Source organism: Asparagus officinalis, chromosome 7 (assembly GCF_001876935.1).
Source record: "Asparagus officinalis chromosome 7, Aspof.V1, whole genome shotgun sequence".
Lineage (NCBI taxonomy): Eukaryota > Viridiplantae > Streptophyta > Magnoliopsida > Asparagales > Asparagaceae > Asparagus > Asparagus officinalis.
The window spans coordinates 98305083-98361677 of record NC_033800.1 but is presented as its reverse complement, the minus strand read 5'-3'; the positions used below and the strand labels follow the sequence as shown (position 1 = coordinate 98361677).

Genomic DNA, 56595 nt, shown 5'->3' with positions numbered 1-56595 from the left:
AAATGCAGCTAATCATATACAACAAGATCATAGCATATCACATAATTAAAATTAAGAAACATAGATCATAAAAAATTCATAATAATCCTTTTTCTAAAATAAATCCTTTAAAAATATTTATAAAACTTTCTTAAATTATTGAAATTATTCTAAATTGATACTTATTCTAAAAATAAATTCTTTTGTCAAATAAATTCTATTAATTTATTATAATTACTCTAAAATGATTTTTTACCAAAATAATAATTAATTAAAATTGATTATTTTGTCAATAAATTCTTTAAAATTTTAAATTAATCTAAAATAATTTTATTTTATTTTACAATATCTATTATCAAAATATTATTTTTAGTATCATTCGTCAAATAAATCCGTACAAGTCTTTGCAGTATATGTATTACAACGTGAATGGTCATACGTTATTGTTCTCGGTCCGTTTCGTTCACGACAGTTCTATACGTTATAGTTCTCAGTCCAATATGTTCACGACAGTCTCGTATTTGTAATGAATAATTATTCGGGTAACGAGTCCGTATGCATAATAAATCTGTAATCAATCTAAAAATTATACTGAGCAAGAATAGGGATCTTGCAAGCAACTAATTAATTCAGAGCGGTCTAAGAATTGAATGATAAGTCAAAAGAGTATCGGGATCTTGCCTCGGTTATTGTCGATCGAATCGACGTCGACACGGCGCCGTGTAGATGCGGTACGACGGATCTAAATCAGCGGGGGTTGCCACTGCGGATGTGATGCGACGGGACTGAAGGCTGAGGCGCGATGGGCTGCTTCTGGGTGTGGAACAGCGGCACTGGCTGCGACGGCAGCGGCGACGAGGAAAGCAACAGCAGAACTGGTCGGGGCGACGAACAGGGGTGGGACTGAGCTCGGAGGCGAGGCGGTGGTTGCAAGGGAAGTGGATCTGGTGGGGCGAGGCTGGAGTTTTGTGGGGAGATGGCCGGAGGTGGGCGGTCGGCGATGGAGCTCGAGCTCAAGCTCGACAGCAAGAGAGAGAGAGAAAGGAAGAGAGAGAAAGTGAGAGTACAAGAGAGAGAGGGGCTGAGGGGGTTTAAATAGAAAAAAAAGATTAAAAAACAAAATAAATAAAATAAAATATTGAGTGAGATGCGCGTGCAGCCGTTTTTTTTTTAAAAGAAGAGGAGGGAGAGAACGAGGTTGTTGGGGTTTGTCGCGGGAGCAAAATAATGTTGGGGTATTTTCAAATAGTTTCAGGTATTTAAGCGAAAATAATTAAAATAAATAATTTCGGGTACTTAAAAATTAAACTAATTACATAATAATTATCTACAAATAAAAACGTACATGGTGAGCTAATACAACAGTTGATACGAAATAGTCGAAATATACCCATATTGTACAATTAAACAGAAATAATTAATAATAAAAATATATTTACTTACATTTAAAATCAAATATTTATGTGATAATTATCTACACGATAAAACGTACCAGTTATGCTAATACGACAGCTGATACGTAATAATTAAAATAATACAATAATTTACACAAATAATACGTAATTAATAATTCAATATAATACAAGAATTAATACGTAATAGTAATAATATTACGACGTATTATTTAAAATAATACATAATAGTATCGGTAAACCAACGGATAAATCCCAGAAAATTTCATTACACTAAATTAATTTATAAATATAAAAACCATTTAAATAAATATAAAACTTAGACTTTAAATATTACACTAAATTAATTTATAAATATAAAAACCATTTAAATAAATATAAAACTTAGACTTTAAATCATAAAAAATTCTAGAAATTCGAGAAAAATACAAATACTCTTTTAAAAATCATAATTAAATATTTTAAAATACCAAAAATTTATTTTAACTAGTATCAAAATTTTACGGTCATTACATCACTAATTCCTCACTACACAACCCAAGACTAATAAAACTCATTAGACATTGGCCCTAAGGAATCGAGCTCAATAAGGAACAAAGAATCTTTAGGTGAACTAGTTTATGTTTTCTTGGATTAGTTGGTGTCTAAGGTAAGATTTAAGGGTTGCATAAAGTGCTCTGTAAGGAACGATGTACTTAATTGATCTCTGATCAACCTCTATTCCTATCCTTAGCTGGCTAACTAACCGAGTAAAACTTTTATCTTTTCACTTAAGGAATTTTTGGTTAGGAGCTGGTCTAGCTGAGTTAGGTTTAACCCTAGAGTTAAAGTGATTGTAAAGTGATTATTGTTTTTATTTGTTTTAGTTAGGTTTTTCCTTTTTATTCTTATAAAAAAATAACTCGTATTTTTTTAAAAAAAAATATAGGATTTGTTTTAGTTAGGTTTTTCCTAGTTAAAAAAAAACTATCTTTTATTCTTCTAAAAAAAATTTTGTTTAGTTAGGTTTTTTCCTTTTTCTTCTCATTTAAAAAAACAATTTCTTTTTTCTCCTTTCTAAAAAATATATATATAATAATAATAATAATAATAATAATAACTATAATTTTTTTTCTTATTTGATTTCTTCATCCTCATACTAATAGTAATTCAGAACTTTATCATCATTGTTCTAGGTTGACAGAACAAATGTAAGTTCTTTACTTCTTATCTGCATTACTTTGTGCATCATAGAGTTTACATTGAGGATAATGCAAAATTCAGGTGTGGGGGTGGGAATTAGTTATTTTTTATTTTACCTTTTTACTTGTATTTTTTGTCATTTTTTTCTTTTTCTTAAAAAAAATTATAAAAATATGTCACTTGCCAAATTAATAGAGTTAAGTAATAATTGATCTAATTGATAGATTTTAAATTTTCTAATTCCTAGTTAGTGATATACTCAAGTTCACATTTTATAATAACTCCAAATAAATTTCTTAAGAAATGATTTTTCAAGTAGTATACTTTACTTAAGCCTTACCTTAGACTTTTAATTAAAAATAATAACATTTTTGCATACTTAACTTAGAGTTAAACATATTTTTTTCAAGTTATCTTAATTTACACATTTTTTCAGACTATATATACTTACACACATATATATATTTAAAAAAATAACTAACCTTATAAAAGAAGAGTGCGAAAAATGGGCACAAAAAAAAACTCTTGAATTCAAAGTGATTCTATCTTATAAAGCCTAAGTTGATTGGGTAATTAAGCCCAATAAGTATCTCTATACTTAATGACCTAAGCCCAATTGGGTTGCAATTCATTGGCCCAAAACTCGTTAAATGGTCACTTAGAAAGCCCATTAAAATAGAAAACAATCACCAAGAAATATATATATATATAACACTAACCATTTTTTTATATATATTGTTATTTTGTATATATGGTCTTGAAAATAATTTTTGATCATGAGACTTGAAAGTTATTTACAACAAAGAGTTAGCATGGACTTTTCAAAACTTTTAAATTAAATCTCTAAGATTTGACTTGGTTTTGTATTGCTATAATGAAAAAGATTTTGTAAGATATTTACATTGGAGTTATATATAAAAATATTTTCTTGATTGTTAACTAGCTTCAATTAGAATGTCTAAATATATCAAAGAAAATTAGTTATTTACTGACTTATTTAACTTGGCAAGTTGACCGAATTTTGTGGGTATATTCACTGCAAACCCTCACGAGACTACAACTCATCTACTAGGGTAACCTAGGGGTTTAAAGGCTTGTTGTATGCACTAAATACAACCGTGATTCCTGCGAAAGTGAGTTAGGATTTTCTTTTTATTTTTTTTGCTAGAGGACTAGCAAAAGTTTCGGGGTGGGGGTATTTGATAATCATATTTTATTACAATTTTACCCTTATTATCTATTTTATATGAATAAATATGCGACTAATAATTGTTTTTGTCTTTAAATGCAGGTTAATGAAGAATAAATCCTAAAAATCTCATCTTTAAACAAAGGCCCATTGGAGAAATGAACCACAAGAGGAATCAAGAAGCCCATTGGAGAATCAAATTGCCAATTTATCCAAAAGCAAAAGAATCAAGCCATCAAAAGAATCAAGCCATGAAGAAATGAAGCCCATGAAACCAAATAAATATTTAATGAAGTGTTAAAGCCCAAAATGCCAAGAAAATATCCAAGGCCCAAGCGTAAGAACAAACACAAGAATGAAGTTCGGACAAAAATTGGAAACGAGTTGACATCGATGCCAGCATCGATGGGGGCATCGATGCCAGCATCGACACCTCTATCGATGCTGGTATCGATACCATTGTACAGTTAGTTACGAATTAAGGGCTAAAATTTATTATTTTTAGATAAGATTTTAATCCAATGGCTCGCATTCATTGATGTTTACTATAAATAAGGATAGAGAGTGAGGGGTTGGAGGTGTGAAAAATTTTGTAACTCCATTTGGAGAGGAGGGTTACTCTTAATTGAGAAGATCATCCAAATTACTAACATTTGTTACAATTAATAAAAAAAAAATTTCTCCATTTCAAATCTTCTTCTCTTTGTTGGATGATGATGATGGAGATGAAGAAAAGTTTGAAGGTTTGCTTTTCTTTTATTTTTCTCTTTTATTTATTTTTAGTAATTTCTTTATTATTGCTTATTAGTTAGATTTACATTCATGCTTGTACTGTAGATTTATTTTTTTTTGTCTTTTTATTTATTTTTGCACCTTAATTTGTAGAGTAGATTTATTTTCTTGCATTTAATTTTTATAATTTATTTTATAGTTTAGATTTTAATTCTTTGTAGTTAGATTTATTTCTTGTTAATAGTTTAGATTTTTATTTTTATTTTTGTAATTAGTTCTTTTTCTTCTTGCTTTTATTTCTTAAGATGTGAAATTAATTCTTATAGTAATCTTAGAATTATATAAAACTAGTCTAATTTTCTTTATGTTATGCAAATTATTCTCTTGCACTTAAATATTCATGTTTAAGATAATCAACTAGAGAACTATTTGATAGAAGAAGAATTTGATAATCTATGCTTATCTTGAGTGGTTTAATAGGTTAAACTTACGAATTCTAGGATTACTATCTTGTTTTTGTTCTTATCATGTTTTTTATTTTGACTTAGATGAAAATTCGGTAGGTTATTCTTTCCTTAACTGGTTTGATAGTCTATACTTAATAAATCTAAATTGAAATATGACAAAAAAAGAATAGTTTGTATTTAATAATTGAGATTAGCTAGTGGATTCAATTCTAGATTTCTCATATCTTTAATTGAACCATCCATCTTTTGTTTTCTTGATTTTTCTCTTTCTTGCTTTTTATTCTATTCTTTGATTCTTTCTTCTCTTCGCTCAAATTCAATTTATTGTCACTTGCATATATTCAAAACAATCACTCATCATATCTCTCTCCATAATCACACTTATTCTTTAATCCTATTTTTGTCACGCACAAAACATAAGAACCAATTCTAATAATCTCTTAAAATCACCTTCCTCGTGGGATCAATACTTTTATACTATAACTTAACACTGTTGTGCACTTGTAATATTTTTGGTACATGTTTATGCCCCAACAGTATTACACAAGTACACCAAGTGGATTGTAGTGTGAGAGACGTGGTCGGTTCTAAGAGGAGTGGGGTCGGTAGTAAAGCCTAGAGAGAGGTAGTAATTCGGAACACTTGAGGATTGTGACACGTGAGAGGCTAATACTTGAGGTGGTATTTGTGTAGTTACAAGTGTGAGTTGTAAAGTTTTTGGTAAGCTATCAAATCGAGTGTGGAGGTGTAAATGTTTTTGGGTGAACGTCAAAAACCTATTATTTAGTGGATTCCCCCCGGGAGTAGGGAGCGGAGACGTAGGTCGGAAGGACCGAACTCCATGATGATTTCCTTGTGTTTGCATTTGTCTTGGCGTATTTCTTTTGTGCGTTTCATTCTATATCGCCATTGTTGCATGTTTATTTCATCATTGTTTATACGACATATTGAAAGCACCCTAATGTCACTAAAAAAGAACCCTAGTGGGGTGTGAATAGGGTTTATGCTAATCTAATCCGATTTATACCAAATTAAAACTATTTAACAATATATCCTAGCAAGAATGATATTCAACAAGATATGAGCAAGGATATACAATTAACATAAGGGTGAAATAAACATAAACAAGATAAACAAGGAGCAATTGACAATGGCAATATAAACAATAAGCATGATTATAAATGAACGCCAATGACAAACGCAAACAAACGATATGATCATGGAGTTCGGTCTCCACGACCTACGTCTCCACTCCTCACCTCGAGGAGATCTCCACTATCACACCGGGTTTTCTAAGCTTACCCAAAAAACGTTTACACCTCACAATGTCGGTTTTTAACGCTCAGCGATCAACGTTCACAATCACTCATAATGTAACTACACTAACTACCACCTCAAGTGTTGGTCTCTAGCATGTGTCTCTCTCAAGTGTTAGGAATTACAACCTCTCTCTAGGCATTACCACCTACCTCACTCCTCTTGGGATGATCCCGTCTCTCACCACACACTCCTCTTGGTGTACTAGTATAATACAAAGTGAACCTCATAATAATAACTCACAACAAATAATTTGTTCTCTAATACAAGGTGAGAACTTAATTAGACACAACTCAAAGTAACAATCTCTCACAACCCTAATTATACTATGTATGAAGATACTAAAAGTTCAAGTGAGTGTGTGTAACAATGAGATTTAATAAAACAAAATCAAACTAAACTCAATATAGATTCTAGCTTATGAAAATGAAAATCAAACATATAAAATAGCTAGATTGAGTTTAGAAAACTTCTCCAATAAATGACAAGAGTGAGAGAGAGATTAGTTGAAGCTCAAACACCAAAGGATGATCTCCTCTTTGCTCTTGTGAAAATTTCTTCACAAACTAAACTCTTGAAACAAACTAAAATCAAACTTAAAACCCTTATAAACTAGTTTAAAAACTTTCTTCTTAATGAATAAAACAGAGGGTATGTGGGAGTATTTATAGGAACCCCAAAGCCAGGAGAAAACAAGGTAAAAAGACCAAAAACCTAAATCTGTAAAAGGCTGAAAAAACTAACCGTTACAACATCAGTCGACTGACGGCTTTCATGAGTCAACTGATGAGCTGACTGTTAAAGGTATTTTCTAGCTCATCAGTCGATTGACGAACCTTATCACTCGACTCAGGACCTCATTAGTCGACTGGTCAGTTAACCAAAACAAAACAAAAACTTTTGATAACTGCAGGCACTTTCATCAGTCGACTGATTGGTCAACTAATTACATCAGTCGACTGACCAGTCGACTGATAACAAGTATACAACATGTTGAAAGCGGAAATCTAATTTTTAAACTACTTTTAAAAATAGCAAACAAATTCTAAAAAATGTAAAACTTTGAGAAATGATTGTAGACATGATAATACACATGCTATAAAAACTGGTTTTCAAAAATCACCTCCCAAATATGAAAACTCTTTATTTTTAAAATATGTTCAAAAACATGAAAACTAAACATACATGTTTTTGACATTTGACTTAACAAACTTTTGAAACTTTGTGAAATATTTTTATAGACTTGATAAACTATGTATAAAGTGATGTTGAAGTCTATAAACTAATAAAATAATGTTTTCACAAAAACACCTATATTTTGATAAAATCAACAAATACGTGTGTGTAATTAATATGAGCTTAAAGTATTAACACACAAGTATAAACTTATACTACAAACACTATAAACTATATACCCAAGCTTGATGAAGGTCTTCAATGAGCTCGACTTGGTAAACATGCGTATGAAATTTAAACTTGGATCTTCAACTTGAATTGTATAGGCTTCATACCCTAATTCCGCTAAACTCCGTTGGATATGATCGTGAATGCTCGCTTTCATCCATCCTCCAACATATTGTTTGCCTAGAATAAATACAAAACACAAACACTAGACAAACAACATTAGTTGTAAATTGTTTGTTAATCATCATCAAAACAAAAGGACCCAACACATATCCTTGCATATAACTTGTTGAATATCATACTTGCTAGGATACTTATTAATTAGTTTTAAATTGGCATTAAATCAGATTAAATTAGCATTCACCCTATCCACCCCCCTTTAGTATGCTTTCAAAGCTTATAACTATTAGAGTGGCGCTGAGCTTGGTAACTGTAATAGATCTCTATCTTGAGCAGTTAGATGTGAAGACTGCCTTTCTTCATGGTGACTTGGATAAAAAAATCTACATAAAGCAACATGTTGGTTTCACTAAAGAAGGAAAGGAAGAAATGGTGTGTCAGCTTAAGAAGAGCTTGTACGGATTGAAACAGGCTCCGAGATAGTGGTATAAGAAGTTCGACAACTTCATACGGAGCAATGGCTATAGAAGATGCAATTGAGATCATTGTTGCCACTTCAAGAGGTCCGAGTCCAGCTATATCTTATTATTATTGTATGTTGATGATATGTTAGTTGCAGGACTGTGTTTAGAGGAGATAAACAATTTGAAGAAGTAGCTGGCGAAGGAGTTTGCTATGAAGGATTTGGGTGTAGCGAAGCAAATTCTTGGAATGCGAATCAGTAGAGATGAAGCTGAATGAGCATTGTGACGCCCCTGAGTTCACACAAGGCTGTAGTCTAAGGTGAAACCAAGAATGTCAAACCTGCCATGCACCACACCATGCAACAACATGTTTCACCATCACAATTAACATCTATCTAGTAGAATCGACAACAGGTGTAGGTACAAAAGCAAGTAAAAGATATTGCAAGAAACAACTGATGAAATAATAGTGATCACATGAATATCTCATCATCCAAAATACAGAAATATATAGTCAATGTCTGAATAGATAACTGGAATGCTTAACAAGTCTCAAATCTAGATGTCTGACAAGGGGAAATAAGGCACACCGCCATTACAACTTCTACAATAAGACTCTCAAATGTCTAAACAAAAACTACAGTGGAGCTCCAAAATAACATAGCTAAAATAGACAGCTGAACACTAAAGTGTGTCGCCATCAACCTGCGACTCTCCGGGTTCCTGGCTCGTTACCTGAGAGGGGAGGGACAACGAGCGTCAAAGCGCTAGCGAGCAACATCACAACCAACCCCAAGGGAACAGGGCTCGTTGTATAAGAAAATACAGTTAATACATAATAGATCTAAAATCATTAATCTCACTAAAGGGGGTTTTAGTATTTAGAAATTTACAATACGAGCATAGGTACATCGAGCAAAATAATCCAAACAAGAAAACCCTCATGTATATACCTTATATCTCAGATTGTAGATCCCTAAACACTAAACCCGATGTTCTAGTACAGGAAACAATAATAAAAGAAATACAACAAATCTCAGAGCATAAATACAGTGCCATGTCATAGCTTATATGAGCATCATGTTATAACTTACATGTATGTCATGTCATAATCTACATAAGTGTCATGTCATAAACTCCTGTGAGAAAGTTATATACAGGGTTAAGAAAATATGTCTGATGCAGGAACTAAATACTGTGGTTTCCAAACACATGGAATAAGTAGCAAATGTCCAACACGAGGATCGAAATGAATTATAGTCCAACACGCGGACTTCTATGGATTATAGTCCAACACGAGGACTGTGTAGATGTGAAAAGTATATGCAGACAGATATACATAATCTAAACTTGCACGCATCTCGGTGTACATGTCTAAACTTGTGTCAAAAGTCAACCCACATGTACAGATAAGTCATTATCATGATAAGCTAGGGTCAGGTTATCGAAGAGACCCCGAAAAACAACTCAAACAGATCAAGAATCTGTACAACCTCTCATCAGTCGACTGATGTGTCGACTGATGACATCAGTCGACTCATCAGTCGACTGATCATGCTCAGGCAACACAGCCTCAGCTCACCAGTCAACTGACCAGTCGACTGAGAAGCTGAGAAAAACAAAACCAGTCCGTCAGTCGACTGATCAGTCGACTGATGGCTAAAAATTTGCCCGTCGGTCGACTGATCAGTCGACCGACAGACTGTAGAACCTCTGCACAGATTGCTATATACACCAAATTCGATCTAAACTCATTCCCATCAATCCTAAGCATGAAAATACTGATATTAACATGTATGAACTAAATTGAAACAAAAATTTCATGTGTGAATACATAAACAAAACCCTAAACATGTGTATTTATGTTTTAAAACATTTTAAAACAAAACCCATGTTAAATCTCTTGTAAAAACGTTTCAGATCTAGATCTCCGATTCAAATAAACATTTGTGGGTTTTGAATATTCTGAAATCATATATCTTCCACTATATGCTATAAAAATCAATTCTTTGTACAAAAATTACATTTTTGGCTCATCAAAACTCATAAAAACACTTTGAAAACGTTTAGAAAAATAGGGCAAGGTTGGGCGAGATGTTACTCGCCTCTGGGGTGATGAAAAGCTCCTGGATCTGAGAGAGAGTGGATCTCCTCTGCTGCAACGTGAAGATTTCGCCGAAAATTCTCTAAGTTCTCCCCCAAATCACCAAGAACAACCTAGGGTTTTAGATAGGGGAGAGGGGGCTAGGGTTTTCTCTGGTCTGAAGGTGAGAGGGGGTGTTTTCGGGTGAGAGGGGATATATACAAACAGTTAAACCCGACCCAAACCCGAACCAAAACAAAACAGACCCGAAACTTGTAAAAACTGGAAATCAGTGTATCAGTCGACTTACGTGTTGACCGACACGGTCAGTCGACTGATCAGTCGACTGATAAGGAAAAATTTTGTTTTTATACATGTTTTACTTATTTGCAAAACCAACGCACAAAACCCTACACCCATACTCTCATATCATCTCAAATAACTTGTTATCATACACATCAATGACCTCAAGCTATTTATCATAAAAGAATTATTTATTTACTAAAAATTCATGTATATTCATATAAAATTTTACGGGGTTGTACATTCTTCCCCCCTTAGAAGAATTTCGTCCTCGAAATTCAGAAACTATATGCATTTCACAACATGAACTTCCAAATAAACATATAGAGATATTTATACTTAACGATCTAAAATGGTAATACTCCCACTCAAACCCTAATCTAGTGGAACTAGTACATCGGGTGAAAAATCCAAACAAGGAAACCCCCATATATATACCATGTGTTCCAAAGTATTAAGAATTAAGCGAGAATGTCCTCATTCTAGTGTTAAATGTAAATATCATATAAGATACGTATCATAAAAAATTAAATTTACCTGTTCAAACAGGTGTGGGTAGTCGCGACGCAAATCCTCTTCGCGCTCCCAAGAAATCTCCTCAATGCCTCCTCAGTTCCACTGAACTTTCACCAAGGGAATTACCTTGTTTCTAAGTCTCTTGTCCTCTCTGGCAAGAACACGAACGGGAATCTCGACAGTAGTCAAATCCTCCTGAAGCTCAATCTCTGGTGTGTCCAATACTCGCTGCTGCTCCTCATCATGCAAGTGTTTCTTGAGCATAGAAACATGAAACACATTGTGTATACTAGACATCGATACTGGAAGATCTAGTATGTATGACACAACTCCAATGCGCTCCAAAATCTAGAATGGTCCAATATATCTCGGCGCAAGCTTCCCCCATCGCCCAAATCGCTGCACGCCCTTCATAGGCGATACCTTCAACATAACTGAATCTCCACGCCCTTCATAGGCGATACCTTCAACATAACTGAATCTCCAACCTGAAACTCCAAGGGTCTTCGCCTCTTATCTGCATAGCTCTTCTGCCGACTCTGAGCTGCTAGAATCCTCTCTCTGATCAAGGCTATCTTCTCAGTAGTCTGCCTCACCAGCTCCGGTCCAAGCATCAAGCTATCCTCCGGCTCGGCCCAACATATCGGTGACCTACAAGGTCTCCCGTACAATGCCTCATACGGGGCCATCCCGATCGTCGCTTGATAACTGTTGTTATAAGCGAACTCTATCAATGGAATATGATCCTCCCAGCTGCCTTGGAAGTCAATGACACATGCCCACAACATGTCCTCCAACACCTGATTCACCCTCTCTGTCTGACCATCCGTCTGGGGGTGGAATACACTGCTATAAGATAGCCTGCTACCAAATGAGTCCTAGAAACTCCTACAAAAATGCGAGGTGAAAACTGATCCTCGATCCGATATGATCGTGTCTGGAACTCCATGAAGTCGAACTATCTCCCAGATAAATATCCTCGCATATGCCTCAGCAGTATAGGTAGTCCTCACTAGAATGAAATGGGCCGACTTCGTCAACCGGTCCACAATCACCCAAACTGAATCATTCCCCTTCTTCGACTTCGGCAACCCCACAATAAAATCCATGGAAATGTCTGCCCACTTCCACTCTGGAATGGGTAAAGGCTGAAGTGTCCCTGCCGGTCTCTGATGCTCCGCCTTCACCTGCTGACAGGTAAAACATCTAGCCACATAGTCTGCAATCTCTCTACACATACCGCTCCACCAGAAATGTCTCTTCAAGTCCTTGTACATCTTGGTGGTTCCTGGATGCACTGTGTACCGAGTACGGTGTGCCTCATCAGATAACTCTCTCTTCAGCTCTGCACTGGCTAGCATAACCAATCTACCATTCATCCGTAGACCTCCATCAGCTCCAATGGTCCAAACAGTCTTAGGCTCTTTGGAAATCTCCTCCTTTCGGATTTGAATCTAAGAGTCTCCCAATTGAGCTCAGACAACTCTGTCACTCCAAGATGGCTGCACTGTCACAGCTCCCAAAAATGCATTGGTTCCTCCAATCTCGGGTCTAAAATCAAACTGGCTAAGAGTGGTAAGATCCCGATAAAGTGAACACCTCAAAGCCGAAATACGATGTCGACACTTCCTGCTTAAGGCATCTGCTACGACGTTCGCCTTCCCCGGATGATACTGAATCGCGAACTCGTAGTCTTTGATAAACTCAACCCACCTCCTCTGTCTCTGATTGAGCTCCTTCTGAGAAAAGAGGTACTTCAGACTCTGATGATCGGTGAATAACTCAAACTGCACTCCATATAAGTAGTGCCTCCATGACTTCAGTGCAAATACCACTGCTGCTAACTCCAAGTCATGAGTGGGATAGTTCTGCTCATGCACCCTCAACTGCCGTGAGACATAGGCTACTACCCTCTGAGTCTGCATCAATACGCCTCCTAAGCCTGCCAATGATTCATCTGTATACACAACAAATGTCCTATTACTACTCAGAATAGTCAGAACCGGCGTTGTAGTCAACTTAGCCTTCAAAACATCAAAGGCCTTCTGGCACTCCATGCTCCATATGAACTGTACACCCTTCTTCGTAAGGTGTGTAATCGGCACCGAAATCTTCAAGAAGTCCTGAATGAACTTCCTATAATATCCAGCTAAGCCCAAAAAGCTGCGAATCTCTGTCACCGTCTTCGGTGGCTCCCAATCAAGAACTGCCGTGACCTTTGCCGGGTCTACTGCTATGCCCTCTCTACTGATGACGTGGCCAAGAAATCTGACTTCTGAAAGCCAAAATTCGTACTTGCTGAACTTGGCATACAGCTGATGCTCCTACAGAGTCCTCAACGCTATCCGTAGATGCTCCTCGTGATCTGCCTCCAATCTCGAGTAAATAAGAATATCATCGATGAAAACGATCATAAACTGATCTAAGAAAGGATAGAAAACCCGGTTCATCAAGTCCATGAATACCGCAGGTGTATTGGTCAACCCAAATGGCATGACCAAGAACTCAAATGATCCATATCTAGTAAGAAAGGCGGTCTTGGGAATATCCATCTCCCGAACCCGCAACTGATGATAGCCATAACAAAGATCAATCTTCGAGAAATACCGCGCTCCCTGCAGCTGGTCAAACAAGTCATCAATCCTAGGTAGTGGGTACCTATTCCGGATAGTGACCTTGTTCAACTCTCTATAATCTATGCATAATCTCATACTACCATCCTTCTTCTTCACGAAGAGGACCGGTGCGCCCCACGGAGAATGACTCCGGTGAATAAAACCCTGAGATAACAACTCATCCAACTGGATCTGAAGCTCCCTCATCTCAGCTGGTGCCATGCGATAGGGTGCACGGGATATCGGGGATGTGCCTGGCTGCAACTCAATACAGAATTCTACCTCTCTCACCGGAGGTAATCCAGGTATGTCCTGAAAGACATCCTAATACTCTGAGACAACTCTAGTCTCCAATAACTCAGCACCCTGATCCCGTCGCATCACCTCCTCGATGTACGCCAGAAATAATTCCGCATGTCGGTTGCCCTGAGAGGCGGCTACAATTATCTCGGACCCGTCAGACGCTCGCAACTTGACTGTCTTTACAAAACCCATGTTAAATCTCTTGTAAAAACGTTTCAGATCTAGATCTCCGATTCAAATAAACATTTGTGGGTTTTGAATATTCTGAAATCATATATCTTTCACTATATGCTATAAAAATCAATTCTTTGTACAAAAATTACATTTTTGGCTCATCAAAACTCATAAAAACTCTTTGAAAACGTTTAGAAAAATAGGGCAAGGTTGGGCGAGATGTTACTCGCCTCTGGGGTGATGAAAAGCTTCTGGATCTGAGAGAGAGTGGATCTCCTCTGCTGCAACGTGAGGATTTCGCCGAAAATTCTCTAAGTTCTTCCCTAAATCACCAAGAACAACCTAGGGTTTTAGATAGGGGAGAGGGGGCTAGGGTTTTCTCTGGTCTGAAGGTGAGAGAGGGTGTTTTCGGGTGAGAGGGGATATATACAAACAGTTAAACCCGACCCGAACCCGAACCAAAACAAAACAGACCCGAAACCTGTTAAAACTGGAAATCAGTGTATCAGTCGACTTACGTATCGACCGACACGATCAGTCGACTGATCAGTCGACTGATCTAGAAAAATTTTGTTTTTATGTATGTTTTTACTTATTTGCAAAACCAACGCACAAAACCCTACACCCATACTCTCATATCATCTCAAATAACTTGTTATCATGCACATCAATGACCTTAAGCTATTTATCATAAAAGAATTATTTATTTACTAAAAATTCATGTATATTCATATAAAAATTTACGGGGTTCTACAAGCATTGAAGTTGAGTCAAGCTGAATACATTGAGAAGGTACTTCAGATGTTCAACATAGAGAATGCTAAACCCATCGGCATACCCCTTGGAATCCAGTTCAAGTTATCTTAGGAGTAATCACCCAAGACAGTAGCTGAGAAGGAGCACATGAGTAGAGTGACATAGTCATCAGCTATTAGTAGTCTTATGTACGCAACAGTTTGCACTGTTAGACCCTAGAGGGGGGTGATTAGGGTCTTATGCTAATCTATTCTGATTTTATGCTAATTAAAACTAATTCAAATATTATTCTTGTAAGATAGATATATATTATGTTATGAGCAAGAATGAGTAATATAAACAAAGGGATATATCCTAGCAATGAGATATACTATGAGATTTATGCAAATTAAGATATACAAACAACACAAGGGTAAATAATCTAAACTAGATAGTGGGGAATATAAACAACAAGCAATATACAAATGTGATATAAGATATGAACATAAAGATAAATGTGCCAATGCAATCACAAACAAATAATATGATCACGGAGTTCGGTCCTCACGACCTATGTCTCCGCTCCTCACCTCGAGGAGATCTCCACTATCACAACCGGGTTTCCTATACTCACTCGAATAACGTTTACACCTCACACTCGGTTTTCTAGTTCACCGAAAACTTTACAATCTCACACTATTGCAATCACACTTTACACCCTCTCAAGTGTTGGTCTCTAGCCCGTGTCTCACTCAAGTATTAGGAATTACAACCTACCTCTACTTATTACCACCTACCCCACTCATCTTGGGACGAGCCCATCTCTTACCACACACTCCTCTCGGTGTACAAGTGTATTATAAAGTGAACCTCACAATTAACGCTTGATACAACAAATGTTTGTTCTCTAATATGGATGAGAACACAATGAAAGCTCACACTCAATTGATATAACTCTTACCAATCCAAATATACTATATATAAAAATACAATAAGCTTAAGTGAGTGTGTGTAAACAATGAGTGAAATCAAATCAAATTACAGAAGAAGAAGATGGAGAAAAAACCCTCAAATTTTTGGAGTTTCCATGATAACCACACGAACTTTTTTCCACGAAAACTTTTTCAAAGTTTGAGGTTGTTACAAATCCCTCTGGAACTTTCAAAATGTCCCAACTTACCATTATTGGTGTTAATGGAGTAGCCAGCTATTATTTTGATCATGTAGCTTGTTGATCCATAAAAGCAGTTAGGAGGCGTGGGAAAATTTGAAAGTTTAAGGAGGTTTTGCAAGACATGCGAGGTCAGGGCTATGAAATATATCATTTTTAGAATGCAAGTCGCATATCCGTGACCTGGTCTCTCCCTTTAGGATATCATAGTCACTGGATTTAATTTCTATTAAGAAATGTTCATATGTGCACAAAATATACACGCGTATAAAACATTATAAGGAGTAACAGCTGGAGATACATTATGTTGGAACAGTCTGGAATCTCTCTAAACGCAGAGCTTAGCCAGTGAAAAACCTTTTCCATGTTTGCCACGGCAAAAATCCACCTGCAAGCAAGTTGAATAAAATATCCAAAAAATAAAATAAAGTAAAAAAAACAATAGATTTACTCTTAAGTTAACAAACATGATATGTTAAAGATTACCGCAGTTGGGGCAGCGGATATAGACATCATCATCCTGTACTAGTCCGGATCCTCTGCAAATTTCACATTTTCTCTGTGCTCTCTGAAATATTCAACATACAACATTTAAGTTCAAGTTCCCATCAAAACAATAAAAGGTAAAGCATAGTTAGTAAAGTTAATAAGAAAAATCGTATCTTGCACTTATTTGCTTCAAAAAAAAAACATGTCATGAAAGTCTAAAGTTTTTACAACTTGGGCTGAGGACAATTTGTAAATGCCTGGCCTAAGCTTCTCACAGAGAGAAATTTTCGAGAAGAGATTGGGAAAGGATTGAGTTATTCGTAACTTTTCTTTTGGATTTTTGACCTTTTCTTAACCATATGTTTAATGGACAAATTTTCAAAACAGTATTATTTGGACTTTTATTTGCAAAAAACGACCCGTTTTGAAGTTATTTTTAAAAATCGACCTGGTTTCAGCCGGTTTCTGAAATTTTTTTTACGAGACTTCACGGGAGTTCAACTCCCGTGAAGTTTAGCAAATTTTTAAACTTCACGGGAGTTGAACTCCCGTGAAGATGAAATTCTTCAAAAATCTTCCCGAGAGTTCAACTCCCGTGAAGATTTATCCAGAGAGCAAACTTCATGAGAGTTGAACTCCCGTGAAGTCTGTTAGAGTATTAAAAACTCCAAGGGAGTTAAACTCCCGTGGAGTTACAGGACAAATTTCCCAGAGAATCGCTCTCTAGGAAATTTAGTCTCTAACTTCACGGGAGTTGAACTCCCGTGGAGTTTTGGCCTCCCCTATATAAGCGCGGGCGTACTCGTGAAGAACCCCGATCTCACTTCTCACGCCGCCGCCCCAAACCCTAGCCCTCTCTCCCTCGTCCCAACCGCCGCCACCCCAGGCCATTTCCGACCGCCAGAACTTCCCCTATTTCCAACCGCCGTCGCCGGCAGTCCCGATCCTGTCGTCGCCGGTAGTCCCGATCCCGTCGATGTCACCGGAGTTCGACAGATTGAAGGAAACATCGTCCAAAAAAGTTTATTCTCTTAATTTCTTGTATTTTCTCACTATTTCATGGTGATTACATGTAAAAATTTAGATTTTAGAATTTCATTGTGAATTATTTATGAATTTTGTGAAGAAAACTTAAATAATTTTATCGATTTAGAGGGGAAATTATCAATAATGTAACAAATTAGTGTTACTACATATGTATGACATCAATTAGATTTTAGAATTTTATTGTGAATAATTTATGAATTTTGTGAAGAAAATAAATAATTTTGTGGATTTGGAGGTGAAATTATATAAAATGCAAAAATTAGTGTTACTACATATGTATCACATCAATTAGATTTTAGAATTTCATTGTGAATAATTTATGAATTTTATGAAGAAAAATTAAATAATTTTATCGATTTGGAGGTGACATTATAAAAAATGTAAAAATTAGTGTTGCTACATATGTATGACATCAGTTAGATTTTAGAATTTCATTGTGAATAATTTAAGAATTTTGTGAATAAAAATTAAATAAATTTGAGAAATTTGGAGGTGAAATTAACAAAAATGAAAAATTAGTGTTACTACATATGTATGACATCGGTATATGAATTTGGGTAAAATTATGGTTCCCTAAAATTGATATAGGATTTAATGGTAAGTAACAATCAAATTTTAAAGTATTTTCGTGTAATATTGTTTTTGAATTTTTTACTCTTCAGAGATAATGATGAACAATCGAATCGTAATTCTTTGTTCTGCAGGAGAGTGATTGTTCAGACCATATTGGCTCGGGTCAAGTAATACGTTAAAATTTTTGTATATATTCCTTCGGTTTATGTAAGGACCACGAATTTTGATACTAGTTAAAATAAATTTTTAGTATTTTAAAATATTTAATTATGATTTTTAAAACAGTATTTATATTTTTCTTGAATTTCTACAAATTTCTATGATTTAAAGTCTAAGTTTTATAAATATTTATTTGATTTCAATATTTATAAATTTATTCAGTGCAGTAAAATTTTTTAGAATTTATCCGTTGAGTTACCGATACTTTTACATGTCATTTTGAATAATACGTTGTATTATTTTTATTATTACATATATTTTGTATAATACGTTGTATTATTAATTACGTATTATTTGTACAACTAGTTGTATTATTTCTACTATTACATATTATTTGTCGTATTAGTACAACATATACGTTTTACTGTGTAGATAATTATCCCATAATTATTTAATTTTAAATATAGGTAATTATATTTTTTTTATTAATTATTCTTGTTTAATTGTGTAATTTCTTGTATTATTTCTACTGTTGTGTATTATCGGTTATATTACTACAACTGATACGTTTTGATGTGTAGATAATTTTCACGTAATTATTTAATTTTTTTGTGATTATTAATTATTTTTAACTAAATTTTAAATACCACCCCGCCCCCCCGCACGATTCCTTCATATAATATATAGTATTATATATATATTATATATTATATATATACTAAAAATTAAATATATATATATAGTATATTATATATAATATATACGTATATAACTTATATACTATCATATTAGTGTTTATATCTTTTTCTTTTTCCTAACAAACTCTCCCGCCCCCCGCCCCACCCCCCCCGCCGCATCGCCGTCGTCCTCTATCTTCTTGCTTCCAAAAACCGTGCGCGCTGCCGCGCGCCTGCTTTCTCTCTCTCTCTCTCCGTCGGCGGTTCTCTTGGGCCAGCGCCGATAACCACCCCCATGACGCCATGACCTCGTCCCACTCGCAACGCAATTCGGCCTCCACCTTCAGCCCGAGAACGTCGCCACCTCGTCCTCCTACCCAGCCGTCGCCTCGCCCACACCATAGCCAACAGCAGCCCAGTCCCACGCCGCGCACTGGGCGCATGGCCGCTCCCATTCTCCGACGCGCGGTCTGAGCACGGGGTCTCTTTCCATGGCACTTCTGGCGGTAAGCGGATGAACGGCCACAGCCCGCGTTGCCTGACCGCCGGCTACGCACAACAAAGACACGAGCGCCAGCCGGCGAGCCGCTGCTTCTCCCCCTCGTTGTCAACGCCACGCACCTTCAGCATCTCCTTCACCCGCACCGCCGCCTGAGACCGCGTGGGCAACGCCGCTTCGCATCTCCACGCCTCAGCTCCTTCCAGCCAATCACCTCGCGACGGCATACCAGATCTGGCCCCTCTCTTAGCAGCACTAGCCGCCTCCACGCAGGCTTGTCCGACGACACACACAACAGCCAACTTCAGCCGCCGTCCTGACCTAACTCAGCTACCTCCGAACGTCGACAAAGGACCTCTCCCACCGCGTCAGTCGACTAAACCATGATCCGAGGTCCTCACATCTCGGCAGCGAGCTCCTCCGTCTCCAGCTCACAGCCGACAGCCCTTGCTCCGCCATCCCCACCGAGATCGCAAGCGCGTCGCGAGCTCCATCCCGCGCTGCCTCGGCAAACCCGTCTCCGATCAGTCCTACGTCGCGTCCTCCTCCGGCCACCACGTCACTATCTGGTCTCCCCGCTGCCCCTCGTCGGAGTCCCCTACGACGCCGTGCTCTCCGTGTCAGATCTGACCCGTGCCGCTCTTCAGACCCGCGCTTAGATCAGACCCGTGGACATGCATGTCGACGTCGATTCGTTCGACAATACCCGAGGCAAGATCCCGATTACTCAGATCTAAATTTTTCTATTTATTATAACTTATTTACAATTTTAGATCTTTTAATATTTATCTGTGTGGGTTTGATTAATAATATTAAATGGTTAGTAATTATGTGATAAATGGCATTTTCTGGACAAATATAATAAATTAAAGAATTTATTTTGGGTAACAGAAATATTTTAGATTAATTATAATATTTTTAGAATTTATGTTGTGGAACAAAATTATTTTATAATGGGAAATGTTTTTAAAGAAGTTATTTTGGAAAAAGATTATTTTTGTATTATGACCGTGTGATTGATAGTTGAAGAACATGACATTTCATGTACATTGACACCGACATGTTGACACTCTTATTTATACTCACTCATGTCATATATGCATACTTGATTCATCGCTAGCTTATATAGTCATGTTCATCATATGATTTGCATAAAATTAGTTGTATTTATTTATTATTTCTTGTTTTGTTAAGAACCATTAGTAGTTCATGTCCTTAGTTGACTAGCGTGTCGTGTACAAGACCTAGATACATGTGTATTGTTGACTTAGAGAAACGAGAAGAGTTGGGATGGGGAAGTCATGGTTCATGTAATCGGATAAGACTATTGATATATCTTTCAGGATTGTACCAGTAGATCGGTATCGCCACTGGGGTTGGTTTGTTGAGTCATAGTGGATCGGTGTCGCCACTGGGGACTGGTTGGTTGGATTAAAGTAGATCGGTGTCGCTACTTTAGTTCATGAATTTATTTGATTGGATGCATGTAAGGGATATGTGAACAATCAGTTATCCGATAATATGAGCGTTGACTCTGTGTGAGATTTGAACCAGTGACCTTTTATAGGATGGCTAGTTACATGACTTGTTACCAGTAGATCATTGTCGCCACTGGGGTTGGTTTGTTGGGTCAAGGTGAACCGGTGTCATCACTTTGGTTAGGATTTATGGATTCTTGTGAGATGTAGATCAGTTGTATTTCTTTCATACATAGATCGGGATTAATATTTAATTATCTACAATTTGAGACATATGGTATATACATTAGGGTTTCATTGTTTGGATTATTTCGCTCGACGTACTACGTCTCGAGTTGTAGATTTTTAAATATTAATTACATCTAGTTGTATGACCCTATTCCTTGGATGATTATTCTGATGGCTAGCTGCATGATCTTGTTACTTGGTTAATTTCTTGGATTTTGACTATTAAATACTATTGGTGGATTTCATCTAGTTTTTAGTATCTAGCTACGTGTTTCTATTTATTATTACTATTTTTGCCTTGGTCATTCGACCGTTCCTATTTCTCCCTTGTGGGATCTTGCCGTGTGCCATGCACGCTGACGTACTCCTGTTCTCTCGAGTTGTACGTTAGATCTAGAAGATGGACAGCTTCAGTTCGGAATCGTACAGGAGCCAGAAGATCCTCCACAGGAGTATTTTGTAGACCGAGCAGAAGAAATCGAAGCCTAGTCATTTCTTTTATCAGCTGTTGGTCCCTAGTTTACTTTTATAGCACTTTCCATTTCTGCCTGACCGTTGTATTTATATTTTCCATCTTTCAGATCATTTTGTATAAGGACATGTTGACCCGAATATTATGTCTTGGATGATATTCATTTGTGATATGTATTATTTTATTCTGAGTTTGTCTATTATATTCTTGCTATTATGATCGGTGACTTGTGGTTGAGATTTATGTGTTTGACGCTTAGCGTATTGGATTGAGAAGAAAAGAAAAAAATAATAGTGTATATTTCTTCTCAATGTAATATGTCGCGGGCTTGTTCACGTTCCGATTCCTAGTATTTTGGGAAGTGGGGCGTGAAAAGTTTTTTTGGTGGCCCATGCAGGTCACAGTCCCGGTCATGGACACGAGTCCTCACTAGTGAGAATATAACGGATAATTTAGATACATATCATATTTTATTCATAATACTATTCTTGAGCCCTTATCTTATTTCTTGATAGATTTCGTTCCATCCCTATCATATCACTCTTTGTCTTCGGAGTTTTTCACGGTTCTTATCCCATCGCTTCGTGATTACCCTCTCTTTGTATAACTCCTATATCCTCGTACCGATCATTATTTTATATGTTATTATTTTTACACTATATTTTCTTTGACTTGACTTGTGTATCATTTGATTGTATTGAATTCTATATTATTTATTATATTATTTTATGTATCACATATAGTGTTATAGTATATGTTTTTAATTGTTTATAAATCTATTTTATCTTTCATAGTTCATGTTTTATGTATTATACATTTTATTTATGTATATTACGATGATTGTATTTATGTGATTTTGACTACTACACAATATACTACTATGGCTAAATTAATTTTATATAGTGATGATTATATTATTGTATCTTGTTTATATTTATGAATATTACTAATACTTCTAATTTATCATATTGTTTGTCAAATATATAATTATGTTCTTCTTATTATGTTTTATATAATATGTTTATTTTGAATCACGTGTTTACTTTTATGTCTATTTTATCATATAATATTTTGTGACTTTCCATCAAATTTTATTTTTGTTAGCATGATTAGTACCATGAGTATCCAGACTTTTGTATAGTTATTATTATGTATGTGTTTTTATTTTTAACGCTTATTATACATAATAATTATATTAGTTATACACATCATATGTTTCTAAATCTTGTTTATCTATTTTGCTTTTATATCTTTTATTTTTATACTTTGATTTTATTTGTGTTTCTTTGAGCCTAACTATGATTTTGTATTATTTACTTTGTTTTATATAACTGTTTGTATGCTAATAATTATTGTGTATCGTTTCATTCTGCTATTGATTATTATTATGATTTGCCTCTGTTTGTTTGTCTATATGTATTGATATGTTTCTATCTATGTTTATTTCTATTTGTTATTTCAATTGTGATTATGTATGCTTTGTATACCTTATTATAATCTTTATTGTCCTTCTGCCTGATTGTCCTGCATTCTTGTCTTATATCTTGTGCTTTTCTAGTGATATTATGTCATTCTTGTGTTTAGTATATTTTAGTCATTTTACATTATCATTGTCTACTATTGTATATTATGTTATAAGTGTATTATCTAGCTTGTTTTATTACATATAAAGTAGTTCATTTAGTATATTTTATTCCATTCTTTACTTTCAATTGCATGTATCATCATTGTTTGTTTTAATTTATCAATCATTTCATCTTTTTAGTTTTGTTAATGTTTTGGTTACTTATTTTTTTTATATAGTTTCTTATTCATTTTAATACTTATATATATTTTATTCATTGTTCAAGTTTATTTGCTTCATTTTTCTAGTCATAATATTATGTACCCAATAGTCATAATACTTATATAAAGTATGTTTCAATAATTATTATTGTAATATACATCTATAATTATCTATTTTGTTTTGATATGATATACTACATATACTTTTATGAATTGTTGTGTCATATCACATTGTCTTTTCACGATTGTGCTTACTGTTTTGTCTCAATTAATATTTATGTGTTGTTTGACTATTAACCTATTGTAATGCTTATACTGTATTGTTCTTGTTTTACATTATATTCTTTGTATTAATCAGCAAATTATTATATTATTTCATGATTTGTTTGATGGTTACTATTGTGCTATTTTACTTAAATATGTTAATATCGTTTAGTTTGTGATCATGTATATGTTATATAAAATTACTATGTATCTATTATGGTGAAATTTCATTTTAGTGCTTTCTACATTTTAATGGTGTTGGATATCATTATGTTTATGATGCCTATATGTGCATGATATTAATTTTTGTTCTTTTGTATTATTATGTCTAATATGTTATGACTTTGATATGACTATCATGTATTTTAGGCACTTCATACTTTTTGTGATAGTTTATACTATTTTTATGATACTGTTTTGAGCCGTATTACTTAGCTGATTAGTTATAACATTTAATGATGTAGCTTTCTTTTATTATCTTGAATGATGCATATAAATGCATCACTTTTATTTTAAATTTTAAGGACGGAATTTGTTTTAAGGGGGGTAGAATGTAAGGACCATGAATTTTGATACCAGTTAACATAATTTTTTAGTATTTTAAAATATTTAATTATGATTTTTAAAAGTGTATTTATATTTTTCTTGAATTTCTACAAATTCCTATGAATTAAAGTCTAAGTTTTATATTTATTTAAATAATTTCATTATTTATAAATTTATTCAGTGCAGTAAATTTTTTTACAATTTATCTGTTGAGTTACCGATACTTTTACATGTCATTTTAAATAATATGTTGTATTATTTTTATTATTACGTATATTTTCGTATAATATGTTGTATTATAAATTACATATTATTTGTACAACTAGTTGTATTATTTCTACTGTTACATATTATCTGTCGTATTAGTACTACGTATACGTTTTACTTTGTGGATAATTATCCCATAATTATTTGATTTTAAAAATAAGTAATTATATTTTTTATTAATTATTCTTGTTTAATTGTGCAATTTTTTGTATTATTTCTACTGTTATGTATTATCGGTTATATTACTGCAACTGGTACATTTTGATGTGTAGATAATTTTCACGTAATTATTTAAATTTTTTCATAATTATTATTATTTTTAATTAATTTTTAAAAAAACTAATCCCTTTACATAAATATATATATATATATATATATATATATATATATATATATATATATATATATATATATATATATATATATATATTATATATATATAATATATATATATATATATATTATATATATATTTATATATATATTGTATATTTTATTTTCTTTTTCTAAAATCCTCCTTCTCCTTCTCTTCTTCCCCAAAACGCCACCGCCCCCCTACTTCTCTCTCTGCTCACTGTTCTACTTGGCCAGCACGACAACCGCACTCCGACGCCTTGACCTCCCCTCACTCCCACACGTCGCGGCCTCCACCTCATTCGAGAACCGTCGCCAGCCCTCTCCTACCTACCCCATGTTGTCGCCCCATACCATAGTCGCACAGCAGCCCAGTCCCACGCCGGTCCTTGGCCGCCCATCTCCGATCCGCCTGGTCGCCAACCTCCATGAACCCCAAGCAGCCCCTCTCTTTTGTCCGACCGGCTCGCCGACGACGAGCCCACCACGAGCCGCGTGCTTCTCCCTTCATTCTCAACCCACCACCTTCACCATTCTCCTTTCGACCCGCATTGCCGCCGAGACCCGCGCCCACCGCTGCACCTCCACGCCCTCAACCTCCTCTCCACCATCACCTCCGACCACACTAGATCCGCAGTGTCGACCACTACAGCAGCAAACTTCACCGCCGTCCCCACCTCCTCAGCTAGCTCCGATCGTAGACCTCTCTCCCCCGCGTGGTCGACCACCAGATCTAGCTCCCTCATTCCCAGCGCAAGCTCTCTAGCCAACGACAGGCCTCTCCCCATCACCACCGGATGATCTTAAGCCGTCGTAAGCTCCCAAATCCTTGGCCTGCCAAACCCAATTCTCCAACAGTCCTGCGTTCGCCCCTCCTCGCCACAGTGCCGCTTTTTACTCTCACCGCTGCCCCTCGTTGGAGTCCCCTACGACGCCGCACTCTCCGTGTCAGATCTGACTCTTGCTGCTCTTCAGACCCGCTCTCAGATCAGACCTGTGGACACGCACGTCAACGTCGATTCGTTCGACAATACCCTAGGCAAGATCCCGATTTCTCAGATTTGAATTTTTCTATTTATTATAACTTATCTATAATTTTAGATCTTTTAATATTTACTTGTGTGGGTTTGATGAATAATATTGAATGGATAGTAATTATGTAATAAATAGCATTTTATGGATAAATATAATAAATTAAGAATTTATTTTGGGTAACAAAAATATTTTACATTAATTATAATATTTTTAGAATTTATGTTGTGGAACGAAATTATTTTATAATGAGAAATGTTTTAAAGAAGTTATTTTGGAAAAATTTTATTTTTGTATTATGACCGTGTGATTAATAGTTGAAGAACATGACATTTCATGTACATTGACACCGACATGTTGACACTCTTATTTATACTCACTCATGTCATATATGCATACCTGATTCATCGCTAGCTTATATAGTCATGTTCATCATATGATTTGTATAAAATTAGTTGTATTTATTTATTATTTCTTGTTTTGTTGAGAACCATTAGTAGTTCATGTCCTTAGTTGCCTAGCGTGTCGTGTACAAGACCTAGATACCTGTGTATTGTTGACTTAGAGAAGCGAGAAGAGTTGGAATGTGGAAGTCATGGTTCATGTAATTGGATAAGGCTGTTGATATATCTTTCAGGCTTGTACCAGTGGATCGGTGTCGCCACTGGGGATGGTTTGTTGAGTCACAGTGGATCAGTGTCGCCATTGGGGGCTGGTTGGTTGAGTCAAAGTAGATCGGTGTCGCTACTTTGGTTCATGAATTTATTTGATTGGATGCATGTAGGGGATATGTGAACAGTCAGTTATCCGATAATATGAGCGTTGACTCTGTGTGAGATTTGAACCAGTAACCTGTTATAGGATGGCTAGTTACATGACTTGTTACTGTTGGATCGGTGTTGCCAATGGGGTTGGTTTGTTGGGTCAAGGTGAACTGGTGTCGTCACTTTGGTTAGGATTTATGGATTCTTGTGAGATGTAGATCAGTTATATTTCTTTCATACATAAATCAGGATTAATATTTAATTATCTACAATTTGAGACATATGGTATATACATGAGGGTTTCCTTGTTTGGATTATTTTACTCGACGTACTACGTCTCGAGTTGTAGATTTTTAAATATTATTTTCATCTAGTTGTATGACCCTATTACTTGGATGAGTATTCTGATGGCTATCTACATGATCTTGTTACTTGGTTAGTTTCTTGGATTCTGACTATTAAATACCAATGGTGGATTTCATATAGTTTTTAGTATCTAGCTGCATGTTTTTATTTATTATTACTATTTTTGCCTTGGTCATTCGACCATTCCTATTTCTCCCTTGTGCGATCTTGTCATGTGCCATGCACGCTGACGTACTCCTGTTCTCTCGGGTTGTACGTCAGATCTAGAAGACAGACAACTTTAGTTCGGAGTCGTACAGGAACCAGAAGATCCTCCACCGTTGTATTTTATATTTTCCAACTTTCAGATCTTTTTGTATAAGGGCATGTTGACCCGAATATTATGTCTTGGATGATATTCATTTGTGATATGTATTATTTTATTCTAAGTTTGTCTATTATATTCTTGCAATTGTGATCGAGGACCTGTGATTAAGATTTATGTGTTTGACGCTTAGCGTATTGGATTGAGAAGAAAAGAAAAAAAAAGTGTATATTTCTTCTCAATCTAATACGTCGCGGGCTTGTTCACTTTCCGATAACCTGTATTTTGGGAAGCGGGGCGTGACAGTTTATATAAATTTTTGTATATATATACTTAATCATTTTTTATGTGCAGCCCGTACTAGACATCACCATGATCGAGCATTCCTAATGTCATTCGGCTTGGGACATTGAGGATGTGAGAGTACTAGAGCTAATCGCTCAGGCCGGTTTCTGGGAGTGTTCGACGGTTCGATATATTAGGCTTGACTGGCCACTTATCACTGCACTGATTAAGAGGTGGAGGCCAGAGACCAACACCTTTCACATGCATTTAGGGGAGTGCACCATCACTTTATAGGACGTGGCTGTCATACTTGGGCTCCGAATCGATGGACCGGTAGTTACGAACACCGATGATCATAGTTGGCCTGAGGTATGTGCTAGGCTTCTTGACCAGGTTCCCGACTTGAGGAGTGGTGCGATGAGCGACGCGCCATCGTGAGTTTTACCGAAATGAGCTTGATGGCCTCCATAATGAATAGGTAAATATAAATCTCAAGTCGTTATGAATATTATAGTTTTGTTGTTGATACTGATAAATGTTTTATTTTATTTCAGTTTAAGTAGAGACCCTATACACCGCCGAAGTTTGATTTGCATTCTCTTGCACCCATCTGTCAAAATACTCCCGACTTATGGAGAGCCAGAGTTCCATTGATTTGTTGGGAGATCGTGGAGATGCATGTCCCTGATCGTGTGCTATGACAGTTTACGCTCTCTCAGCATGTGCCAGATCCTGTCGAGCAGATCGATTGTCGGCGGCGACCTACTTCGCACCGTACTGACTGGGCTGTAGTCCGTGCGGCCTACATTGACAGGTGGGCTCACAGGTGGGATTTCATCCAGGATACGAGACCCACAGCTATTGACTATACTGCATATATGCATTGATATTGGGATATCACACGTAGATGGATCACGCGTGACCCACAGCCATCAGCTGGACACATACCACACCCATCGACAGAGAGTTACATCCCTAGTGGGATGAACGAGAGAGATTACATAAGTTTCTAAGCTAAATTATAACATTTTTTATTGAGTTAATACTTAATAAATAATTTACCTCACAGGTTCGTGCTTTTGATAGCATTGAGGCTGATACTGATGCGCATGTGCCTGAGATTCAGGATCAGGTGGCATTAGGGGTCTTTAGCAGGATCAAGAAGACCATAGCGCAGGTGTTTCATAAGACTCATGTCGACGAGTTCGCAGGCTGTGAGGACACGTCTCGATCATTTGGGCAGGCGTACACTCGGCGCCGATGGTCACGTGACGATGATTCTGGCACTTCACATGTCGATGGAGCCGGCACTTCGCATGCTGATGGAGCCGACACTTCTCAGCCTCATACATAGCCGGATACTCAGATAGTCGAGGCTCATCAGCAGGACCACAGAGGGTGGGGAAGAGCGAGGGGGAGAGGGAAGAGAGGGAGAGGAAGGAGAGGAGCTATATTGGGTTGTATTTGAACTTATTTTGTTGAAATTTGTAACTTTTATGAATTTTCAAATAATATACTTTTATGGATCAATTATTGTTCATATATGTACTCTTTTTTAGTATTGTTTGATTCATGCGTGTTTAATTCATGGTTGAATCATATATATATTATAGTAATTATTGTTAACAGGTAAATAGTTATATATATGAGTTAAGCAGGTAGATGTATACAAAACATGCACAGCACAGCAGCCTGTGCATGTTTTGTAAAACCTGCAACTTCACAGGAGTTCAACTCCCGTGAAGTTGTAGTCTAAATTACCCACGGATTCCCACACGCGGCTCAAGACAGAGAGAAGATGATGAACGTTATTATCCAAATCAAGGAGAATTATCTGATGACATAGAGAATCTAACAAATACACTAAGCGAGTTGATAAAACATACAAATCAATGGGATGGTACAATAACAAAGAAGCGACTCAACCTGGGGTTACGTTTCACCCACAAAGGAGTAAGCACCACTCATGTCTTACTCATCCCATAGATGTCTCACCCATGGGAGGTTATAGAGATCTTCATGAGATTTCTAAGCGCCTTGGATCACTTCATTCCGAGGGCGGGCGAGGGAGTTAGAGCCAAAATACCCGAGTCAGTACAGACTGTTTCGCACCTGCGAGACACTAATTATATCTCGCATATTTTGGCCATGATACAATTCAAATCTAAAGAATCTCAAAAGATAAAAGTGGTAGGTCTCTTTGTCAGATCTAACGCATTTTGAATCACGTCATTCTGAGATCGAACGAGAAATCTACATCCTGAGACAGTCTCGGGCGTCCCGAGATAGTTTCGGGCGTCCCGGCCCTGAAATTGTTGTCTGTAGCCCAAGATTCTGTCCGCAATCTCTCAAACTAATTTGAAGTTATCTTTGAATATGGTTAAGAGGTTACAACTGAGGATAAGAGCAAATTGTTCATTCTTATCCAAAGACAGGGCTTCTGAAGCCTATAAATACAACCTTAGGGCCTTCATTTGCACAGATCTGAAATTCTCAAGCTTTGGCAAAGCCTTGTCGGTAAAGGAGACTGAAGGAGCATGAATTTTTAGAGAGGAGAAGGAGATCTCGGTGACTCATTCAGTATAAAGAGGAATAGCTCGAGAGATCTGCATCTTGTTTATTCGCTTCTCTCGAAATCGTACCTAGCTGCGATTCTCGAGAAGAGTGGGTATCTCACTTTGTCGAGATATTCACTTAAGTTTCTTATCTCCTTTGCGAGGCAACGAAACCGTTCTTTTGATCTGATCGCTCAGTGGTCCACAGATTAACCCCGGTACAGGCAAAGATCCCACACAAGCAGAAGATCCAATACCGCTACACGAATTGGTCAGAGGACTACACGCAATCTGATTTCGGCCTGGTCCGAACTCAAGCAGAACTCGGGTGACTACACAAATTCACTGACTAAAGTGACTACACAAATTCACTTTAGCCCAACAAACCAACCCCAGTGACTACACGAATTCACTGGCGCGAGCCTGGAAGATACATCAACAACCTTATCTGATCACATGAGCATGGACTTTCCCATCCCAACTCTCTTGTATTTTCTAAGTCAAACATAATCCACATTGAAACTCGGGTTCTGATCGCTCGGTGGTCTACGGATTAACCCCGACACATGCAAAGATTCCGCGCAAGCAGAAGACCGATAAATGATCTCTGCGTGTGTTATCAGGAAATCTTTCTATTTCTTTTCATTGTAAGGAAAAGATTATAAAAAGACTTAATTTTTCTTTTATTTTGAATCGTTATAACGCTTGAAGTTGTAATGGATTTGAAAGAAATGAAACTGATTGCTGACGCGAACATGCTGGCAATCACAGTGAGAGCCAACACCCTTACTGCCAAGGCTGTCATGCCGCAGCTGACGACTAAGATCCCCGTGGATGAAGAGGTCGAATACGAGTTTGACTAGTAGAAATTTGAGGAGTATGTCTCCTCCTCCTCCTCCTCCAGATCGTCTTCTCCTTGCAAGCGCAGGAAGGCCGCTTCCCTTAAGAAGGTTCGTTGGTCTTCAGATCTGAAGATTTAGGGTGACGATCTTCACCCAATTACTGCTTAAGGCTTCTCCTTGGCGCTTAAGAAGGTCGGATCCGATGTTCATGACAACTCCTCAAAGGTCAAGGAGTTGCCCGTCGAAGACGCACTATTGTTGACGTAAAGGGCTCGTCAAAGGCGCTGTACATATCACTCGCAAATTCGTCAAGGCTTTGGGTTCAGGTGGACGGACTCTGTTACCAAGCGGATCTAAAGTTCAGAAAGCACCAAGTGGCTAAGCCGCCACCACAACAAGCATCGGGGTCCTCATCCTAACTGTCAACTGACAAATAGGTTCGTGTCAAACGAACCCATTCTTCTCTCGAGGAGCGCATCCATAAGTGTCGCACACTTCTTTCACACGCCCAGATCCTTGTGCATAAAGAACAAGAATTACAAAAAGAAGAGGTGTTCAAAAGGCCACCAAGATCTAAGCAGGTTTAGGTGCCAAAGGCTAAGTCAGCGCTTCTACTCGACAAGAGACACCAGTCGTGTCTCTCGCTCGATTCCAGATCCAAAGCTGGTTCCCAGCTTTCGTCAAGTTCAAATCTCCCTCCTTCTAACCCCACACCTCCATTAAAGTTCCATGTTAGTATGGACATATTCAAAGGTAAGAAAACAATGGCGAACCGCCTAGGTCCTTTGCATGAAGATTGAGGTAAGGTTCCAATCAGAGAACACTTGGGCCCAGTGAATGAACCTCGAATAACTCATCGAGCTGGGGTTCGCACGTGATTTTGCAACAATTTGAAAGCTTCCTATAATGGAAAACCCCCTATTACTGACCGCTTCGGACTGCATGTCGAAGTCCAAGAGCCCGTTGTGGTCCCGCGCTTACAAAGACGTAACTCCAAACATATGACTCTTAAAAATGCAAACAAAGCGTTATATCCCCAGAAGGAAATGTATTCATCTGACAATGGTAACGTTATACCTAGGAAGTTGTGCCAGCACACGATAGGCTACTCTGACAATCATGCTGATGAGTTGTACTATCGGGCTAGGGGTACAAACAAATCTCGAAAGAGAAGTACCCGAGAAGCGGACTCTTACTGTTAGTGTACCGAAATTATTCAGGCAGTATTATTAGAATGTAGTTGCCCTAAGACCGCTCCACAAAGGATCTCCGTATTCCATAGGCTTTCCCCTGAAGCGTTAAAACCATGGTTGATGGGGGTAAGTCAAAGTGTTTCCGTAAAAGAAAGTCAACCGGTAAAGATAACTAATTCCCTAAAGTCACTATCAATATGGTTGACAGAGGAAAATTTACGATTGTTTCAAATGGCTCTAATCCTGACTTTTCTCCTGGAAGAAAAGTCAATTTAGGAATAGCCCAATGGATGTTTTGTCTCCAGCTAGAAGCCATCAAACATAGGGTTGACCCAAGGATGCACGAAGGACTGTCTTCAGAGGATGAACTTTCAGATACTTGCTCCGCAATCACCTCCGATGATACAATGTCTAGCGTAGGACAAACTCGGGAAGTGTTCATGATTAACACCAAGCAAATGACCAAAATCATCGTGGAAGCTTTGGCTAAGCAAAAAGAGAACTTCAAGTTCGAATTGGAAATGACCATGATGCGGATGAAGGAAGAACATGACCAACAGATTCAGGCTCTGTCCAATCAACTTGGTGAATCCAGTCATCGCAACATTGCTAACCAAGTAGGTAGTGATTCAGATATGGATGAACATCTCAATGCTGATAACCCTCCTGTTGACCAGAACGCTGGGGGTGGCCCCATTGAAGACAATAATGTTGGTGGTGGTCGCACCGAAGTTGACAATGCCGGGGGTGGCTGCGTTGTTCCTTTTAAAAATCGTCCAAAGCATGATGCAGATGAGGACAAAAAGATGAAAGAGCTCGAGAGCAAAATCAACGCTCTGATGTCTGCTCGAGAGGTGAAGAAGACTAGTATTTCGTTTTCTTACCCAAGAGAGTGGGAGTCGATCTCGTATCCTGCGAAGTTCAACCTGATCAACTTCACATTGTTCGATGGGAAAGGATTGCCCACTCAGCATCTGATCTACTTCAAGTTCCACTTGGGCATGATCTTCAGTAATAAAGCCTTGATGGTTCGATCATTTATTAACACCCTTCATGAGCCTGCCTTCGATTGGTATCGCTGTCTTAAGCCTGAAAGCATCAATAGCTGGGACGATATGGAAAGCTTATTCCTTGGCAATTTCTTTGATGATGACACCAAGGTATCAATCAGAATGCTTTTTGAGGAAAAACAGGAAGACAAAGAGATGGTCGATGACTTTGTCAAGCGTTTCCAGAATAAGGCGATAAATTACCGAGATCCGATCACAGAGGACTTCCCTCCAAACCTATCATAATAACATGTCCATTGATATATTGAAAGTTATGGGAGTAGCACCATCCAAGACTTAGAAAGAGTTGAAGGTGCACAGAGAGCAAGCTGAACGCTTCCTCAGAAGGAAGAAAGCTGAGAGAAGCCAACCGGCAGCCAACCCTCCGAAATCAAACTTCGCTTCCCGTGGTAAAGGGAAGTCACATGCACTAGCTATTGATGTTAATTAGACGTCACAACAGCAACCCCTGAGATAGCAAAAGACTTCGGATCCGAGACTCCAAAAAGAGGACTCCTTCAAAAATGAAGACGTTTTGACTATTTTTGAATCCCTCCTCGAAAACAACAAGATCAAGCTGCCACCTATCACAAATCAGGAGGAAGCTAATAATACTTCGGATCTAAATTACTGGGCATACCACAGGAGGATCCTTCATCCTACCAAGGCTTGTTTCACCCTTAAGAATAGCATCCAAATCTTTGTTGAAGCTGGCGTTATAATGTTAAATTAATCTGTATCAAGACTCCAAAGAGTATACGAGTATAAACTACTTCTCATTCCTCCAACAGGTGTATAATGTTAAATTGCTCCCTGCATACTCCAATAGGTATATGAGTCTAAACTGTTTCCTACCTTTGACGAAAAGTTCCTCGAGAATCTTATATTCTTAAGGATAATCGGAAAATGTGACTGAGGACAATGTGCTCCTCATTGGACCCAGTTTCACAAAGAAAACTAGGGGTGGATAATTCATATAATGGTAAGTTCCTGGAAGAATGTTACATGTAATATTCTTAGGGATAACCCGGTCATTATGAACAAAGTGATAAACACTAAACTCCTATTGTTAGAGTCCTGACATAGCACTGGAAATTTTAATTCAAACGGTCTATTGCGATTGTCAAATCCCCTTCGTGTCAAGATCTAGTCATTTGACATCAAAAACCCCCACTGAGTGATTCGTACAAGTCAACCCTCCTACTGTGATTTATACTTTTACTCCCATTTGGTCAAACATTTCTACAGTTAGGACCAAAACCAAAAGCTCCTCTCGATTCCTTTCATGAACGAGAGTTTCACTTTCAAATCGAGTGATCAAACCTTCCTACAGTTAGGGTCAATTCAAACTCCCGCTTGGTCAAACCTTCCTATAGTTAGGGCCAAAACCACAATTCACTCTCAATAAACGAGAAATTCATATTTAGTTCGGCAATCAAACCTTCTGATAGTTAGGATTATCCGAATCTTTTTGATTCTCGGAGTGGAGATCCCGCTCTGAGTTTCACTCTTCAGATTCTCAAAGTGGAGATCCTACTTTGAGATTTCTTTGTAACTAGAGATAGAATATAAAATTCTTCTTCTCCAGCATCGGGTTCGTCTTTGCCCCAAGAGAAGACACTACCGTTCAACTCCTAAAATCCGTGTCTTACACGCGCGGGGAATTTTATCCCGAATTCTAAGTAGGGATAAGTCAGTACCTAACACGCGTTGCTTGTTTAGTCTTTCATCGATTGAAGAAGACACCAGAATCCAAGTCTGGGGACTTTTATCCTGAAGCCTAAGTAGAAATAAATCAGCGCCTAACACGCGTTACCGGGTAGTCTATTCCCATGAGAAAGACAAAGTCTACGTATTCAATATAATAGCACTAAGAGAGTTAACTCTTTTAGCACAACGTCACATGCGGAACGGACTTAAACAATCCGCATGTAAGCCCGATTCAAACGGTAATCAGTAAAGACAAGCCAAATATGTTAAAGGTTGAGGATTTGCCAAAAATCCTAAGTCTACGTCTAATACATGTTGTCGTTTAGTTTTTTCATGGGAGAAAGATAAAGTCTACGTATTCAATATCGTAGCACTAAAAGAGTTAACTCTTTTAGCACAACGTTATGCGGAAAACAGATTTGAACAATCTGCATGCTAGCCCGACTCAAACGGTAGTCGGTAAAGGCTAATCAAACCCATTCATGGCTGAGAATTTGTCAAAAATTCTATAAATGCGATAGTCATTGATGCACTAGCTCTATTAATTGGTCTCATGACTCAAGGATCCGACAACTTCAGGATAAGATCCAGTCATGTAGATGAATCAGCTTTAACAGTTGGTCCTGTAGCCCCAACATTTGGGACCGCCACACTCCAACACCTTAAGAGCATAAACTGTGTAGACACCGGTCAACGCGTTATGATAAAAAATCAATACCGGTCAATGTAAAACCCTAAGGTCAACGCCGGTCAACGTGTAGCCCTAGGTCAATGCTGATCAACACGTAGCCCTAGGTTAATGCCGATCAACGCATGGCCTCCGATCAACTCCAAAGTTCAGATATGAATTTTCGATGAAGATAGTCAGTTCAAAGTCAACTCAATGACATAAGGTAAAACCAACTCATTAGTTTTCATTCGAGACATCGACAACAGCCAGACGATAAACGCAGCGCCGGAGGAATTTCAGCTATTCGTCAAAATATTAAATAGATCGAAAATCGAAGAAGTCAAGAATCAAAATCAACTACTGGTCCTTTTTCACCGACTGAAGGTGGAATTGATTACATCCAAAGTATTTTAGGCTCTTCTATAAAAGAAACGAGACTGAAACACTTTTGAGGGGGTATCTGTAGGCGTCAGAAATTACCTACGGATTCACGCACACGGCTCGAGATAAAGAAAAGATGATGAACGTCATTATCCAAATCAAGGAGAATTATCTAATGTTATAGATAATCTAACAAATGCACGAAGCGAGTTGATAAAGCATACAAAGAAGCGACTCGACCTGGGGTTACGTTTCACCCACAAAGGAGTAAGAACCACTCGTGTCTTACTCATACCATAGATGTCTAACCCATGGAAGGTTGTAGAGATCTTCATGAGCTTTCTAACGCATCTTGGATTACTTCATTCCGAGGTCGGGCGAGGGAGTTAGAGCCAAAATACCCGAAACAGTACAAACTGTTTCGCACCTACGAGACACTAATTATGTCTCGCATATTTTTGTCATGATACGATTCGAATCTGAAGAATCTCAATAGATAAAAGTTGTAGGTCTCTTTGTTAGGTTTCTAACGCATTTTGAATCACGTCATTCCGAGATCGGACGAGAAAACTACGTCCCGAGACAGTCTCGGGCGTCCCGACACAGTCTCAGGCGTTCGGGCGTCCTGACATAGTCTCAGGCGTCCCGGCCCCGAAAACGCTATCCGCAACCCAAGATTCTGTCTGTAACCTCCCAAACTGATTTAAAGTTATCTTTGAACATGGTTACAATTGAGGATAAGAGCAAATCGTTCATTCTTATCTAAAAATAGGGCTTCTGAAGCCTATAAATACAGCCCTAGGGCCTTTATTTGCACAGATCTGAAATTCTCGAGCTTTGGCGAAGCCCTGTCGGTTAGGAGACTGAAGGAGCACGAATTTTTAGAGAGGAGAAGGATATCTCGGTGACTCATTCAGCATAAAGAGGAATAGCTCGAGAGATCTGCATCTGGTTCATCCGCTTCCATCGAAATCGTACCTAGTTGTGATTCTCGAGAAGAGTGGGTATCTCGCTTTGCCGAGATATTCGCTTAAGTTTCTTATCTCCTTTGCGAGGCAACGAAACCGTTCTTTTGATCTGATCGCTCAGTGGTCCACAGATTAACCCCAGCACAGGCAAAGATCCCACACAAGCAGAAGACCGATAAACGATCTCTGCGTGTGTTCTCAGGAAAACTTTCTGTTTCTTTTCATTGTAAGGAAAGTCTTATAAAAAGACTTAATTTTTTTTTGAATCGTTGTAACGCTTGAAGTTGTAATGGATTCGAAAGCTATGAAACCGATTTTCGATGCGAACATCTAACAGACTTCACGGGAGTTCAACTCCCGTGAAGTCTGTTCTCTGAATAAATCTTCACGGGAGTTGAACTCCCGGGAAGATTTTTGAAGAATTTAATCTTCACAGTAGTTCAACTCCCGTGAAGTTTAAAAATATGCTAAACTTCATGGGAGTTTAACTCCCGTGAAATCTCATAAAAAAAAATTTTAGAAACCGACCTGGTTTCATCGACATGGCTGAAACCAGATCGGTTTTTTAAAATAACTTCGAAGCGGATCGTTTTTTGCAAATAAAAGTTCAAATAGGACTGTTTTGAAAATTTGTCCTATGTTTAATCAGTGGACAATTTAGAATAAATCACATCACAAGAGTAGGTTTGGATGAAATTTCTGTTAATTAGGGGTACTGTTACACTGGAAACAACTCAAATTGTAAACTAATTAGGAAATGAAGATTTGTGTAATATGAGAAAAGAAATCCTCAAATGTAAAATATACAAAACTCACAATTCGCTTGCTGAATTCAATTCCAGCAACAATGAAGGGCGTTATACCAGCTGGAGATGAAATAAATGGTCAGCAAATGAGTGAAAGTGGCAAGCGAAATTAAGGAGAGGGGGAAAGAAAATGCGGTATGAATTAGTTAATATTGAAACAAGTGAAGGTAAGGATAATTATGTATGCGTGCCGCGTGCGTACCTATAGAACCAACAGCAATTTGCCATGAAATTTCGACGGGAGCAATTTGGTGAGACTCAATTGCGTTAGCTCGCTGTTGATGGCTCAACGATCTCCTGCTGCCGCTGTTTCTGTTTGTATTTCGGGAACTTGGATAATAACAGCAGCAATGTTGTATAGATGATGACAACATTTACGCCCTCTCCCTCTTCTTCTATTTGTATTTCTCTGTTATGATTTATGAGGAACTAAACGACCATTCATTCATTTAATAGAGAGAGAGAGAGAGGATTTTTTTAATAAGTCTTGCCCTCACTTTTTATTATTTCATTGTGCCCGCCTGCCAACATTATCCACTCCATCATGTGTGGCCCGCTTAAATCCTCTTCTTTTTCCTTGGTTTCTCTTTTTCTATTGCTGTATTTTTTTTTCATACAGCTGATTGGCAAGGTATGAAAAGAAGCAACTGCTCCAAAAAGAGGAAAATAATCCACAAAGAAGAAACGTTTATACCCACTCTAAATCTCAGTCAAAACCGTTAACAAAAGACAAAAACAGCCCCAGCAAACAGCTCAGAGAAATAGCCGTTGGAGTGCAACGGATCTATTGTCGGTCGACCGAAAATTCTGTCGGTCGACCGATGGAGAGCAAAAACACGAAGACCAGCTCTGGACAATCGTCGGTCGACCGGTGCGGTCGACCGATGGAGCTTTCGGTCGACCGGACCAGTCGACCGACCAACTATCTATCACATGCTGACGAAGGAACAAATGAGCGGTCGACCGGATCGGTCGACCGAAAACTGATATGCAGAAAAACAGGTTTTAGAAGCTGATTTTGAGACTTTAGAAAATATGTTAAAAATAACAAATGAAGTCCAAAAATAATGAAACTTTGGGAAATGTATATAAACATGAAAATAAACATGTTACAAAAAGAATTTTCCAAATTGCATTTTTCCCATTTGTGAAAAATCATCATTTTGCAAAATAGTCCAAAACATGAAAATATGAGATACTTAAATTTTGATGTTTTGACATAAACCAACTTTTGAAACTTTATGAAATGTTTTTACAGACTTAGTAAAACATGTATAAACTGATATTGAAGTCTACAAACTAAGAATACAATATTTTCACAAAATTTCATATTCTATGCAATGTTTTCAAAAACACAATAGAAAATATGAAATATATAATTTCATATATATAATCATAAAAACTCAAAACACATGTATGTATATATATAACTATATATATGCATAGAAACCAAAACTTATCTTTAACTTGAATTGTATGTAGCTTCACTCCACAAATCCGCCAACCTCCATTGGATATCATCGTTGAAGTTCTATTCCATCCATCCTCCAACAACGTTGTTTGTCTACAACACATAGGAAAACACAAACACTAGACAAAACAACATTAGTAGTAAATTGTTTGTAAATCATCATCAAAACAAGAAGGCCAACACTATCTCATATAGTATTGACCTGAGCCCATTAACGATATCCGACATGTGTATAAACGGTATAAATCTGGCATATCGACGCACTATCTCATATAGTACTAAGCTGATCCCATTAACGATATCTGACATATGTATAACCTGTATAAATCTGGCATATCGATGAACTATCTCATATAGTACCGAGCTGAGCTCATCAATGATATTTACCTTATGTATAAATTGTGTATATCTGGTATGTCGACGTACTATCCCATATAGTACTAAGCTGTGCTCATCAACGACATCCAACATGTGTATGAACAATATTTAATTTTGAATATGATTAAACCAAAACTCATCATAATCCCCTTAGGATTCTCAATGTAAAACCCCGAAAATTTGAATATAGTGTGATAAATAATTATAAACATGTTATAGGGTGAAAATAATGTATTTTGATGTTTGAGTATGATAGGAATTATTTGAGATCAATTCAATGTATATTTGTGAATATATGAGTGTAAATACACAAAACATGCACAAAGGCCAAGAGTGAAAATCTGAAAATTATGACCAGTTGAGAGTTTCTATATTTTTTATACTAATTCAGTTAGAATCTGAGAATGTGTATAAGACAAAAGTTGTAGGTCTCTTCAATATCTTTCCAACGAATCTTAGATCACCTCATTCCGAGATTGGATGAGAAAGTTACAGCCTTTATTCCAAACCCCAGTCTGACCATGACCCAGAACCCTACGCAATCGACCGTCGTGGTCGCTGCGGTCGACCGCTGGGCGAACCTGGTTCTGTCAGTTCTGTTTCAGGTCGGGTTTTGTTTGTACCAAACTCAGTTGTTACCATAGGTATATATACTCGTTTTGAAGCTCTCAAAACCCTCTTTTGAACCCTAATAGCCTCAGCCCCCTCCTCTCTCTTTTTCAAATCCTAAAACCCCTTTCTTTGGCGTTTCTTGGAGGATTTTGGAGGAGTCGACGCGAGATCCATCGGTGTTCAGTGAAGGAAGATCGTTCTCATTCATTTTTGGGAGTTCATCTGCACCCAACAGGCGAGTAACATCTCGCCCAATCCCTCACCCATGTTTTTACGAGCTTTTCTAACGATTTAAATGAGTTTTCTTAAGCCTAAATCACTATTTTGCGTATATAGATAGATCTTTATGACACATGATATGAAAACTAAGAATTTTAGTTTTCAAATACTCACCAATGATTTTGGTTAAAGAGATCAAATCTGAAAAATGCTTTATTAAGAGTTAAATTTCTGATTTTTACTGTTTTATAAAGTTTAAAACACGGGTATACATGTTCATGATTTTTAGTGATGATTTTCACATGCTAAATGTTGCTATATGATGATTCATATATATTAGAATATGTGATATATCATTTGGAATCAGGGATGGATTGTTTGGATCAATTTCGAAACAGAGGAAAAACCTAAATTTTAGCATCTGGCAGTCTCGCGGTCGACCGCAGCGCTGTGCGCGGTTGACCGCTGGGCGTACTATTGAGCAGAACATCTCAGCTCATTTGCGCGGTCGACCGGAGTGGCCTCTGTGGTTGACCGCGATACTGTTTGTGCATGATTTTGTTTTGTTGTGTATATTGTGTGTACAAATTGTTTACCTCAATTTATCCGGCATTAAATTTTAGTATGGAACATTTGTCTATATATGTGAGTGACATTATGATATCAGTTTAGACCCGCACACTGAGGTACATGTGTTACTAGTATATGTGTACCTTTTCATACATATGCATCATGAACGTTGGCATAGGTTATATATAGTCCATGTGTTGGACATGCATTCACCTTTCAGTCCTCGTTTTGGACTATAATCCATTGAAGTCCTCGTGATGGACTATAATCCATTTTTTTGTCCTCGTGTTGGATATTTACATATTAGACCATGTGTGGACATTTGTTAAGCTATGAGTATGACACTTATCTGAATCAGGACATGACATGATTACATGAGATTTGGACATGATAGCTACCTAGGCTGGACATGACACTTACGTAATTTTGACCTTTGACACTTATTTGGTTATGACATGACACAGTATTTAAGTTCTGAGATGGGTTGTATTTCTCTTTATTGTTGTTCATGTTTTAGATTTTGGGTTTGGTGTTTAGGGATTTACAATTTGAGATACAAGGTATATACATGAGGGTTTCCTTGTTTAGATTATTTCGCTCGACGTACCTATGCTCGTGTTGTAAATCTTTAAATACTAAAATCCTATTTTGTTAGGATCTATGATTTTAGACTATTATATATTAACTGTATTTTCTTATATATATAACGAGCCCTCTCCCTTGGGGTTGGTTGTGATATTGTTCGCTAGCACTTTGACGCTCGTTGTCCCTCCCATTTCAGGTAACGACTCAGGTGCACGGAGAGTCGCAGGTTGATGGCGATGCACATTAGCGTCCATCTTTTTTTCCATAGTTTTATTTTATTTATGGAACTCCACTGTAGACTTTGTTTAGACATTTAAGGATTTTATTCTATATGTTGTAAAGGCTTTGTGCCTTATTTCCTTTACTCAGACTTATTGTATTTGAGACTTGTTAAGAACTCCAGTTTATTCATTTCAGACATTGACTTTATATTTCTGTATGTTGGATGATGAAATATTATTTTGATCTCTATCATTTCATCAGTTATCTCTTGTATTATCTTTTACTTGCTTTTGTACCTACACCTGTTATTGACTCTACTAGAGTGATAGAATTGTGATGGTAAAACATATTATTGCACGGTGTGGTGCATGGCAGGTTTGATATTCTTAGTTTTACCTTGGACTGCAACCTTGTGTGAACCCAGTGGCGTCACAGTTGGTATCAGAGCTCTAGTTCCAGTATCCTTAGGATCATTCTGTGTCGAGTCGTGGAGCTAGGATAGAATTTCTTAGGATTCATGTATAGAGTTCGTAAGGATTTCTTAGTATGAGTGATCTCATTTACTGTGATAATTAAGTTCTCCTTTTGATATTATAAATATCAAAATGAGGATGTGGTCAAGGTAAAACTCGTACCTGGAGAGCTGAGCATACAGAATCGAGCCGCAGAAGGCTCCACAGTATTTGATCGACTTTATGGCACCGTTAGCAACAAGATCTTACAACACTAGAGGAGCAAGAAGTGTATCCGTTTCCGTCAGCAATACCACTTTTAGGAGTTCCATCATCGGTTGTACCCGTCATGAAAGTAAAGAGGCAATACCAATGAGGGCACCACCACCACAATCAGCTGTTTATAGAGCCACAGAGCAAGAGGTTTAGCTCTGAAAGAATAAGAAAGATATCAGACAATGAGAGCACCAGAGTTTCAAGGCGCACCAACTTCATTTGCAACCTATAAGGGAAGGAGTATGTGAAAATTCCTTGAATGTCGACTTAGTACCAAGCAGAAGCTAGATGTATTCAGCACTGAGGACATCGCTGGAGGATAGAAACAACATCCAGATTTTTTACGGGGTAGCAATTATCACCTAATTGGGAGAATTTTAGTCACAACTTCAACAAACTGTTAGAGCTAGTCTAAGTGAAGCAGGGAGATATACCCGTAGTGAAGGAAGAAATCAAAACCAGAATAGTGAAAATGACAATGGTAAGAGAACTATTGCGAAAACTAGAGAATTCTAGCAGTGTCAAAACCAGAATAGTGAAAATGACAATGGTAAGAGAACTATTGCGAAAACTAGAGAATTCTAGCAGTGGAAGAATGATTTTAACCCAGCAACAAGGATAATATAAGAAAGGAGCACAATATGATTCGAGAGCGCCAAAGTAGTGTAGAATTTGGAGTACATGTTACAATCACAACAAGATCAAACAAAGAGCAAAAGAATTGTCGCAGTACACCAGCAGGGAGCCAGCAAGATAGAGGTCACGGACGACAGTCTCAGAGTCGTAATTTCAGCCAGCAGTGTGGAAATAGAGGCACTAATTATTAATCCGAGGATTAAGGGTCAACAGGCCATATTTGCATTATCCAGGAGATTTGCATTATCTAGCAGAGTCTTTTCAGTAGTACCGCATGATCAGGGTTCGAGCGGAGCTTTATTCTTAATTTCCTTTTCAGCTTGGATCTAATTTGATTTAGAAAATTCGCTTATCTTTCATACCTCCGTTGGTAGGCTTCAGCTTGTAGCACATTCTTTAGATATTCCGTTGTCAGTATCTACTCCTCTAGGGGAGGTGTACACTCTATCTATAGGAAATATGTCATCAGACTAGACGAGTCAGAGTTTGTTGTCGATTGATAGCGTTGAATATGTTCGGGTTCGATGTTATCCTTGGTATGGCTTGGTTATCCTCCTACCAGGCTAGTATTGACTGCTTTGCGAAGACAATCAGTTTGCGAGCGTCCGATGGGTCCGAGATGATTGTAGCAACCTCTCAGGGCAACCGTTTTGCGGAGTCATTTCTTGTGTATATCAAGGAGGTGCTGCGACGGGATCTGAGTATTGATTTATTGGAGTCTAGAGTTGTCTCAGAGTATTAGGATGTCTTTCAGGATATACCTGGGTTACCTCCTGTGTGAGAGGTCGAGTTGTGTATTGAGTTGCAGCCGGGCACAGTCCCGTTATCCCGCGCACCCTATCGTATGACACCAGCTGAGATAAGGGAGCTTCAGATCCAGTTGGACGAGTTGTTAGCTCTGGGTTTTATTTGTAGGAGATATTCTCCGTGGGGCGTATCGGTCCTCTTCGTGAAGAAGAAGGATGGTAATATGAGATTGTACATTGATTATAGAGAGCCAAACAAGGTTACTATCCGGAATAGGTACTCATTATCTAGGATTGATGACTTGTTCGACTAGTTGCAGAGAGCGTAGTATTTCTCGAAGTTTGATCTTCGTTATGGTTATCATAGTTGCGGGTTCGGGAGATGGATTTTCCCAAAGCCGTTTTTCCTAATTCGATGTGAATCTTTAGAGTTTCTATTCGGGTCATTCGGGTTGACTAATGCACCCATAGTATTCATGAATGTGATGAACCGGGTTTTTCCGTCCCTTCATAGGCCAGTTTGATATTCTCATATTTTCGAGATCGGAGGCAACACGAGTAGCATTGCAGACTCTTCAGGAGCATTAGTTATATGTCAAGTTTAGCAAATAAGGGTTTTGGTTTTCAGAAGTTAGATTTCTTGGCCACGTCAACAGCAGAGAGGGCATGACAGTGAATCCAGCTAAGTTTACAGCAATTCTTGTTTTGGAACCGCCGAAGATGGTGACAGAGATTCGAAGCTTCTTGGGTTAGCCGGTTATTACAGAAAGTTCATCCTAGACTTTTTAAAGATTTCGGCACCACTTACACGCCTTACGAAGAAGGGTGTACAGTTCATTTGGAACACAGAGTGCCAGAAGGCCTTTGATACTTTAAAGACTAAGTTGACTACAGTACCGATTTTGACTATTTTGAGCAGTGACAAGACGTACGTTGTTTACACAGATGCATCATTGGAAGGTTTAGGAGGCATCTTGATGCAGACTCAGAGGGTAGAAGTATATATCTCATGACAATTTAGGGTGCACAAGCAGAACTACCCCACTCATGATTTGGTGTTAGCAGTAGTGCTATTTACACTGAAGTCACGAGACATTACTTATATGGAGTACAATTTGAGTTGTTCATCGACGACCAGAGTTTGAAGTATCTTTTCTCCCAGAAGGAACTCAACCAGAGACATCGACGGTGGATTGAGTTTATTGAGGACTATGAATTCTAAGATGTACAAGGACATAAAGAGACACTTTTGGTGGAGTGATAGGCATAGAAAGATTTCAGAGTATATAGCTAAGTGTCTTACCTGTCAGTAAGTGAAGGTGGAACATTAGAGACCGGTAGGAATACTTCAATCTTTTCCTATTTCGAAATAGAAGTGGGCGGACCTTTTTATGAACCTTATTGTAGGGTTGCCGAAGTCGAAGAAAGACTATTTCGAAATAGAAGTGGGCGGACCTTTTTATGAACCTTATTGTAGGGTTGCCGAAGTCGAAGAAAGGAAATGATTCTGTTTGGGTGATAATGGATAGACTAATGAAGTCAGCATATTTCATTCCAGTAAAGACTACTTATACCGCCGAGGCATATGCGAGGATATTTGTTTGGGAGATAGTTCGACTTCATAGAGTTCCAGGTACGGTGGTATCGGATCGAGGTTCAGTGTTCATTCCGCATTTTTGGAAGGGTTTCCAGGATTCATTTGGCAACAAATTTATCTTACAGTAGTGTATTCTACCCACAGACGGATGGTAAGATGGAGAGAGTAAATCAGATGTTGGAGGACATGTTGTGGGCTTGTGTCATTTACTTCCAAGGCAGGCTGGGAGGATCATTTTCCACTGATAGAGTTCGCTTATAACAACAGTTATCGAACGATAATTGGTGTGGCCCCGTATGAAGCATCGTATGGGAGGCCTTGCAGATCGCCTATATATTGGGTAGAGCCGGAGGATATTTTAATGCTTGGGCCAGAGCTTATGAGATAGATTACTGAGAAAGTAACATTAATCAGAGAACAGATTCTAGCCGCTCAGAGTCAGCAAAAGAGCTATGCAGATAAGAGATGAGGACATTTAGAGTTTCATATTTGAAGAGTTAGTTGTACTGAAAGTATCATCTATGAAAGACGTTCAACGATTTGGAAGGTGGAGAAAGCTTGAGCTGAGATATATTAGACCGTTCCGGATTTTGGAGCTTATTGGAGCTGTTTCATATGGACTAGACTTTCCAGCATCGATGTCTAGTGTACATAAAGTATTTCATGTTTCAATTTTGAAGAAGCAATTACATGATGAAGAGCAGCAGTGAGTGTTGAACGCATCAGAGATTTAGCTTTGGGATGATTTGACAACGATTGAAATCCCAGTTTGTATACTTTCTAGAGAAGACAAATATATATATATATATTTTTTTTCCCTGGGTGAAAATTCAGTGGAACCGGAAAGGAGTTGAGGAGGTTTCTTGGGAGCGCGAAGAGGATATACATCGCGACTATCCACACTTGTATGATCAAGTAAATTAAAAATTTTGTATGACTTGTTTATGGCTTATGGTTACCTATATGGTGATGTTTATACTTAACACTAAAATGAAGGAATTACCACTTATCTCCTAAGTACTCGGAACATATGGTATATATATGAGGGGTTTCTTGTTTGGATTTTTTTTCGCTCAATGTACTTGTTCCATTTAGTTAGGGGTTAAGTGGGGGTAATTGTATTTTAGATAGTTAAGTGTAGACATCGAAGATGATTTTCGAGAGCGCGAAGATGCTATGTAGTGCTACTTCCTGCATTTTTTGAGGAAGTGGAATAATTTATGTGTATGATTATTTGTATGAATTATATTTAGATTTAACGCTAGAATGAGGATATTTCCGCTTAATTCTTAATCTTTTGGAACACATGGTATATAAATGGGGGGTCCCTTGTTTGGATTTTTCGCCCGACGTACTAGTTCCATTTGATCAAGGGTTGAGTGGGAATATAGTCATCCTAGATTGTTAAATGTAAATATCACAATATACTTGTCTAGAGTAATATTATTTGTTTGAGAATAATTTCTGAATTTCGAGGACGAAATTCTTTTAAGGGGAGAAGAATGTAAAACCCTAAAAATTTGAATATAGTGTGATAAATAATTATAAACATGTTATAGGGTGAAAATAATGTATTTTGATGTTTGAGTATGAAAGGAATTGATTTGAGATCAATTCAATGTATATTTGTGAATATATGAGTGTAAATACACAAAACATGCACAAAGGCCAAGAGTGAAAATCTGAGAATTGATACCAGTTGAGAGTTTCTATATTTTTAACACTGATTCAGTTAGAATCTGGGAAAGTGTATAAGAACAAAGTTATAGGTCTCTTCAATATCTTTCCAACGAATCTTAGATCACCTCATTCTGAGATCGGATGAGAAAGTTATATCCTTTATTCCAAAATGTAGTCTGAGCATGACCCAGAACCCTGCGCAGTCGACAGTCGTGGTCGCTGCGGTCGACCGCTGGGCGAACCTGGTTCTGTCAGTTCAGTTTCAGGTAAGGTTTTGTTTATACCGAACCCAGTTGTTACCCTAGGTATATATACTCATATTGAAGCTCCCAGAACCCTCTTTTGAACCCTAATAGCCTCAGCCCCCTCCTCTCTCTTTGTCAAACCCTAAAATCCCTTTCTTTAGCGATTCTTGGAAGATTTTGGAGGAGTAGACGCGAGATCCATCGGTGTTCAGCGAAGGAGGATCATTCTCACTCATTTTTGGGAGTTCATCTGCACCCATCGGGCGAGTAACATCTCGTCCAATCCCTCACCCATGTTTTTACGAGCTTTTCTAACAATTTAAATGAGTTTTCTTGAGCCTAAATAACTATTTTGCGTATATAGATAGATCTTTATGACACGTGATGTGAAAACTAAGTATTTTAGTTTTCAAATACTCACCAATGATTTTGGTTAAAGAGATCAAATCTGAAAAACGCTTTATTAAGAGTTAAATTTTTGATTTTTACTGTTTTATAAAGTTTAAAACACGGGTATACATGTTCATGATTTTTAGTGATGATTTTTACATGCTAAATGTTGCTATATGATGATTCATATATATTAGAATATGTGATATATCGTTGGGAAGCAGGGATGGATTGTTTGGATCAATTTTGAAACAGAGCAAAAACCTAAATTTTGGCATCTGGCGGTCTGGCGATCGACCGCAGCGCTGTGCGCGGTCGACCGCTGGGCGTTCTGTTAAACAGAACATCTCGGCTCATTTGCGCGGTCGACCGGAGTGGCCTCTGCGGTCGACCGTGATACTGTTTGTGCATGATTTTGTTTTGTTGTGTATATTGTGTGTACAAATTGTTTACCTCGATTTATCCAGCCTTAAATTTTAGTATGGAACATTTGTCTATATATGTGATTGACATTATGTTATCAGTTTAGACCCGCACACTGAGGTACATGTGTTACTAGTATATGTGTACCTTTTCATACATATGCATCATGAACGTTGGCATAGGTTATATATAGTCCATGTGTTGGACATGCATTCATCTTTCAGTCCTCGTTTTGGACTATAATCCATTGAAGTCCTCGTGATGGACTATAATCCATTTTTTTGTCATCGTGTTGGATATTTACATATTAGACCATGTGTGGACATTTGTTAAGCTATGAGTATAACACTTATCTGAATCAGGACATGACATGATTACATGAGATTTGGACATGATAGCTACCTAGGCTGGACATGACACTTACGTAATTTTGACCTTTGACACTTATTTGGTTATGACATGACACAGTATTTAAGTTCTGAGATGGGTTGTATTTCTCTTTATTATTGTTCTTGTTTTAGATTTTGGGTTTGGTGTTTAGGGATTTACAATTTGAGATACAAGGTATATACATGAGGGTGTCCTTGTTTGGATTATTTCGCTCGACGTACCTATGCTCGTGTTGTAAATCTCTAAATACTAAAATCCTCTTTTGTTAAGATCTATGATTTTAGACTATTATATATTAACTGCATTTTCTTATATATATAATGAGCCCTCTCCCTTGGGGTTGGTTGTGATGTTGCTCGCTAGCGCTTTGACGCTCGTTGTCCCTCCCATTTCAGGTAACAACTCAGGTGCACGGAGAGTCGCAGGTTGATGGCGATGCACATTAGCGTCCATCTTTTTTTCCATAGTTTTATTTTATTTATGGAACTCCACTGTAGACTTTGTTTAGACATTTGAGGACTTTATTCTAGATGTTGTAAATGCTGTGTGCCTTATTCCCTTTACTCAGACTTATTGTATTTGAGACTTGTTAAGAACTCCAGTTTATTCATTTCAGACATTGACTTTATATTTCTATATGTTGGATGATGAAATATTATTTTGATCTTTATTATTTCTTCAGTTATCTCTTGTATTATCTTTTACTTGCTTTTGTACCTACACATGTTATTGACTCTACTAGAGTGATAGAATTGTGATGGTAAAACATGTTATTGCACGGTGTGGTGCATGGCAGGTTTGACATTCTTGGTTTCACCTTGGACTGCAGCCTTGTGTGAACCCAGGGGCGTCACACTTAAATACGTAACACAATATATTCATGACTATACAAGTAATATCAAGCGGCTTAAAATTCTGCGAACGCATCTCAAAATGGCGCAACACAGCTCTACAAAACAAGCAGGAAAAATAGTCGGGACTTTTGTTAGTAAAATAAGTCTATCTTTCTCTAGGAGAACAATTTTTAGAAATGTTTTTTTGTTTTGAAAACTAGATTCACACATCTTTCAATTGGCATAAGTTTGGTTCAGTTTGAAGTTTGTTTGCTATTCAAAATCTCCAGTTAAACATTATACATGTACAATAATTTTTCTGCAAGACATATTGTTAGTAAAAATAATATATCTTTCTCCATACAAACTATTTTTAAGAATAGCTTTCTGTTTTAGAAACGAAATACATATAACTTTCATTTGGAACTAGTTTGCTTAAATTTGGAGTTTATTTGCTATCTCAAAATCTTAGTTAAAGATTATACAAGTGCTCCAGTTTCTACAGAAAAAATATATATTTAGTACATCTCTTAAATTTCTCAAATATAAACGAATTTATGAATAAACCTAATGATCATGATCATGATACTATCATAAACAGTAAGAAAAGATTACTAATCTAGCATTGGTTTAAGTTTCAACATCTAAAAAAAATTAGATTTTTAACATCACAAGTTAAGATTGAAACATGAAAACACATATTAAACATCTAAACTAGTTATTTAACTATGAGGATGGGTTTGGATGAAGATAATCTTACATAAAACACCATTCTAAGCCTCTAAAATAAACATTAAGCAATCTATGAGCACAAACAACCCGTTCTCCGTTGTCACACGTTGAGGATCTTGCCCTCGTATGGGTATTGTGCTTCACAAAGCTCTCAAAAATTCATAAGAAAAAAGATCTAGGGTTTTTGAGGAGAGAGGGTAGCTGCTAGGGTTCATAGATATGATAAAAGAGAGAAAATTTTGTAAAAAATATAGGTATTTATAGAGGCAAACCCAAAACAAACCCGTTTGACCCGAACCAGGAAACCTAGTCTGACTAGAAAAACAACCTTTGGTATTTTGGTCATAAATTTCATATCTAACCTCGAAATGATGTGATATAAGATTTATTGGAAATATCTTAAAGAGGCCTACAACTTTGGTCTTTTAAGTTTTTCCAGATTCTAACTGTTTCGATGCATAAAGTGCATATATCTTGAACTAGTTATTTTTTCCAGATTCAGGCCCGTGTAAGCGTGCATGATATCACTTCTATATTCACATATATATATTGAATTGATCTCAAATCAATTCCTAGCATACTCGAACATTAATAAATATCATTTTTTCATAATGTAACATATTTATTATTATTTATTATAAAATATTTAAATTTTTGGGGTTTTACATTCTTCCCCTCTTAAAGAATTTCGTCCCCAAAATTCTACAAACATATCTTAGAGATTAATAATATATTATCATAAATCTTTAGATAAAAACATTATAATATCTACACTTAACGATCTAAAATGTAAATATTTCTACTTAATCCCTAACTAAACAGAACTAGTACGTCGAGCGAAAAATCCAAACAAGGAAACCCCCATATATATACCATATGTTCCGAATAATTAGGAGCTAAGTGCTAATACCATTATTCTAGCGTTAAGTATAGATATGAGCATATAAATAATCATAAACATAGACAAATTATATCCAAAGAATTTACTTGCTCAAATAGGTGCAAGTAAATAGGTGCAAGTCATCGCGATGCATATCCTCATCGCGCCCCAAGAAACTTCCTCAGCTCCTTTCCGATTCCATTGAACTTTAACTAAAGTGTAGGTGTAAATTTTGATTTCCCAAAATAGGGTTTTCTTTGTATTGATAAGAATAGCTTATTACAAACTAATGAATCGAAATTACAATAGAAGCGGAGGGAAAGTCCTCCTTGTTTAACGTGGGGACTTTGGTAGCGATAGGACGTCTCGTTTGGTTCTCGCACCGAGTCTGCTTCTGTTCGCGGGAAAAATTATTTTCTTCATTGATTCCATTGCACACTCTTGTAATAGTTTATCGATTACAAAAATCCGGTCTTTTTATAAGATCCGATTACAACAAAATCAAAGAAAAATAAAAAGATTACAACTTTTCTTTTTCGAACGAATCACGAGCTCCTGTTTTGCGGTCACTCGCTTTGGTGGGTTCTTTGCCAATGCCGGGGTTAATCCGTGGACCACCGTGCAATCTAGATCTAGTCGGATCTACACGATTTGACGGGTGTTATCTCACTAAGGAAATAACAGCCGGGGGGTACTATTTCACCAAGGAAATAATAGCCTTTAGTTCTCGGGATCAAAGGCCAAGCTTTGATCCGGAGTATTACTTCGTGTAGATCTCAGATCTGATTTCTCTCTCTCGAACTCCTGCCTTTTGTGACGTGGAAGCTCGCCAAGAACCAGATCTGAACGTCCAAGTCTTCAAGCCTTTAAAACTCCAAGCTCAGTTCTCAATCCGGCAGAGTTTCGGCTCCAAAAGTTCCCCCTTTAACAAATGAGCAAAGGCCTATTTATAGGCTCTCAGATCTGTGCCTTGGCACAGATCTGGGCCGGCCACCTATAGGTGGCTCGGTTTTGGCTGAGTCCCCTTTGGTGTTTGGGTTTTGCCCTTTTTTTCGGTCATGTGGTTGATTTGGACTCTGATTTGTTGATCTGAATCCTGATTTGGTACTAAACCCGCTTCGTTGTTGATCCGGACTCTGATTTGATAGTCTGAATCCTAATATGGCAGTAAATCCGCCTCGGTGTTTGAGTTCAAATCAGTTCTATGGTTGGATGACTCGTTGACTCACCGGACTATTAGCTTGATTCCGCATGTGAATGGATGTATTCCATTGTTTGCATGCGGTTCGTTAGCCTCGTTGCCTCGTTAATCCGCTTCGTTGCGTGTCACTTGGCTTCGGCGTTGTGGACTAACGCTTGTGTTTGGATATGTCGCCCGATGGTTCGTCGGTTTATGCCGAGCTGTGCTAAGGGACCTATAAGCAATTTTATATGCCTACAGATACCCCCTCCAAAGTATTTCAGTCTCGTTCTTTTATAGAAGAGTCTGAATACTTTGGATATGATTGTCCCAACCTTCAGTCGGTGTAACGGGACGTTGGAGTGGCTTCTGTTCTTGATTCCTTCAATCCTTTAGGCTATTCGATGCTTTGTCGAATGTCTGTAAGGGTTTCGGCGCTGTATTTATTGTCTGACCATTGTCGGAATCTTGAACTTGAAGTCGATTCCTGATTTTCTGATCTTTAGCTCGTGTTTGTTAGTTCAACATAGAACTGACCATCGATTGTTAGCGTTGAGTTCTCATTTGCGACGCGTTGTCCGGCGTGGTGTTGTTGAGTTATCCTTAAGAATATTTTTAGGAAAAATATTCTCCAGGAACTTCTCAACCAAAAATATAGGGAATAATTTATACTCTTATACCTTATTGGAGTAATTTTCATGTCCGAATGAGCCGAACCGGCCTAATAATGACCCAAAAAAGCAGTAACTAGGCTCAAAAAATCTTCCGACCCTTCCGAATGTGTGGGAGAGGCAAGCATAAACAAAGGATTGAACCCTCGGTCGATTTGAAGTTGTTTCGATGCTCGGTTCAGCTTCAACCTGGTTCAAGGCTGGTTCAACCTGGTTCAAGGCTGGTTCAGGACTGGTTCAGACTGGTTCGGACTGGTTCATCCTGGTCTGGTCTGGTTCAGTCTGGTTTGGCCTGGTTCAGCCTGGTTTGGCCTGGTTCAGCCTCTTTTGAACTGATTTGGACAGGTCTGGTCTGGTTCAACCTGGTCTTGTCTGGTTCAAGGCTGGTTCATATTATAAAAGGGGTTCTTTTTCCTCCTCTTTTCCTCCTCTAGGGCCGGCCACACCTTCTCCTCTTTTTGGATTTTTCTTTTCTCTCTTGCATCCGTTCTCCCCCAAACTTTCATATTTGCCTTAGATCTAGCCTTCCTTTTGATCTTAGGCTGAAGAATCTCTCAAAAATCTTCATACAGAAATTCCTCTCAGGCCCCTCGAGCACGTGGTCTGAGCCTCTTTCGAGATTTGACTTTTGTCGGATCTTCGAGCTTTCCCTTAGGTAAATCTTCCACAATTTTAGCATATTTCATGCTTAATTCAATTTATGAATTTGTAGGGTCGCATGTGAGGGTTAGGGTTTATGGTTTGGCGCCTCGAGCTCCTCTTTCAGGGGGTAAAATTTGGAGCTCTGAGGGATTTACCTCTTTCAGGGGGTAAAATTTGGAGCTCTGAGGGATTTAATTGCAATAAAAAGAGGAACTTTTTTCTGTATCTGATCCCTTAATTTATTTTGCAGCTCTGAGGGATTTAATTGCAATAAAAAGAGGAACTTTTTTCTGTATCTGATCCCTTAATTTATTTTGCATGTCTCGTATTACGAGGGGTCAATCCTCTACCGCGTCGGCTGATGGCGCGCCTCCCTCTTATGCCAGTGAGCTATTTTTGGAAATTTACAAATTAGTCCATTTTTTCTTGGAAATTTGCAAATTAGTCCTTTTTACCCCACGTTGTTCTCCTTGGTGAGGCAATCGGGAACCTCGTATGCTGGTGAGCTATTTTTGGCATATTTGGAAATTTACAACTTAGTCCTCTTTTTTTGGAAATTTGCAAATTGGTCCTCTTTACCCCACGTTGTTCTCCTTGGTGAGGCAATCGGGAAGAGCCTTGATTCTCCTTGGTGAGGATCGACGCTTTAAAGATGGGTCTTGCTTGGTCAAAACCATATCTCATAATAAATAAAGGGGGATTTTTGTCGCTGCATTGTGCCTTATAAGGCAGGGATATGTTTTTTGATATATCCCACCTTATAAGTGCATAATGTGGCCAAATCGTCTCACCCTTTATAAGGCAGTGACTCTATCTTACCCGTTCGTAGGATGAGTTCAACTTCCTTTTATAATTGAGACTAACAAATGTTTAAATGTTTGCTTCCAGTGGAATATCCTTCTAGAGCATTTTCATCTCACGCAGTGTATGGGCGTCGTGGCGAGTATTATTCGACTTCCGACGATTTTTCCCCTATTCCAGTTACTCCTCAGTTTGCTTCGGGCACATCGAAAGAGGTTGCCCGAGTGGTGAAGGAAGGTGGACATCGAGCTCTTCGACAGTTGATTACAGATGCGCCTTTCGTGAAGGATGCCAGTTCTATTCAGCCTCTCAGGAAGACCGACTTTTTATTTGGCGACTCTGCCAAAGATCCGGATGCAGTGTTTATTGACGCCGAGCAGTGGCTCCATAAAACTGGTAGTGGTTTCATATATTTGCCGAAGATTCCTTGGCATCGTTCATTGACTGAGCTCAGGCGCCAGACTGTGACACGGGAGATGTCGTGGCGCTTGACGGAGGAGCATGAGAACGTTCACTGTGGCTACATCACTCATCAGGCAGCTCCTGGTTCGAGCAGGAGTTATATTACTGGATTGCATCCTGGAGTATTGGGGTTGGATGCACCGCCGCGTAACGTGCTTCTTGCCTCTGCTTCTACTTTGAAGAATTACCTCGCTGCCTTAGGACGGGAGATGCCTGCTACGCGTCACAGATTTTATGGCTGGGTCCATTCTTTGGACAAGCTTTGGTGGACTCGCATGACGAAGTACGTCTTAAGCCGATGGAGCGAGGAGTTGCATGCTTGTGGTCTATATGCAACCGTTCGTGCCACTATGTATGGTTTGCCTGTCAGCGCGAAGCATTTCTTTGCTTTGTGCGAGCTTTATACTCCAGATTCGAATACTTTTCTGACCCGGCAAGGGGAGTTAGGCTTGGCCCTCCATGCGATGCACAGGATTTCTGGTTTGCCCATGGGACAGATGCTATATCAGGAATACTTTCCCTCCAACCATGAATTGAGTCAGCTGAAGGATCGCATGCCCGACCGCTACGAGACTTTATGGGACCTCACATGTCACTATCATATTGCTTTGGCGCAGTCTGAGCCTTTAGCGAAGAGGACTAAGTCATTCGTGAGTCTGAAGCAGTTTGCATGCTATTTGTTCAGAAATCTAGAGAGCAATTCCAGCGAGGCTATTTGCGAGCTGGCACCACTCACTCCTTCAGGGGTGAATAGTCTATTGAAGAAGATTGATGCTCATTCCTACACCATTAGCAGTCCTTAGAGTGGCTTTCCTGCAGCGACCAAGTTTAAATCATTTCTATGGCATGCGACCGCGCCGATTCGACCGATGACCCTTCTTGCCGGTTACCTCGCTATCTGGTTAAAGAAATGCGTGGTCCCGTATCAGTCTGGTGACGCTTTGCCCTTGGAAGTGTTCTACCCAGCGATTCAGCTCGCCTACAAAAAGGAACTTTCGCTTCTTCCGGTGATGATGGCTAACATTCATCGAGGGCTTCGATAGATTTCTAGTGCTTTTACACGAAAGGAAAGTGAATCGCCGGCTCAGATTCCTACTATTAAGGTGGAGCTTCCGTACACTTATTTGATGGCTTGGTTCGTCCTTCATTGTTCTGATATGATGTCGGTACCGAACGCCACAGACCCCTCCGTTCCCTTACTACAGTTGCTTGAGAATGGTAAGTGGGAGGGGCGAGGATTCCCTGACATCAGACAGCAACTACAGGTCCACAAGTGTTGGGCGTTTTCCACTTACTTTCCGCAGTTCTCCGGCCGATACGGCGAGTGTCTGATTGATGAGGAGAGGCCGAGGGAGTATCGGACTCATTTAGACATCGGCTGCTTTAACTGGCTGGTGAACATTAGGCCAGGTTATCTGACTTTTCGGGTGAGGAATCAGTGTTTCATAGAGCCATACCTACCCTACCGGTTCGTTCGCCAGTTTGGCTATGATCAGCTTTATGTCGGGAATCCACGACAGCAGCTTCGGACCCACGGCGGTTTGGTGGACGGTCTTCGCGCATGGTTGTGGAC

The 56595-nt window shown here is 38.0% G+C and overlaps 1 protein-coding gene across 2 annotated transcripts; it reads right to left on the bottom strand.

Moving 5' to 3' along the window:
• LOC109850989 lies at positions 8960–38428 on the bottom strand. Of its 2 annotated transcripts, XM_020421082.1 has the most exons (5): positions 38132–38428; positions 37940–37989; positions 16653–16734; positions 16468–16554; positions 8960–9001 (listed from the first exon to the last, which is right to left on the bottom strand). In XM_020421082.1, exons 1-4 carry the CDS (start codon positions 38301–38303, stop codon positions 16508–16510), a joined length of 351 nt encoding a protein of 116 aa, XP_020276671.1. In that variant the 5' UTR covers positions 38304–38428; the 3' UTR covers positions 8960–9001; positions 16468–16507. The 2 variants fall into 2 exon arrangements, with proteins under 2 accessions (XP_020276671.1, XP_020276670.1); XM_020421081.1 differs by lacking the exon at positions 8960–9001 and having other exon boundaries at positions 16317–16554; positions 38132–38426.

Excerpts from the sequence above, each read along its gene's own strand:
- LOC109850989 (XM_020421082.1), bottom strand. The coding sequence starts at position 38,303 with ATGTTGTCATCATCTATACAACATTGCTGCTGTTATTATCCAAGTTCC. Across the intron at positions 37,990-38,131 it reads AATTGCTGTTGGTTCTATAG|CTGGTATAACGCCCTTCATT; the intron begins GTACGCACGCGG and ends TTTCATCTCCAG. Across the intron at positions 16,555-16,652 it reads TATCCGCTGCCCCAACTGCG|GTGGATTTTTGCCGTGGCAA; the intron begins GTAATCTTTAAC and ends ACTTGCTTGCAG.